This window comes from Musa acuminata, chromosome BXJ3-10 (genome assembly GCF_036884655.1).
Source record: "Musa acuminata AAA Group cultivar baxijiao chromosome BXJ3-10, Cavendish_Baxijiao_AAA, whole genome shotgun sequence".
Lineage (NCBI taxonomy): Eukaryota > Viridiplantae > Streptophyta > Magnoliopsida > Zingiberales > Musaceae > Musa > Musa acuminata.
The window spans coordinates 1774814-1846902 of NC_088358.1; the positions used below are offsets into that span (position 1 = coordinate 1774814).

General features: G+C 38.2%; 1 protein-coding gene across 1 annotated transcript; it reads right to left on the reverse strand.

Annotated features, from left to right (window-relative positions):
* Positions 1-2808: 2808 nt before the first annotated feature.
* Positions 2809-42541, reverse strand: LOC103975207 (serine/threonine-protein phosphatase 2A 65 kDa regulatory subunit A beta isoform). Its single transcript, XM_065171961.1, has 13 exons — positions 42353-42541; positions 41438-41852; positions 39569-39815; positions 24264-24376; positions 23864-23943; positions 23644-23785; positions 23435-23515; positions 16395-16499; positions 8973-9155; positions 4779-4871; positions 3459-3598; positions 3308-3374; positions 2809-3218 (listed from the first exon to the last, which is right to left on the reverse strand). The coding sequence occupies exons 2-13, from the start codon at positions 41828-41830 to the stop codon at positions 3099-3101; spliced, it is 1764 nt and encodes a 587-aa protein (XP_065028033.1). The 5' UTR covers positions 41831-41852; positions 42353-42541; the 3' UTR covers positions 2809-3098.
* Between the last annotated feature and the right edge of the window lie 29548 nt (positions 42542-72089).

A 72089-nucleotide genomic window follows, 5' to 3' on the forward strand; every position in this document is an offset into this window, starting at 1 on the left:
CTATTTTTAACTTTTATATGATGAAAATGTTAGGAATGTGTTGGCATTAAGAGGGTGAATGCATTAGTGCTTTCATTAAAATCATCGATTTGAAAAACTTTCGTTAAATGAAAAATCGTATTGGAAAGATGTTAACTTGAAAGCATAAAGAGCTCAAAGTAAATGCAAACTAAGTTTTATAGTGGTTCAGTCGTTGTGACCTACATCTACTCCCGATTCCTCTTCCGTCGATGCCACGGGCATCCAGTAATGATCTTCCTTCAATGGGCAAAGATCAACTGCCCTTTTACACTCTTCTCCTTTTTATGGGTTCAAGAGATAACTTTTACAACCTCTCTTTCTTAGACCTCATTTCTTCCGTTAGAAGAACTTTCTAAATACTAGGAAGAAGAGACTCTAAATCCCAAGAGAGATTACATAATTATTTCAAGTATTCTTTGCCCCTTTTCTCAATTCTTACATCTCCAAGAATAGCTAGGGTATTTATAGACCTCAAATAACTTCAAAATTGGACCAAAAAAAAGTCTCATCCCGGGTTTCCCGGGTCCATACGGTACCACTACCTGTGTTGGGCAGTACTATCGCCTATAGCACTGACAATGGGCGGTACCACCGCTTGACAATCTAGAAGACTGTGTCCAAGCGATATCACCGCCCAAACTAGTGGTACCACCGCCTGACACAATCTTGGAGATCGTGTCTCGAAGATTGAGCCACTAACGGTGCCACTGCTTGGATCGGTGATGCCACCACTTGACCCAACTTTTGGGTCACTGAATGGGCTTTTCTCTTGGCCCAAAATAACCCCAAGGCCAACTGACCCCTAATTAAGTTGACTTAATTATATTCTAAACTAACCCAATTACGACCTAAACTAACTTGATCTAGATAAATTATTATAAAGCACGAATCATTTGTTGTTGGGCATGTGATTGGATCTTCCAACGCTTCATTCGATCATTCGGCATATTGTCCAATCGACATGTTGACACCCATAACTTCCAATCTCCTTTATGCAATGTCCAATCCTTCGGCCCGATGCCCGAATTCATGGCTCAAAGCCTTCTGCCAATACGTCGACCGATCCTCCGACCCGACATCCAATCCTCTGACATATTCTAACTCCAGCCCAACATTCGATTCCTCCTGCTTGAATCAATTTGTCTGTCCTGATCGAAGCTAGTCCTACTATACTCAAAATGCAGATTAGATTATAACATTATCAATTGGTTTTTTCATCGTAAAAATATGAGATTCAAAAGAAAACACAAAATAAAAACATCGACATCAAATAAAACTAGGTATTACGGTAATGTTTTCTGTCCCATACATGTTGCCGATAAGAAAACATTTAAAAATATAAGAAAACAATGGAAAAAAAGAATTGAAAAGTATTATGGATAAGCGTTGAACACCTTGACTACATTGCGCCATGATAGTTTGCTTTTGAATCAAGGAAGAGGAGAGGAAGGGTCGGTCTAAACCTTAGACTACATTGCGCCATGATAGTTTGCCATGACTAGTATACCTATGGTCTAAACCAGTCCATAGGGTATCTTAGGTTTGTCTATAAGGTCGTCTTTGGAGTATCTTGAGAATTGTCTATTCGGTATTATTCGAATTAAGAGGTATTATTTGGGAAAACCGAAAATAGGAGATGCTTTTTGAGAAAAATTGCCCTTAATATTGTATAATATATAAATATTATTTATTTTGGACCGATCTAAGTTTGGGGTTGGTTAAACCGATTCTATTAAGAGGTAAATGATTAAAGAAAAAGATAAAAATGGTTAAGGATACTTTTGTTTATAGGAAAAAGTAGAGAAACGGCAGGAAAAACCTAAGCACTCTAGCAAAAAAAAATGTAAAAACAATAGCGTAGGCAAATCGCCTATTATTATTTTTAATCTCTTTTGTTTTTTGTGTTTCTGTAATTCTATTGCTAGCATTTTTCGTGTGTCGATGCTTGTAGTGATTGTCATTGGCTGTTTGTTTTGTACCAAAGCAACTCTTGATTGGGGTTGATTTGTAGTTTGACTTTTATTTTTACTCCTCTTAAATTTACTCAATGTCATAACAAAATATCCCATCTGGATCGTGTGCTACTTCCATCTTGAATCACTTAAATCTAATCAAACTTTTGGGCAAAGTCCCAAGATTTAATCAGATTAATTTTATATCAAAAATCAAAAAGCACTAATTAGCTTAACATAATTTTTTTACGGTTGAACGTTGGTAAAATTGCAACATGCAGCTAATCTCACCACTACAGGAAGGCTGGCCGAGTAACATAACAAACACTTGGCATGAATACAGGTAAAAACAAGTCACGAAGAATGTCTTCCCAGGTGGGGCAGCAAAAGGACATCAATTGTGCAAACAACTTTTCACATCTAACAGCAACAGAAGGCAATACAGTAGTACATTGTAGCTCAACAGCAAGTTGGGCTCTTCATCACCATGGCTCGCATGCTGCTTTATTTATACAAAATAAATGTGCGAGTAGACTAAAGATTTGAGTCAAATAACTCCATTTAGTCACCATGACAATGTATTGAAAAATGGACTTCCGATAACTCATCATTATTTGTCAAACTATCTATCTTACTCTACAAAACTTCTAACAAAATAGGAAAAAGAATTAAATTGTATGGTCAAACTCTTTCTAAGAACTTGTTCCGATTAAGAACGGTAAAGCTGAATGATGTATAGAAGGGTAATCAAAAATAGTGAGCAGGACTATGATATACTTAGGAAACAGATTTATGCGTACAGAACAAAATTCTTAACCTTTCTGACAAGTGTAACTTGACCACCAAATGTTTCATCAATAGACATGTAAATGTTTTGTAAGGGGTATCAATCAGAAACCTGGTAGCACCAGATTTCTACATAGAAATAATCATTGTGTTCGTGAATTATCCTGTCAACAACTAAAAGAAGCACACACATAAGTGTCAAAAAAGGTACCAACATTCATTGAGAACTCAGCGATGATTAGGGACCCATCAGTGTAAACTCAATCTCCTTACAAAAGCAGAGATGGTAACTTTTGAGTATCAACCATGGGAAAAATTGGACTCAACAAGGACAATTATCTAGTTTGACATCATTGCTGAGTCGCATGTCTGAAGTGCTTGGCTGGCAAAATATCTGACGTCCACATCTGGGTCCTCGCCAAGCTCAACAAGACATGGCCGAACCGTCTGCTCCACCACCTGCAATTAGTTTCCAGCATAATTTACCACATTTAGATCTTTGAGAAGATTATTGTAGGGGATGACTCTTAATGTTTTATAGTACTCACAGAATGGTCAAATATGGGTACGAGTGACTGCAGGACCTTTGCCACATTGAATTTGATGTTTGGTACCCTGGATATACCACATCGAATTTGCATTTATTAAAAATTTAATAAACACAAAGAAGGATAGAATTATACTTATTTGTCAACCTACCTGTCCTTTGAGGCAGAAATGATTACAGGCAGTAGCTTTTGGCAAGTGATATCCGAACCCAAGACAGGAGATAATAGAGAGATAGCTTGTAGAATGGTCATGCGATGCAGGTAATGTGGATTACTTATCTTCTCCAGCAACTAGCAAAATTCAAGTATAACGTCAGACTATCGAATTAACAAACTGATCTTTAAGCATTAGCACAACCAAACTGTGACACTTTAAACAGAGAAACAAAAACATTAGCTAACACGAAGCCACTTCGTATGAGAAGAGATGGTTATAGTGCATTAGAAACTCGTATTTGTCATCCAAGTAGTGCTGGCAGGCAAGTACCCACGTGTGCTTCTGAGTTCTAAGATGGAGCTCAGATAAAGGGGCAAATATCAATATTATACGTCCTTAGTAAAGAAACAATTGATGAGAAAAATTTTCATGCTTTTAGGTGAAAAGTTTAAGTGATAGGAATCTCAACATTTAACTATGTCAAAGTTTCACAAGGAGAAAACACCAAAATCATATCCGCGAGACTAGAAGCAGAGCATATAAATTCTGCTAATCCATTGTGCTTCAGAAAGAACCTAACAGAAGAGCTGGCCACCTGCTGTGCAGAATTGAAATACTCAAAAAGGACAACAAGCGAGAGAGAGAAAAAAAAGCAAAATCATAATTTTCAGAGGGTGCTTTGAAAGAACCAAAGTACATGCATCAGATGTTTACAGCACAGGTAGCTTATCAATTTTGAATTTCAATTTGTGTCAAAGGCTCAAACAAAGGCACATAAAAACACAACAAAATCATTCTCATAGAACTTTTATAAGCTGGTGTGGTAGCACCCTACCGCATTATAATCTGTATCATCTTCTGAAGACCAAAGAGAGTTTATTCATTAGCATCTTGCAACAACATACGGTACCAGTTGAAAACTGTTCAATTACATGCCTATACATTTGTGAATATGTTGGTAGCAAGCCATGCTGCTCATATTTTAAATTGATCAACTCCTCTACAGTTCCCTGGCTTCAGAGCCACAAACAATTTTGTAAAAGAACTACAATAATCTTGAGGTAACTGATTATCAAAAAATTAAGCCTATTGCACAACTTCTGCCGCTGAGGGGTCTGGCGAGAGTCAGAAGAATGCAGCCTTACCCCTGCAAGCAGAGAGGCTGTTTCCCCGCAGTTCGCCAAGTATTCCATAAAGAAAATCTGCTGGTAGAATATATATACATGAATGACAAATCAAAGCCGCAAGCACCAAAATGAGGACAGAAAAACAAACAATGTTTGAGAACCAAAAATAAAAAAAAAAAGAAAAAACCTGTGGCACTATATGCTGCATTGCCCATTCTGGACCAAATTCTTCAGCAAGACGCTTCAAGTTATTAGTAGCTGCCTCTCGAATAGAGAAAACCTGTAAGATGGTCAAAAGTCAAACAGCAATCCATGACCATTTGATGCTATACAAAAGAAAATGGCTTATAACTTTGACTCTCTTTGCTAAATTTTAAGCTAAATGTCACATAAACCCTGTGCACAAACAATAAAGTTATAACATAACCAAGAAATAAAATAGGTCACAAGTTCCTACTCTAAGCTAACAAATCACCTCAGGAAACAAGTATTATATGTAAAAGAAGAACTCTAGACCTCAAATTGTACAAAACCAGACAAAAACCAAATGGACTATTTATGTAATAGTGATAGATGTATGCAGTGTAGGGGATTCACACAAACCTTGAAAACCATAATGGTTATTTCATGGAATAAATGCATTAATCACATTCAAATGCATATCCAGGAGTCCAATTCCTAAGTGGAAAAAATAAAAAAGATATGGAGACAAGTCTAAGAAATAAAATTGTTAATATCAAAATACTTTCAATATTATGAAAATGTGAATAATTACAAAATTTTGATCGAAGAACACCTCCAACCAAAAATATCCACTCTAACAACATCATATAACAACTATGATCAAAGAATTCTATAAAGAATCTCCACAATTAGAAATGCTATGTTCCCACAATTAGAAGAAATAGAACAAGAAATAAAAATAGAAGATCCTGTTGAATCATAAGTATGTGAGTTCATATATAACAAAAAATAGCATACCTGTACGAAAACCTCTGCTAGGGTTTCCAGTCAAGGTCCCCCTATGGCCGCCACACCTCACCCTCCTACTCCCTCCTCTCCTGCGGTGATGTGTTCAGGCACTTTCTTGCCTGCACATGTGGGGGTTGGCGCAAGAGGGAGTGCGCCCTTTTCCTCTCCCAGCGTTGCCCCATCTCCGTTGCAAGCCGATCAGGCGACTCAATCTAGCTATGTGAGTTTCCTTGGTGCCATTGCCGCTTTTTCGACTTCTCTAGCAGCAAGCAGTGGAGCCCTAGATGGGTCAGTATTGGGGCATAGCATTCAAAGGGTCTCCTTTGCTACGACGGGCTTCTCCGTCGCCATTCCTCTAGTTCCTACCCTCTCTTCGAATCGCCAATGAGGTCGATAGAGGTCGTTGAAAGCAGTGATTTAAAAAGCACTAGGTGCCAAGGTCCAAAAACGCCCGAGGCGCTAGGCGCTCGCCCAGGCGCTCGCCCGAGCGAAGCGAGGCGCTAAAATATAAAAATATATAATATAATTAATAAAATAATATAAAATATATAAAAAAAATATAATATAATTAATAAAAATTAATAATATTAAAATTAAAATAATATATTATTAATCTATTAACAATATTAAAAATTAATTATTTTAAATAAACTTAATAATATTAACATTTAACAGTATACAGTATATGTATACTGTTAAAAGGAAGTGTACAGGGGTGCTAAGCCTGCTAATTGAGAAAAGAGGAAGCGGCAGCGGCGATAGCGACAGCGGCGAGCGGCGACAGCGGGAGTGGGAGCGGGAGCGGGAGTGGCGAGCAGCGGGAGGTGCGAGCGGCGGCAGCGGCAGCGGGAGGCGCGAGCGACGACAGCGACAGCGACAGCGGCAGCGGGAGCAAGAGCAGGAGTGGGAGTAGGAGCGGCGAGCAGCGAGAGGCGCGAGCGGCGACAGCGGCAGCGTTTGCGAGCAGCGACAACGGCGAGCGGCGACAACGGCAGCGTTTGCGAGCGGCGAGCAGCGGGATCGGGATCGAGATCGGGATCGACAGCGACGAGGGTTAGGGTTTGTTTGTCACTTATATCAGTTTTAGTTGGTTCGATTGAACCAACTAACCATCATAGATCGAACCAGGACCGAACCAGACCTAAAATCTTGGTTCGATCGCCTTAGTTAACCCAGGCGCTCGCCCGAAGCGCCCAACGCCTGGGCTCGGGCGAGCGCCCAGCGCCTGGGCTCGGGCGAGCGCCCAGGCGGCGCCTGTTTGAAGTGCGCCGCCTGGGAGATTAGCGAGGCGCTCGGGCCTCGCCTCGCCTCGCCCGAACGCCTTTTTAAATCGCTGGTTGAAAGCTAACAAGAATCATGTTGGAGACCACTAGCGACACATCGGAAGGCATGGATGTTGCTATACCAGCCCCATCGATGGGTAAATCTAAAGCAGCTTCGATCCCTGTTTTGCAGCAAGGCAAGAACCTTGCAAACGCCCTCTCTTCTTCGTTTATTAGGCTTCAAGGGGTTGTGACAATTGTCAAGCAGGTTTTGAAGTCGATCGCCTTTAGGGACCATGATGGCTGGCAAAGATTCTTCTTCCTCACTAGCGACGATGCATTCCCCCCATGGGTGATTTCTCCGGGGTCCCACTGGCCACACTAACCTCGATTGGTGTGGCGCAAGTTAATGCAATGCACACACTTGGGTCCACACCAAAAATGGAATTGATTCCTCCTGCTAGTTCCCTCCCTAGCGGCTTTTCCTTATCGACACTCTTCGTCGGTGCTTTGCATCCTAGTTCCTCTGCATTGGTGGGCGTTACCACTGCCTTACAAATGTCAACTGCTCTCCCTATTGCAATTGAACAACAATTATTGATCCCTGTGGTGTCCTTGTCAACTATGGTACTGAGTGTATCTATGCAAGATGCTTTCGGTGGGCGTTAGAAGCACTAATCTGCTTCCTCCTTGCCATGGAACTCTCCTCTGTCAGTGCAAAAATCTTCAGAGTTCACTCTTCCCTTCAATTTCACAGCCAAAACAGTACAATTCATTCTATGAACCTCCCTCTTTTTCCGACGATGGCACTCTTCGTATTCAAGCTTCTGATGAAGAAATCTCCAAGGGAGAGGAGTACTGGAAGAATTCACTTATTGGATATTTTGTTGGATCTCACCCACCTTTCCTCACCATTAGAAACCATGTGAATGCTTCTTGGAAGACCTTAGGTTCCTGGGTGTTCTCTCTATGAAAGCAGGATTCTGTATATTCTAATTTGGTGAATGAGATAATCTCATCCAAGTGTTAGAATCTAGAACATGATATTCAAAACAAATTCCTTATCCTTTGACCTTGGGAACATGATTGTCAATTGGAGAAAATTGATTTTTCAGCAATACCAATTTGGGTAACAATATTCAACCTTCATTTATTTATGTGGACTCCTAAATTTCTTAGCTCTATTACTAGTGGCATTGGGAAGCCTTTATTTAGGAACTAGCTCACTGGAAAAAAGGAGAGTATTGGATTTACTAGAGCATGCATTGAAGTTTCTGCTGATTCCGATCTTCCTGATTCTGCATTTTACTCTTAACGATGTCAAAGACTATGCTATTAGACTGGAGTACGATTGAAAACCGATGAGATGCTCACATTGTATGAAACACATACCTTCTACTAAATGGGTCCCGAAGCAGCAAGTGGCTACTATCCTACCTATGTTGTAGAAGATCCCCTCTACTACTTCTATGCTAGTAGTATATGATATTGGCCCTACCGTGCCAGGGACTTTCGTGCCACCTGTGTCAGCGACGACTTTTGTGTCAGCTGAACATGATATTGGCCCTATTGTGCCAGTGACTCTTATGCCACCTGTGTCTAAGGAGACGGTCTCTACTACGTCAAATGTATGTGATATCGGCCCTCTCACAGAAAACATGGATTCAGATTGTGATTTTCCTGTACAATCATGTATCATGACAGTCTCAAAGCAGTGATCATCTTTAACAGATTTGGTGCCCTCACAAGTACAAACGTGGTTGAGGATTCTGAAGAGGTAGATGAGGATACTAATTCTGTTTTGCCAGCCTTCAACTCGGTGTCGAAAAGCATCGAGCCTCCAAGAGACCCATGGATCCCAGTTATTTTTTCTTACCTCAGTGTAGAAAAGCATAGTGCCTAGAAGACACCTTCAGATCTCAGCTTGGGGGACATTCTGCATAATTTTTTCACTAGTGATAGTTGTTGGGGCCTTGCATGATGTTGATATGTATGCTCTCTGAGTTTTGTAGGCCTTAGTTGGGTTCTCTTCGTCCCTACGCCTTGAAATAGTGAAACATGTCTATGCTATGCTGTACTATTTTTTTCTTTATCTTAATACTATTCTTGCCTTTCTGCAAAAAAAGAAAAAAAAGAAACTAGCATACCTTATCTTCTAACCACTGCATGCAAAGAGCACCAAGTTTCTCGTCAAAAAAGCCAACACCCAACTGACTGGCCAATAAAGGGATGTACTCAATTATGGCAAGTCGAACACGCCAATGTCTATCTTCCGCAAGTTCAACAATAGCTGGCAGCAGAGACTGGGAAAGCAGACCAATTCCAATTACCTGAACAACATGCAGCTTCTGGTCAAAAGCATTTTTTTATAACATATTTTTCAACACAAAGTAACTAAGTTCTACTTTCAATATGTTCTTGAACCTAACTAGTAAAGCACCAGAAAAGCAAATAGAAGCTCAGTACATGCAAATTGATTGCTAAGCAATGGAATTATACAGTGTATGTTAAATATATGGAATATTAGCCTTGTGCCTAATCCATATGAACAACCAAAACCTCTCTGCCAGATAAAAAAATCCAAATTGTTCAAAAAGGTATTGTTGATTCAAGCAACCACTTCCATCGGAAAGAGTTCAAGAAATTCCCCAATCAGATAGAGCAAAATGTTACTAATATTAACGAACAGTCCATCTTCTGTTAGTTCATCAAGTGAACTGCTACAGAACTGAGATATTAGAATGTTTTGGAAGAAATAACGGAAATAATAGATATTAATCAGATTATACAAGAGGGTACAACTATGATGACCCCATCACTTGTATTGGGTTTGAGACAATACTCCATAACTGATTATGTTCATCTCAAATAATCAACCTATATCAAAGTATAAACTATACTTACTAATAAGGGCAGACAATCCTAAACCAAACTGGAAATAATGCCTAACCATAGGTTTAAGTATCAGACAATGATGTGAAGCTCTTTCATGGACATAAGGACTCTAATTCAGATATCATACAGGCATGTAAACAAGTCCGAGACCTGAAACAGGAAGGAACATGAGAGAAAAAAAGGAAACTAAGGGATGTTCTGGATAGAGGAGAGCACATACAAAGATACAGCCTTCTGAGTTACACAACAGGTATACTCAAGAAAAATAAAAAGCAATAAACAAACATCTCCAGACAGATAATTGTTTCCATAATATTCACTTTTATCAACCAACTTATATGATAATTCCAAATTACATCTTTGTGTTTAGTTCTAGGGAAATAAACAAATATCACCACAGTCACAACCTAACATAAAAAAGATAATGCAGAATTAAAAAACACCGATATCTAAGATGTATATTAAGTTCAAATTTGCTATAGCATTTCATGTTAAACCCTCAGTAGAACAATAATCCTGGACTCGATTCAGTTCACATAAATGTGATTAAAATGCCAAAGCCATGAAACTTTGAAGATAGTTGCCAGAGCATAACATAAGAAATCAAAATCGAAATGATTAATACAATATATATTTATTGACAGTGTTAGCATTCAAATATGAGCTCTCAGTAGATATCTGGTGACTTTATTTGCTAGCTCTTATATTTCCTTAAAAATAAGCATACTCATAGCTGTTCAGCCCATCAGCCTTTCATGCAATGCAAAAATTGGCAAAAGCCTTTGCTATGGATTAGGTGCATGAGCATCAATCTAAAATTCAAGATAGTCAAGGCTCACGATGATACAGGCCACATCAATGATCAAACGCGTAATCAAACCTTCAAGCATTTAGATCAGGATTCTCAATTTCGATATGTACCACCCGGTACGGGTGGTACGTATCAGTCTGAGAGGATACGAGTTTGCGAACCGCCCTCTACCATATGGTATCAATGTTTTAACTAGTACCAAGGCATACCGACCAGTACAAACCCAGATTTTGACCGTTATCGAGGCAAACCAATCGATATGCCTTGGCATGGTAGGTGGAGATATTTTTAAGGTTTTAGGATGTACAGTCAGTACACCCTAGCATACCAACGGTACATACCAGTATGTACCATACCGAGCTCAATACGGACTGGTATTCAAAACCCTGATTTAGATTATCAAGCATAAAAACAACAATAGTCTAAAATAAAAAGAAAATTTAAGCATCATCTCGGCATTAATACCTTTACTCTTCATAATATTCATATCAATCAACTCCAATCAAACTTTTCTGACGTTAACTTGGAATAATTAGTGTAAGCTTCTGCTCTAGCATTTTATGTGAACTGAATCACATAATCTGCTCTAGCCAGATACCTACATTAATCAAAAATTGTACGAGAAACTTCATTACCATGGGCATCTGGCTGGCGTTCTAAATCCAACCTGATATTTCAAGTGATAACCTACCAACAACACAGAAAGGTCCGGATATATATTTTCCTAACAAAGTTTTATGCTAGACACAAGTCCTCCAATGCAATAATCCTCCCTACTTCTAGCAGATGTATCTTTTCCTGATGAGGTTTTGTGCTATAATACAATAATCCTCCCTTCTTCTAGCTCAAGATTGGGTTTGTCATGTAATTATCTATGTATTAACAATGTTTAAAAAGCTAGGTACATGTCCTTACATTAGTATAATATGACAGCAGGCCATGCAGAAACAAAAATAAACTAAAGAATGGCTCTGTTCCGTAACTTGGCCCACAAAGATGGTACACAAGCATGCCAAATCTTGTTCGGTAAATGCTAGGCAGTATCTTTGGTATAGCAGGCCCACAAAGATGGTACACAAACATGCCAAATCTAGTTCTGTCACGGACAAAACTGTAAACAAGGTGTTTAATGTAATGCTTATGTATGTATGTGTCTTTTGGTTTGTTCATGCTTTGCACAGCATGTAGAGGGACGGTCGAAGGCTTAAAAGCCTCATTTTAGTTGGGTTTGGTAGCCATTTTAGGCTTGTAAATAAAGGTTGTATCATGTGGACACTTATGAGAGATTTCGGTCTGTAGTGGACCATTTGGACCCTTTGTTGTGCAACCGTTCAGAGCTTATAAAATCTGTTTGTAATTTGCATTGACTATGAAATATTTTTTGAAATGTTTGCTTGTGGATCCCGAGTGAGGTGTTTTCTCTAACCCGTTTTCTCTTTTGTAGGTCCTAAGGAACTATGGGAGGTTTCAGGAAGGCTAACCTTTGCGGACGGATACACAAGGGTGCCACACGACTTAGGCAAAACAAGCTAAGTCCGTGACAGATGGTATCAAAGCGGGACAGCCAGCACGCGCGACCGTTTAGGGGAAAATGAGCATGGAGATGTAAGGATAATGAGTCACTTAGAGGAGCGGGCATCTGAGATTGGCATTCAGAGGAATGGCGAACCCTTCACGCAAGAGGCACCACGAGGACAAGCAAGCTGAGAAGAATGCGTAGCACACAAAGGTTGGGATGGCTGAGTTTGAGCTATGGCTTAACGTTGGCAGCCATATTTGATGGTGCTCAAGGCAAGCGAGGCGCTTGATAAAGGATGAGACCATGCAAGGCGGAATGAGTTGTTCAGCGACCGAAAGAGTTGTGCAAAGCTCATAGAGGTGAGGGGAATTATTAACTCGAAGAATTCGGTACTCATGCAAGGGCTTGTATGCGAACGATGGAATATTCGTGGCCATCCCAAGGCGACCGAAGCTCGACGCCGTGGAGCATTGAAACTTTCTCGTCGGCATGAGAAGGATACGTCCGTAGGAAGCTGAAGTGTGCAGCGAGTTCAGCATGTTGTTAGGCCTTGAGGGGTGCAGCGGGGATTGTATTGACATGGAGTCGTAATCTAGCAAGTGTGTTTGCGGGAGGCAGAACAATGCACAGTTTGTTTAACAAGGAGGAGTAGTCCAAGGAGATAGTGGTCTCCGAAACATTCAAAAAGAAGGAAGCGAAGAGAGAAGTTACTCCAACGGGATAGATATCCAAGAGGGATAAGTCACAGCTCTTCAGAGTGAGAACCAAGTGCAACGGACCGTACATGTTGAGGAAGAGTACCTCAAAAACAACTTCACAAAGCTCAACGAATCGAGCGAGCGACGAGGAGTCGTCGCATGATCTCGCTTGAGATAATGCATTGGGGGGATGTATTGCGAGATCAAGTGGGGGACCGATCAAAGGTAACACAAATGAAGACACACTTAGAGTCGATATGGAGATCGGACTTAATAAAGGGCTAACCCATGGAATGGTGGGCACGAGGGCCACCATTAACTCAATGCAAAACGAGGAGCAAAGCAACTTGGGTGTAACTTAGCGAAGTACCCAAGCCGCATAACGGGAGCCGACATAGAAGACGAAATATGGAGCGGAGGCACAGAACTTTCCTTGGACAGAGGTCAAAGACATGAACTCTAGCAGAGGCAAGAGCGGGATCATGTCGTTCAATGGATCCCTCATTCTGATTGAGCGGGCTCATCCTACATGGTGCTAAAGACGAAGGGAGCTTCAAGGCACATGCACCTTACCTCAGAGAAGCATTTGATAGAGGAACTAATGCGACTCAACTTGCGGAGGCAAAGTTGGGTTCAGAAGGCCTTGGCACAGAGCAAGAGGACACAAAGGCGGGTACTCTTGAAGAATATGCCACAGTGTTGCTATTCAAGTTGTCATGAAGAGAGAGGTGCGTAGCGAAGATTGTGCTGGTAGGGGCAAAGGCCCAGGATCCAAACAATGGTGCACAAATTTTAGCGAAGTCGGTGGACTTTAAGAGCTACTAGGCGATAGACTATCCTAAAGCGGTGCTTCGTCTAGGTGTGACCCGAGAGCGGGCGGACGAAGGTCGATTGCCAAAGGAGCGAACACAATCAAAAGTAAAAGAGGCCCTGCGATGTGTTGGCAAAGGCCACACATGGAGGGATAACAATCCGAGTTCATCCCACAAGGATCAGAATGTAATGGAGATGTCACCAAGAGGTGACATAGTGTAGCGGATCGTGGTGGAACAGTTCGTGGCAAATACGATACACACAAATATAGTCTCGTGAGGGACTATATCATACGGAGGTATGATCGGGAGCTACTAGGAGCTCCACTTCAGTGAACAACATGACGATAAGAAAGGCTATGGATTCAAGGAGTGAATACCATGGTATCGCAGAGGCGAGTCTTCCATGTGTGCATCGAATATTGCATCGGATGAAAACCTTGGTCATCAGCATATGAGGGTTGTGTACCACCGAGAGTAAAGTTCGAATGCAAAAACCAATGAGTCTCATAGGGGGACTTGATCAAGCAAAGGTATGATCGAAGCGGTTAGAGAGTTGGACTGCTCTAGAGCTCATATTCGCTTAAGGGAGCCCAATAAGTCAGAGGACAAGGCCGAGTAAGCAAACGTTGTTACCAATGAAGCTAAGGAGAACAGAATCGTTGCGAACCCTGCAATAGGATGGCGGAAGCCATACACAAGAGTTGCAGTCTGTCTTTCCATCGACCAAGGGGAACTGCTCGGAGAACACGGAGGTGTTGGAGCTGGGGGTCGAAAGGGGCGAGGAAGCGACGACGAGTCCAGAGGGACTTAGCTACCCAAAACCAAGCATCGATTAGAATGGAGGTGGACTCGGAGGAGTGCCACAGAGGCATATCTACCGATCGTGAAGAAAGGGATGCAGATACGAGGCGACGGATAGTAGGGCCATGGGCATGGTAGCGCCATGGTACCGCAAAGGCAGGACTTCCGTGAAGTCATCGATCTCTTCTTCTCAAGGAGGGAGAATGCTTAGTCGTAAAAGGGGCCGAGGAGGTGGAAAATACAGAGACAAACTCCAAGTACCGAGACAAGGCTAAAGGGCAGAGGCCAGGGAACTTCGTAAGACCGGTGTCAACGAGCTTCTCATCAAGATAGCCGAAAGTGAAGGGCTTCAGGTCGATGCAAGAGTGCATGAACAAGGAACGAAATAGGCAGTACGCAGTATTTTACCTTTGCTACTCAGTGGAGTAGGCGGCAGGGTTATTGGAAAAGACGGTACAATCCCAAAGGCGACCAAAACTATTAGAGACTTACTCCAAGTTGGGGTGAAAACTTCCTGCATTTCAGAAGTTCAATGGCATTGAGAAAGTGAATCACAGTAGCTAACTCAACGCAATGAGTGCAAACACTTCGAGTGCTCCATAAGTGTAAGCAAAGAGCAGGCGAAGGCTAGTAACCAACTCGATGCATGGAGTACAACCCTCGATGAGGCAAGCGAAGTCAAGTAACCTTTGCCTTCTCAACTCTAAAGAAAATGGGCGAAACCGAGTACCCCAATTCTCTTATCTATCTAGCAAATGAGCTTTGCACATGTTCAAAGACCCTTCGAAGAAACTAAATGGAAGACAATAGTTGTCAAATCCTCATCAATGGTGATCAGTGCTACTAAGAGTAGATTACCCGCTTCATTTCCCAAGAGAATGCCAATTGAAAGCGGAAGTGATGCGAACCTAACTGGAAGTGACAACTAAGTGAAAGAAGAGTCGATGGGAAAATTTTGTAGAGGAAGGAACCAAAACTTCAAAAGTTTACGAGACGATGCTCATTAAAGCTCCAACAAGAATTTACCCAGTTCAAGCAGCATGAGGCATTTGAGAGACTGGCGCATAGCAAGGATGATCTTTTCCTTCATCTAAAGGATCCGCAGAAACCAACAGGAATCAACACAACTCAGCCAATCCCACACTAGAGTCAGAGTTATTGGCGAGTTGAAATAGCATGGCGGATCAAAAGTTCGACTACTCAACAACAATAGTTGAGAGCAGTTTGAAGCCAACAGACGCATTGCAGCTGGAGCAGAAGAATGAAGATTCAGCAAAGGCGAGGAGTTGCAGTGTCGGCAAAAGCTTCGACGAGGACGTCGAAGGAATAAATGGGGGAGAATATCACGGACAAAATTGTAAACAGGGTATTTAATGTAATGCTTATGTATGTTTGTGTCCTTTGGTTTGTTCATGCTTTGCACAGCATGTAGAAGGACGATCGAAAGCTTAAAAGCCTCATTTTAGTTGGGTTTGGTAGCCATTTTAGGCTTGTAAATAAAGGTTGTGTCATATGGACACTTGTGAATGATTTCGATCTGTAGTGGACCATTTGGACCCTTTGTTGTGCAACCGTTCAGAGCTTGTAAAGTCTATTTGTAAGTTGCATTGACTATGAAGTGTTTTATATAATGTTTGCTTGTGGATCTCGAGTGAGGTATTTTCTCTAACCTGTTTTCTCTTTTATAGGTCCTAAGGGACCATGGGAGGTTTTGGGGAGACTGGCCTTTACGAACGGATACGCAAGGGTGCCGCACGACTTAGGCAAAATGAGCTAAGTCCGTGACAATTCGGTAAATATTAGGTAGTATCTCTGGTGTAGCACAGTTATTAAATTATTGGTATGTACCCAAATAAAAAAATGTTGTTTTTTTCTTTGTTTTGAAACATGTTTGCAGTAAAGAGGCTCTTGATGTCATCTTGGCTAACTCTATTTTGTCTGAATTTTTCATATAATCCAACGAAAACACTTAATTCAGGGTATATGTAAGGCACAAGAAAGAAGCCATGAAAACCTAAACATTGACACACCTGATTCACTTGATCAAGCTTGCTAATAATATTAAGTCGAACATCAGGAAACTCATCTTTTAAGAGAGAAAGAAAGATTGGAAGAAGTTGTTCAATTGTTGCATCCTGCACAATGCAAAAAAATAGTTAAATAACTCATGGAAAACATAGCAGATAAAAAAGATAAAATAGAAAGAACTAAACGAGCAGAAAAGTTGGCCAAGAAACAATGACAAATATTTTGTTAAAGCTAAATCATATATGGAACTCCATGCATTGGATCTTGACAAAAGAAAACTAATCAACAGGCATATATTGATTGAATTAAGTGAATGAGTATAATAGTTTCAGTATAATGATTAAATAATACATGTTTCATGGAAGCATGCCATAGAAAAAAACATGACCCAGTGAAATGCATATCAATACTACAATTAAAATTCTATTATTTAAATGAAAAACAATTAGGTGCATGTGCATAGACTTCCAAAAAAATAAACGGGAAAAACAGCAACAGTAACAAAATATATGCTACTCTGTTAGTAAGGTGGTTTATTTGAAGGTTAAAAAACTAACCTTAGCTGAGAGAACCAAATTATTTATAGTGTGTATTGCCAAGGATCATGGTCTGCAGTACCAAACTATACCGCCCGGTACGGGCGGTACGTACCGGTCCGACAGGTTGCCGATACGCGGACCGTCTGTTACCGGTCCGAGTGCACTGTAGCACTATAGTAGTGCACTGTAGCACTGTAGCATAGCTACAGTACTCGGCACACCTGAGTATACCGCTCGGTACACCAGGGTGTACCGTTGGGTATACTGTACCATACCGGTACCGAGCCCAGGTCGAAACACCGGTACGGTACGGTATTGCGAACCTTGCCAAGGAAAACAAATGCAAACATAATGTTCGAACCCTTGCAGATTCTAAACTTGGGGTTGATCTCTTTAGGGGATCGGCCTCCTTGGAACTCTATAGGGGTTCCTCCCTCCAAGTTGCTGCTCAAAGGCTGCAGAAAAGATTCATCTATTGCTTATCAAAAGAGAAGGAATACATGGCTATTTATAGGGCTTCTAAACCCTAACTCCTAATATGACTCCTACTTAAGACTCTTACTTCTAACCAACTCCTAATATGACTCATACTCAAGACTCCTATTCCCTTACAACTCCTAATTCTTCTCTAAGAAAAAACCTCCTAACAGAATGTCCCTTTCAATTAGGACTCTCCTAATTAGTCCTAACAGAGTGTCCCTTTCAATTAGGACTCTCCTAGCTAGAGTCCTAACAGAATGTCCCTCTCAATTAGGACTCTCCTAGCTGGAGTCCTAACAGAATGTCCCTCTCAATTAGGACTCTCCTAGCTAGAGTCCTAACAGACCCGCCCTCTTCAAATCAGCCTTGTCCTCAAGGCTGAGATTCCATGAACTCAGGGAACCGGGTCTTCAGCTCCTCATATGGTTCCCATGTGGCGTCTTCAAGTGGTAGATTATTCCAATGCACTAGTACTTCAGTAGAGGGATGTCGGTGACGCATCACGATCCTGCGATCGAGGATGGCCTGTGGTTGGGCTTGAATAACTCCATCCTCAGTTGTGTTGGGCAGTTGGATCTGGGGTGACTCGTGTTCTCCCAACTTGGGCTTTAGGCATGATACGTGGAAGACAGGGTGAATTTTGGCATCTTCAGGTAATTTTAAGTCTGTATGCCACGGCTCCAATACGCTCTGTGATCTGATAGGGCCCATAAAAACGTGGGGATAGCTTCATGGAGGCTCGAGTGTTGATAGAGAGTTGCTTGTATGGTTGTAGGCGAAGATAAACCCAATCTCCCACTGAAAATTCTCTTTCACTTCGTCGTGTGTCGGCTTGCTGCTTCATTCTGGCTTGAGCGGTAGAGAGATTATCTTTTAACAGTTGTAAGAGTTTGTCCCTATCAATCAATTCTTGGTCAACCTGATCTACCTTGGCCGAGCCAATTACATACTTTGGAATCACAGGTGCTGGTCGACCATACAATGCTTCATAAGGGGCACATTTTGTAGATGAATGATATGTAGTATTATACCACCATTCGGCCCAAGGAAGCCATTTTGCCCACTCTTTTGGTCGGTCGCTAGCGAAACACCGGAGGTACGTCTCTAAGCACCTATTTACCACCTCTGTTTGGCCGTCAGTTTGTGGATGATATGCTGTGCTCATCTTGAGTTTGGTGCCTTGTAACTAAAATAACTCGGTCCAAAATTTACTAGTGAAGATCCTGTCACGATCACTTACGATGGACCTTGGCATCCCATGCAGTTTAACAATATTTTCTATGAAAATCTGAGCAATACTAGCAGCAGTGTAGGGATTTCTCACAGCACAAAAATGAGCATATTTCGTAAGTCGATCAACCACCACGAGAATCGTGCTTTTACCTTTGGAAGATGGCAGCCCTTCAATGAAGTCCATGGAGATGTCAGTCCACACTGAGTCTGGTATGGGTAGTGGTTGTAGCTTCCCTGGATTTGCCACAGTTTCACCCTTGTGCTGTTGACATACATCACATTGTGCCACATATTCAGCAATAATTTTTTTCATCCCTCTCCAATAAAAATTTTGCTTCACTCTTTTGTAGGTTCTTAGAAATCCAGAGTGCCCTGCTGAAGGTATAGAGTGCATTTCATGCAAGATGATTGCGATGCAAGGGGAGTCAGGTATAAGCACAATGCGACCTTTGTAGCGTAAATCCCTCGAATCCCAGGTGTAGTGGGCTATTGCACTTGGATCCTCCTCCAATTTTTTTATGATCTTGCTGATCTCTGGATCCTTCTTCCATTCTTCCCTAATGTCCTAGAGGAGACCGGTGGTAGGAAGGGAGATGGCTGAAACCTTAGCTTGTTCAGGTAGCCGTGAGAGTGCATCTGCAACAACGTTTTCTTTCCCCTTTTTGTAAATAATTTCATAATCAAATCCAAGAAGTTTGGTTACCCATTTTTGCTGCTCAGGGGATGATATCTTTTGCTCCAAAAAGTACTTGAGGCTTTTATGGTCAGTTTTAATTTGAAATCGCCGGCCGATCAGGTAGGGTCTCCACCTCGTTACTGCGTGTACAATGGCAAGCATCTCCTTATCATATACTGACATATTTTGATGGGAGGGAGATAATGCCTTGCTAGTGTATGCGAGTGGTCGACCATTTTGCATGAGAACGGCTCCAATTCCGACTCCAGATGCGTCGGCCTCAATGATGAAGGGTTTATTGAAATCCGGTAGCGCAAGCACCGGTGTTGTTGTCATGGCTGCTTTAAGTTTGTCGAAGGCAGTAGAGGCTTTGTCCGACCATTGGAAAGCATCTTTTTTCAGTAAAGAAGTGAGTGGTGCACTGATCTTCCCATAGTCCTTAACAAATTTTCGGTAGTAGCCCGTTAGTCCAAGGAACCCCCGCAGTAATTTCACGTTTGTAGGTTTCGGCCAGCCTTGCATTGCCTCAATTTTTGTTGGGTCTACCGCCACTCCTTCTGATATTATATGCCCAAGGTACTCTACTTTTTGCTGGAGAAAGCTGCACTTTGGTTGCTTAACAAAAAGAGTATTCTCCCGAAGGATCGTCAAAACAATCCGTAAATGCTGAAAGTGAGTCTCAAGAGAAGGGCTGTAAACGAGAATATCATCGAAAAATACCAGCACAAATTTACGAAGAAAGCTCCGAAATATATCATTCATGAGACTTTGAAAGGTTGAAGGAGCATTAGTGAGTCCAAAAGGCATTACCAAGAATTCATAATGGCCATCATGCGTGCGAAATGCAGTTTTTGGAATGTCATCGTTACATACCCGAATTTGGTGGTAACCGGATCGGAGGTCCAACTTCGTGAAGACTCGAGCTCCTTTCAATTCATCAAGAAGTTCATCCACCACTGGTATTGGGTATTTGTCCTTGACGGTGATGCCATTTAAAGCTCGGTAGTCGATGCACATCCGCCAAGTTCCGTCCTTCTTGCGTACAAGTAGCACCGGTGAGGAATAGGGGCTGCAACTTGGTCGAATCACCCCTGTTTCAAGCATCTCCTTTACGATCTTTTCAATTTCATCTTTCTGGAGGTGAGGATATCGGTATGGTCGAGTGTTCGCTGGTGGCTTGCCCGGAAGGATTGGAATTCGATGGTCATGTTGCCGAGAAGGAAGAAGACCGCGCGGTTCAGCAAATATGTCGGCAAATTCAGTAAGCAATTGGGCAAGATTTTGATCTTCAAATTCTATTTTCTTCCCCTTTGGTTGCTGCTGGAGGTGCATCAAAAAGGCACCATTTACCTTGTGTAAAACTTTCTCCATTCGTTGGGTCGAAACAGTGGTAACGTTGCTTCCGCGCTTCCCGCGTAGGATGATCTGTTTGCCCTTACAGTAGAATTTCATAATTAATTTAGAAAAGTTCCAAGAGACATCACCTAGTGTAGTCAGCCATTCTATACCAAGCACTGCCTCATAGTCATCGATTGGTAGGAGGAAGAAATCGGTGATAATTTCTTGGTCTTGCAGTAATAGTTTCACCTGCGGGCATCTTTGGTCGCACTTTAGGATTCTACCGTCGGCAACCTTTACATCAAACTTGCTGCAACCTTCAATATGCAGTGCCATTCGAGCAGCAACCTTACTATTCAGGAAGTTATTAGTGCTACCCGTGTCGATGAGAACAGTGATCGGCTGTTGTTTGAGAAGGCCTCCAACTTTCATCGTTTGCGGATTTGAATAGCCGGCTAGTGCGTGTACCGTAATGTCGGTCGGCTGTGGCTCTTCTTCCATATCTTCTTCTTCATGTTCAAGGCTCTCTTCTAGATGTTCAATGACCTCTTCTTCTACTGGTTCAATCATAAGAAGTCTACCTTTTTTACAGCGATGCTCGCGGCTCCACGGCTCGTCGCAATGCCAACATAACCCCTTCGCAGATCGCTCCCGAAGTTCTTCTCTTGTTAACCTTTTCGGTGCAGGGACTCGGTTGATAGTAGGGGGGGCTGAGGGCTTTAGTATTGTAGGTCGTGGAGTGATCCTTGTCCTCCGGGCTTCATGGTTCAATCGCTCCTCTTGAAGTCGTGCGAAAGAGATGGCTGCCATAAGCGTGTATGGTTGTCGCGCCTTAACTTCTCCCCGGATCTCCGGCTTTAAGCCCTCAATAAAAGTCCCCAATAACTGTTTTTCAGACCAATCACGAGTTTGATTAGATAACCTTTCAAACCTGGTTTGGTACTCCTGAATGGTGGAGGTTTGTCGGATCTTTGCGAGTTGTCCGTCAATGTTCTCGTAATAAGTTGGTCCGAAGCGGATCAGTAGTCCTTCTTTGAATTGTCGCCATGAAAGGGCTCCATAAGTGTGTTCAAACCAGTCAAACCATTGTATGGCATCCCCTTCAAGATGTATAGCTGCAATTTCCACCATGGATGCATCCGCAGTTTTATGGTACCGAAAATATCGCTCAACGCGCGAGATCCAACCAATTGGGTCTCCTTCTTCCCATCTAGGGAAGTCCACTCTCATGCGCGAATAGTTGGGGTCGGTCATAGAGCCTCCCCTCTCTTGGAAGTCATCTCTTTGGGCATGATGTGATTGGTTAGAGCTCTCTCCTTGATGTGATTTCTTCGGGCTTGGTGGTCGGCCCAAACTGAATTCGGTAAGGAGAGTTCGAATCTTATCCTCCATTCGTGCCTCAAAGGCTTCAAATTTAGCATTGATTGCGTCCTCAGATGCCATAGTATATGACTCCAAATCTGTGATGTTAAGATCTCTCTTTTGTTGACGAGTTAAAGGCATGTATAGGTTTGATAAAAATCAATGAAAGTTTGCTGCAGAATTGTGTTGTCTTGTAAGAGCAGAATTATCGTCGAAGAAACAGCGGTTTCTTGACGAAATCTCCACAAAAATTTAAGAGATTTGAGGAGAGAGTTGACAGCAATATCTCAGTTTATATGATAGCAAGGATGTCCATCAAGAAAATTTCGACAGTAACAGCAAGAAAATTGGTGTAAGTTGCGATAGCAGAATTCTCGTCGAAAAATTTCAGCAACTTACGATGAAAATTTGCAGCAATATAGGAACGAATTTTTTTTTTTTTTTTTGGATTTTCGGATAGGGATAAATAAATTGCAGCAGCAGTAAGGTAGGAAACCAGAACCTGTTGCAATTCACGGGGAGATCAAAGGTTGATCTGCGGTGGTGGAGATGATGGTGGAATTCGGCGACGATCTTTTAAGCAATTGTGGGAATTGCTTTGGATGGTTGTGGAGGGTTGATGGATGGTAATGGAAGGGCAGCGAGATGCCAAGAACGCTGCTCTGATACCAGGTGTTAGAACCCTTGCAGATTCTAAACTTGGGGTTGATCTCTTTAGGGGATCGGCCTCCTTGGAACTCTATAGGGGTTCCTCCCTCCAAGTTGCTGCTCAAAGGCTGCAGAAAAGATTCATCTATTGCTTATCAAAAGAGAAGGAATATATGGCTATTTATAGGGCTTCTAAACCCTAACTCCTAATAGGACTCCTACTTAAGACTCTTACTTCTAACCAACTCCTAATATGACTCATACTCAAGACTCCTATTCCCTTACAACTCCTAATTCTTCTCTAAGAAAAAACCTCCTAACAGAATGTCCCTTTCAATTAGGACTCTCCTAATTAGTCCTAACAGAGTGTCCCTTTCAATTAGGACTCTCCTAGCTAGAGTCCTAACAGAATGTCCCTCTCAATTAGGACTCTCCTAACTGGAGTCCTAACAGAATGTCCCTCTCAATTAGGACTCTCCTAGCTAGAGTCCTAACACATAACAACTTCCACCCATGAGTCCAACTAGAAAATCTAAGAAATGCTTCCATGTTTATCTCTTACATAGCCCCTTTAACAGCTCTGAACTTCCTAACTGAGAGCTCTATGATAGGCAAGTTCTAAAAAGTCATCTAACCGAGTCCATATTGTACTGATGATGTGCCAAATGACAAAAGTTTAGGCTAAACAGAAAAAGTTAAGAAACATAATAATATTAAGAAATTGTCAAAAAATATTCAAACCCTTGCTATCTTACAATTCTCATACCTTTCCCAAAACCGGAGCCATTCCCATGATAACTGAAGCCAAAGCTGAGCGAACATGCTGGGAAGAATCTGATGATAGTTCCTGCAGAAGATATACCCATATAAATTATACAAAAAAGTCAAAAAAAGAAAAAACTTAAAGTTGGACCTGTAATGACAAAAACATCAAATGGGTCAAATGAAAATCGCCAAAATGTGCATAGCAAATACCATCACACATGGAACAATGTGTTGAACAGCAAGGTGAGGATTCAAAATTCGGCAGAATTTTGTCACTTTTCCAGCAGCTGCTATCCGAACTTCAGCCTCGTTATCACGAAGAAGTCGCACATAAGCAGGCATCAAATCCGAACTTCAACAACATGAAACTCATCTCAGAAGAACTAGAAGAAAAAAGAAATGCTACTTTGATCAACTGAATTCTCTCTACCTTGTAGGTTCTGGCCCAACAGCTTCACAAAGCTCATATAACTGATTTGCAACCATATATCGGACCCTCCAAGATTTATCCTATTAAAAAAAAAATACTATTTCAATTTGAAACTATGAAGTAATCCCAATATAGAAGTGACATGATATTGTTTCAGTATCTCGAAAATGTGCTATCAAGTTAGTGAAAAGAAGTTCATAAAAGAAACAACTAGAAGAATTTGAAAGAAGGGTCTCCAAACAGCAGACAGCATTGAGAAACAATTAGAAGAACTAGAAAGAAGGGTCTCCAAACAGCAGAAAGCATTGGACAGGACAGAAAACAAACACACGAAGAGAGAGAGAGAGAGAGAGAGAGAGAGAGAGAGAGAACAAATGATCCTGAAACAAAGCATATATACCTGTGAGAAATTAACAATCACTGGAAGAATATGAGATGCACAATCCTGCGGTTCCAGCAAATTCCCAAGAGCAGCACAACCCTCAACAGCCAACAAGCGCACTGAATCTTGATCTGACATGATGAGATGTAACTGAAATAAAATTAGACAAAATAATACAAGAATTTACTGGCTATTGATTACTTTGAATCAAAGAATAGAAGATTAGATTATGCTAACATTTAAACTATGATAATAATGATATAGAACCTATATTCAGATGATAAAAAGGCCAGACAATAAGACTATCACAACAAGTAATTGGTGCACGAAAAGACAACTACAGCTCAAGAAATGGTTCACAATCTCAAATTTGCACTTCCTTCAAATTATAACAGGCAAGCTCCAAATTTCAGCAGGCTAGGCTAGGTCAAGAGTATGCTATGCATTATGAGATTTAAAGCCCAAAGCTATATAAAAAGGGGAGTAAAGAGGAGGAGAGAGATTATAATTGGGACCTCAATCGGTAAATGAATGAATAAAGAATTCTTTTTTCCCACATATTGTGTGAGTGGTGTGATATCACATTCTTTTTCTGATGATATTATTCCATTGTATAGAGGAGAGAGACCTCCATTTCTGAGAGTTAAACCTTGAGTGGATGGTGAGTCTAGTAGTTTTATCTTCTTTTGTATTTTCTAAAATATTCTGTTAAATATATTTTCTTTGCCCAACCACCAAGGCAGCCTAGCTTGAAGACTTTGGATTTGGTCACGACAAGTTCCAAGATGCCAACATATTCACCAAGGGTGTCAACAATAGGAAGGGCCTCAGTTGCTACCTTCACTGAAAAGTCCTAAACTTACTATTATTACCAAGGTCACAAATATAAGTCAGACCACTACAGGTGCTCACGACATGAAGAGAAGAAGCCAATAACCTTCTCCACATGCTAGGCACCTATTTTCCAACTGGAACCGATTAGTGCAGTATACAATGAAGAACCTCACTATTGTATCAAGGCTCTATTTAATAACACATGATTCTCAATTCCAAATGTTGTAGAGTAAAAAATCTAATGTACTGTCACGGATTTAGTTGGAATTGCCTAAGTCGTGAGGCACCCTTGCAGTAAAGTCATGGACTTAGCTAGAGTTGCCTAGGTCGTGAAGCATCCTTATGCCAACTTCTCGGACTTAACTGGGATTGCCTAAGTCATGAAGCACCCTTGCGATATATGCGTCCGCAAAAAGAAAACCTAGTTGCAACCTCGTACAGGTCCCGAAGGACCTATAAAACAGCAAGTTTATTAGTTTGAAAATGGGCGACGAATAAGTCCCGACGTCTCACGAAGAGGGAAGCTTTACAAGCAATTCAACGAGCATCTTGAGTGCAAGAGAAAAAAAAAGAGGAAGAAGAAAACAAGAACTTTAGAAGGTTGAACGAACAGTTGCAAGTCCGCAAACAACTATTCACCGGGTGACGGGCGCGAAGGCAAGTTCCCGTCAAGTTAACATGCGAACTTATGAAGATTGTTTAACGCCCGACACTACCCCAAAGCCCCATCCCCCTGGTGCCACCCGGAGGGTTCCAGGGTGTTGAGAAGGTTGACATTTCGTGTGCGGCTGCAGTCTGCAAAAAACAAGCTGTGGCACATGAAAACGAAGCTATTTTGGGGCAATTTTGCCTGGCATGACAAGCGACCGCACTACAGCGCTGCGAACTATTTAAGCTTACATTTTTACAAGCAAAAACACACAAAACCAAGACAAAACATGCTGCCAAGCATCTGTACAAGTATGCAAAAGCGACGAACGGTTCATTGAACGAAGTTGTTGTAGGTACGCGACGACCATTCGTGACATTCTCCCCCACTTAAACTGTCAACGCCCTCGTCGACGCTTGCTGGTAGGCTTTGATAGCTGCTTCTTCATGTCATAGGGAGTCTTCAGGCTCCTAACTGGCTTCGGTTCGGGGAAGCTTTCGCCACTTCACCAAGTACTCAGCCTGCTCAGCTCCGTTGGGTAGTTTCGTCTTACAATCCACTAAAATGGTTTCAACTCGCTTCTCGTATGAGGCTCTAGTGAGGGGTAGCCAAGTTGGAACACTTCAGGAAGCATATTGCGGATCTGAGTGGTAGGCTTTCGAGTTGCTACCGTGAAAAACATTATGAATTTTGAGCCACGCTGGCAGCTGCAACTTGTAGGAGACATTGCCCACCCTCCTGATAATTGGGAAGGGCCCTTCATACTTATACACTAATCCTTTGTGCACTTTGTGCCTAAAGAACTGGAGTGACGTTAGTTGGAGCTTCACCAACACCAAATCATTAACTTTGAACTCCTGCGGTCACCTTCCCAAGTCTACCCACTTCTTCATCTTTTTGACCGCCTTCTCCAAGTAAACCCACACAATATCTGCATTTCAATGTCATTCTTTTGCAAAATGATATGCTGACGGACTACTCCCAGTATAATCGATAGCCAAGGTGTGAGAAGTCGACAGCTGTTGTCTTGTAATAATCTCGAAGGGGCTCTTGTTGGACGCAAAGCTCTGTTGCAAGTTGTAAGAGAATTGGGCTATATCCAACAACTTCACACAATCTCGTTGGTTGGCACTCACGTAGTGTCGAAGATATTGCTCAAGGAGCGAGTTTAAACTTTCAGTTTGGCCACCCGTCTTAGGGTGGAGGCTTGTAGAGAAGTATAACTTAGACCCTAGCAATTTGAATAGCTCGGTACAAAATCATCCCAAGAACCGAGCATCTCGATCACTGATGATATTGTGCGGGACTCCCCAATACTTCACCACATTCTTCATTATCAACTTGGCCGCCTCCTCTATTGAACAATGTAGGGGTGCGGCAATGAATGTTCCATACTACGAAAATCGATCGACCACCACGAGTATTGATCCGAGTCCCCCTACTACTAGCAAGCTTGATAAGAAGTCCAAGGAAATGCTCTCTCATGGCCTTTTTGGTACGAGCAACGACTCCAAAAGTCCCACCGACTTCCGCTGCTCCACCTTATCTTGTTGGCAAGTACGATATGTTCAAACATATTCCTCCACATCAGTCCTCATCTTCGGCCAGTAGAAGGCCCTCCCCACAAAAGCTAATGTTCGTGAATGCCCAGATGTCCAACCCAAAGGGAATTGTGACACTCTCTCAAGAGTTCACTTCTCAAATTGTCCACTCGAGGAACATAAACCCTATTCTCTTTTGTGTAGACAAGTCCCTCCTAGATCCAAAATCGTTATGCCTTGCCTTCTTTGATTAGTTGCATCAGGGTTACTGCCTAAGGATCACTGTACAATCCATCCCTGATCTTGGAAAGGAATTTAGAGTGCAACTGACTTGCTTAGCCTTTGCCCTCCAAATGCATTGCATTCACCGGCTCCACTTTCCGGCTCAATGCATCGTCCACGACATTTGCTCTTCCGGACTTGACTTCATTGCCCTATCAAACTCAACCAGGAAGTCCTACCATCATGCTTGCTTTGGAGAGAGTTTATTTTGAGTTTGGAAGTAACTCAACGCGATGTTGTTCGTCCTTAGCACAAATCGCGATTCGAGAATGTAGTGCCGCCAAACTCGTAGACAGTGGACCACCGCTGTCATCTCCTTCTCGTGCATCGGATATCGTCGCTCGGTCTCATTGAGCTTGTGGCTCTCGTAGGCCACTAGGTAACCCTCCTGCATGAGTACTCCCTCAATAGCGAAGTCTAAAACATCTGTATGGACTTCAAAGGGCTTCCCATAGTAACAATTTGAATACCAATTCTTCCAACCAAGGTTCGCAATACCGTACCGTACCGGTATTTCGACCTGGGCTCGGTACCGGTACGGTACGGTATACCGAGCGGTACACCCAGATGTGCCGAGTACTGTAGCACTGCTACAGTGCACTAGGACCGGTAACAGGCGGTCCGTGTACCGGCAACCTGTCGGACCGGTACGTACCACCCGTACCGGGCAGTACAATTCGATACTGCAGACCCTGCATCCAACACAGCAGCCTTTAGATCTTGGAATGTCACTTCACATTTGTCGGACCATCTCCAAGGTTGCTCCTTCAGTAACTCCGTCGGTAGAGCTGCGCACTTCGAATACCCTGCTATGAAGCATCGATAATAGTTGATGAAACAAAGGATCTCAGCTCCGACACCTTCTGTGGAGTTCGCCATTCCGCAATAGCTTGCACCTTTGATTTGTCAATCCGAATGGAACCATCACTAATTCAATACCCCAAGAATAAGATCTTCATCCGAGTAAAGTAGCACTTCTCCCTTTTCATGAACAAAGAGTTCTCCCTAAGAACCTTGAAAATTGTCCAAAGGTGCTCAACATACTCCTTAAGCGTTTGGCTGTAGACAATGATATTGTCCAAGTAGGCGACCACAAACTTGTCCAAATACTCCTTGAATAATTGGTTCATAAAAGTGCAGAATGTGGCCGGAGCGTTGGTTAAGCCGAAAGGCATCACCAAGAACTCAAACGCTCCATACCTGGTCACATAGGTAGTCTTCGCTTCGTCGCCTTCAGCAATGCGCACCTGCCAGTACCCCGACTGAAGGCCGAGTTTGAAGAAATACTTTGCTTTGTCCAATTGGTCGAAAAAGTCTGCGATGAACGGGATAAGATACTTGTTCTTCACTGTCACCTTGTTGAGGGCCTGATAGTCGACACATAGTCGAAAGCTCCTATCTTATTTCTTTTAAAAGAGAATTGAACCTTTGAATGGTGCTTTGGAATTGCAGATGAGACCACCGCTTAGCAATTCGTCTAACTGCTTTCTGAGCTCTGCCAACTCTAGAGGGTACATGCAATATGGTGGTCTCACTAGAGGCTGTACTCCCGGCTCCAGCTCAATATAATGATCCACGCCTCTGGGTGGCGATAGAGTTTTCGACAACTCGGGTGACATAACGTTTGTGAACTCCTTCAGAACGTTCACCACCATAGTAGGTTCATAAATGGCCTCCCCCTCGAGTGGCTCCAGCTTCACAGCAGCCACGAAGGTTAATTCTTCTTTTCGTGCCCCTTGCTTCAGTTGTAATGTCGATATTTGTTGGGGGTCCTTGGTTCCTCTCCGAGAGACAGGAACCACACAGGAGTCGTCACCTCCCATCAGACATAGGGAGTTTAGGAACGACATTAGCACCAACTTCGCCACGTGGATGAACTCCATTCCGAGAATCACTTAAAAGTCGTCCAATGGCACTGCCATCATGTTTGTGCTCCTGCTCCATTTTCCGATCTTGATGGGGACTCCCGTTGCTAGCCCGAAGATCTGCTTGGCCTCCAACTTCACTGCCTTCATCCGACTTGGGTTCTTCTCCAAGATCAGCCCAAGTTGCTTTGCTTCTCGGTCAACAATAAAGTTGTGGGTAACGCACGTGTCCACCATTGCACGGGTTGTTTGGCCATTAAGCTTGATGTCTATGTACATCAACTTGCTACTCCCTGCTTTCTGTGGCTTTGCCTTCATGTTCTCCCTCACTTGACCCCACAATACATTCAACAACTTGCTACTCCTCATCGTCGCTGTTGGATTCCGAACTACTTGAACTAAGAGCGACGGACCTGCCCTTGTCCGATTTGGGAGGGTGGATTGAAGTTGTTAAGGTGTTGAGTGCTTGTTTCTATGGGCACTCCCTCACCATGTGCGGTCCTCTACACAAGAAGTATCCGCTAGGTTTTGGGGCCTTGCCTTTTGAGTTTGGCCCTTTGTGGGAACTCTTCTTCCTCTATTCGTCACTAGACTCCTTCCCTCGAGAATACTTCGATGGGCGATTTCCTAAAGATTGTTTCTTTTTCCCTGAGTCGTCAAAGGAAACAAAGTCAGTGAGCCTTTTCGCAACCACAATTGCCCCAATCACATCGGTGACATTCCTTCGATGCAGTTCCTATTGTGCCGACGGCTTCAGACCATCGTGGAAGATGAACAGCTTATCCTTTTTCAGACATGTCCTGTATACCTAGCATCAGTGCAAAAAATTAGTTCACGTAGTCCCGAATGGAAGTACTTTGGCAGAGTTGTCTCAGCTTCCTCCTTGCAACAAACTCAGTATTCTCGGGTAGGAATTAAGTTCTCAACACCCACTTCAAGTCCTCCCTTATGTCCACTCGACACCGACCTTGTTGGATCTCCTCCCAACGGGTTCGCCACCAAAGTTTTGCATCCTTATTCAAATACATAGTTGCTATCGAAACTTTGGTATCTTCAGAATTGGGCCTTGTAGCTCGAAAATACTGGTCCATGTCAAATAAGAAATTCACGAGCTCCTTTGCGTCCCTGGCACCCTGTAGCAATGAGGCTCAAGTGCCCTCAAGTTTTATGGCAGTGCAACGCGGGTGTTGCTCCCTCCCGCATTTAGTGCCCTTGTAAGCAATGTCACTTTGGAAGTAAGTTCCGTCACGACTACGTGCAAATGTTGCACGGAGTCTTTGGTGTCTTCCATCAGTTGATCGACTAGGGACTCAACCTTTTCGATTCGAGATTAGCTTCTTCTTGCAATCTCTCTACCCCAAGAAGCCTTCGTTGGCCTTGGTAGAGTTCCTCCAAGCTCGCTTTCAAAACATCTAGGCGGGTTTCCGGCGCTGTGAGTCTCTCTTTGTGGTTCTTTTTCTCGGTTAGTGCTCCAGATTGCGCCTCCTCCGCTCGCGGAGAGTAGCTAACTTCTCGCTCGTCATGTTCATTATTGCGCTCCTCCTAAGTGGCTCCAACAGCATGAGAGCGAGTTTGCACTTGCAACCCACCTACGGTTGCTTGGGGCAATGGTTCGGCTTACCCTGTCTTGCTCGATTCGCCACGATGTTTTGCCATAGCGAGATTGCAAAGTTTCTTCACTGCTTGCTCGAATTGCTTGCCTGCTCTGATACCACAATGTCACGGACTTAACTGGAATTACCTAAGTCGTGAGGCACCCTTGCAGTAAAGTCACAGTGATACCAGGGTAATGCGAAATAGATTTTGAAAAGAAAGCCGATAGTACAATTGTACTTTATGGAATAAGTTTTTCGGAAAGAAAATGAACAAACTCACGATAATACTTTAATAAAATCGAAAAATAGCTCATCACCAAGTTTAAAATCACAAAGGGATACAAAAAGTTCACCACCCTAAGGATAATAAACAAGGATACAGAACTAAAAACAAAAGACTCACCACTCAACGAAGCATCCAAGAGATACAAAGTTTAAAAGAGAACTCCAGAGAACTTCTTCCAATATCATCAGTTCCTAAACTCCTTTCTAACCCTAAAACACCAAAATAAGTAATAGTGCATGAAACAACCCTTCATGCATATAGAATTACGAAATTAAGTATTTTACAGCTGGTAACTAATCCTTTAATGCGTTCCTTGGTCATAAAGAAAAGCACCTTAAAACAGCTTTAACTTTGTCTAAGGAATATACTCATGAGTTGTCATATTTAAGTGGGCTGGGTTAAAGGCTATGAGACAACATTGTGAGCTGTAGAAAATACCATAGGATAAGCAAGATCCACACTAGCTGATTGTAGCAAATTACGCACTCCCGTGTCAATCTCCTCTGGTTGAAAAAGACTTGTCCTCAAGTCCTCATTTGTTTCATCAACATGATTATGATAAGGACTTAAATCAGTCACATTGAATGTTGAGGACACTTAATAATCTTCAGGTAGCTCGATCTCATAAGCATTCTTGCCAATTCTCTTAAACACCTTGAATGGACCATCAACCTTTTGTTTCAATTTCCCAAATGTGCCTGGTAGAAACCTCTCCTTCCTTAGATGAATCCAGACCAAATCACCTGCATTAAACTCCATATGTTTTCTATGTTTATTGGCAGCTTGCATGTATCTCTCATTTTGTTTTTCAATAGTTGCTTTACCACCCTCATGTAGCTTTTTTATCTACTTAGCCCTCTCATCAGCATCTCTACTAAATTGCTTAGTTGTAGAATGAGAGACTAAATCCAAAGGACCAATAAGATTAGCACCATAAACAACCTCAAAAGGACTCTTACCAATGCTATGATGCATGGAATGATTGTAGGCAAACTCAATTTGTAGAAGAATGAGATCTCATTGCTTAATGTTCTTGCCAACATAACTTCTAAGCAAGTTTCCTAAGCTTCTGTTTGTTACCTCAATTTGCCTATCGGTTTGTGAATGATGTGAGCTGTTGAAATTCAAAGAAATACCCAACTTCCTCCAAAGAGTACTCTAAAAATGACTAAGAAATTTGAATCTCGATCAGACACCATAGTTCTTGGAATATCATACAATCTAACAATCTCCTTGAAATACAAATCAGCAATATGTGATGCATCGTTTGATTTGTTGTAGAGAACAAAGTGAGACATCTTTGAAAATCTGTCAACAACAATCAATGATAGAATCTTTGTTCCTTTGAGTTCTTGGCAGTCCCAAAACGAAATCAAAACTCACTTCCTCCCATAGAGCATTAGGCATTGGCAATGGAGTGTACAAACCAGAATTTTGACTTCTTGTTTTTGCAATATGACACACTCAACATTGTTTTACAAGTCTCTCTACATCTCTAAACATTTTTAGCCAATAGAAATTTGATTGGACAAGAGCTAGAGTCTTGTCCCTATCGAAATGTCCTCCCAAAAAACCACCATGAGCTTCAGCTAAAATTACTTGTCTCAAAGAAAAAGATGGAGCACACAAGGCATTAGCTCGACAAAAAAAACCATCAAAGATAGAAAATTGTTGAAAAAAACCTGATTTGTAATTCTGTCATATTGAACCAAAATCTACATCATTCTCATAGAGATATTTAAATGTCTCAAATCTAGTCACTTTGACTTCCATTGCTAATAATAAAGAATGTTTTCTACTCAATACATCAGCAACTACGTTTTGAACACTAAATTTATGCTTGATTGTAAAGTTATAAGATTGCAATAACTCCACCCAAGCTGTGTGCCTCTTATTTAGCTTGTACTAGTGATTAATGAACTTCAATGCCTCATGATCAGAATATAGGATAAATGGCGTGGCAAGAAGATACCGACTCCAATGAGATAAAGCTCGATAAATAATAATGAACTCCTTATCATAGCTGGAATATCACCTTCTTGTATCATTCAGCTTCTCACTAAACAAAATAATGGGCTTTCCGTCTTGACTCAAAACAGCACCAATTCCCACATTAGAGGCATCACATTCAATCTCAAACACCTTGTCAAAATTAGGTAGCACTAAGATAGGAGTTTCGGTCACCTTTCTTTTTAATAGCTCAAAAGTATCATTAGCCTCACTAGTCCATTTGAATTTATTATCTTTCAGGCATTCAGTGATTAAAGTAACAATAAAGCCGAAACCCTTGATGAATCTTCTGTAAAAAGAAGTTAAGCCATGGAAACTTCTCAAATCATGCAATGAAGCAGGTGTTGGCCAACTAAGAATAGCTTCTACCTTACTTTGACTCATCATGATTTCATTTTTCGAAACAACATATCCCAAAAACACCACACTAGGAGTAAAAAAATCACACTTCTTCATACTAGCATAAAGCTTTTACTGTCTCAAAATAAAAAATATCTCGTTAAGATAATTCATATGCTCCTCTTCACTCTTGTTGTACACCAATATGTCATCAAAATAAACCACAACAAAAGTCCCAATGTATGGCTTAAGTATATGATTAATAAAACTCATGAAAGTTCTAAGAGCATTAGATAGCCTAAATGGCATAACCAACCATTCATATAAGCCTTCTTTAGTTTTAAATGTTGTTTTCCACTATCTCTAGGCCTCGTTCTTGTTTGGTGATAGCCGCTCCTCAAATCAATTTTAGATAAAATAGAAGCACCACACAATTGATCAAGTAAATCATCTAACCTTGGAATGGGAAAATAATAATCAATTGTGATTTTGTTGATGGCGCGACTATCCACACACATTCTCCAAGAACCATCCTTCTTAGGCACCAATAAGGTTGGAACCGTACAAGGACTCATGCTCTCCGGAATTAACACCCTTTATACCAACTCATCCACTTGCCTTAGAAATTCTTCATGCTCCTTGGGACTCATTCTGTATGTTGCTTTATTAGGTAGAATAACCCTCGGAATAAGATCAATATAATGTTGAATGTCTCTCAAAGATGGAAGGCCATGTGGAATCTCTTCCGGTACAACATCTTGAAACTCCTGCAGGATTAGTTTCATGATTGCTGGTGTCTCCATGTGTTGTTCATTCTCCTCTACTAGTACTAGAGCCAAAACATGACCACCCCTTTCTAATTCTCCCTTGCATTCACCATAGGACATAAAAGAACTAACTTCCTTATTTGGTGCACTGATTTCAGAAGGTTGTAATGGAGCTAAAATAATCTTCTTTTCATTCACCTTAAAAGAATAAGTATGTTTGTAACCATCATACAACACCCTCCTATCTTAATGTCAAGGTCTACCCAACAGTAAATGACAAGCATCCATAGGATGCAACATCACACCATATTTCATCTTTATAATACTTGTCAATAGAAAACGGAACTAAACATCTTTTAATTACCTTGATGTCATTTCCTTTTTGCAGCCAGCATAATTGGTAAAGATGTGGATGAGGGATTGAGTCCAACTTTAGCTTCTGCACCATCTCCAAAGATACCACATTCTCAAAGCTAAAGTTGTCACTATCAATGATCACCAAGCATACCTTGTCATGAAAAGTGCATTTGGTGTGAAACATGTTCTTTCTTACCTAACTTTCATCCTCAGCCATATAGGACACTTGTAAACTACGTTGTAACACAATAGATAAACCATGATCGGCATAAGTAACCTCTTCCTCATCATCATCATATTTTGGTTCGTCGTTGGCTTCATCTTCTTCTCCATCACTATGAACTTCAACTAAAGTAACAATCCTCTTATTTGGACAATCTGAAGCAATATGCCCAAAACCATAACATTTGAAGCATTTTCAACCACTTGGGGTAGAAGAATTAGGTGTTTGTTTGCTACCAGCAGATCCTTTACCCTTGTCTTGCACCTTTGATACCCACCTTAGTTTAGAGAGTAGGCTTGGAATTTCCTCCTTTCGTATAGCCTTCTTTTGACTCGTACCGAGAACTCTTTTCAAACTTCAATTGTTTTTCAACTTTTAAAGCCAGCTTACTCATATCATTTAAATCATTTTAGCAATCTTATATTTCAGGCCTCCTAAGTATCTTGCAATGGTTTGCTCTTCTGGTTCCACAAGCTCTCCTTTTAACATGAGATTATCAAACTCTACTGCATACTCTTCCACACTAAAATCTTTTTGCTTGAAATCATAGATTTTGAGAAAGATCTCTTGCCTATAGTTATCAGGTAAGTATTTCCCCTTCAACTCCCTTTTTTATTTTCTCCCACGTTACGATCTTACTCTTCCCCTCACGTTCTTTTTGCTTCTTCAGATTTTCCCACCAAAAAGATGCATGTCGTCTGAGTTTGAGTGTCACAAACTTTACCTTCTTTTGTTCTGGTGGTTTATAAAAATAGAATATTCTTTCCACTGTATTAAGTCAATCAATAAAGTCATAAACATTGATTTTACCTTCAAATTCCGGAATATCCAATCTTAGGTTGTATTTATTCTGTCACTCATCTTGGACTCCAGACCTTGCCCGAAATCTTCCCGACTCCCTTGAGGAAGGAGGTGTATCATCATCAGAAACATACTTTTAGGCATCATCTTCATGCTGGTTGTTTCTACTTCGAAGTTCTTCAATGATTTCATTTTTTTCTTATAGACTATGTAGCAATCTTCGTAGTTGCAACCTCAAGGACTCAACATCATCTTCATGGTTGCTACCTTCACCAATTACATCTTTTCCATTCCGCCTTACCATGCTCTCTAACCTTTAGCTCTGAGACCAAACTGATACTGGGGTAATGCAGAATAGATTTTGAAAGAAAGCCGATAGTACAGTTGTATTTGCTGGAATAAGCTTTTCGGATAGAAAAGGAATAAACTCACAATGATACCTTAATAAAATCGAAAAATAGCTCACCACCAAGTTTAAAATCACAAAAAGATACAGAAAGTTCACCACCCTAAGGATAATAAACAAGGATACAGAACTGAAAACAAAATACTCACCACTCAAGGAAACATTCAAGAGATACAGAGTTTAAGAGAGAACTCCAAGAGAACTTCTTCCAATATCATCAATTCCTAAACTCTTTTCTAACCCTAAAACACCAAAATAAGTACTAGTGCATGAAATAACCCTTCATACATAGGGAATTACGAAATTAAGTATTTTACAACTAGTAACTAACCCTTTAATGCGTTCCTTGGTCATGAAGAAAAGCACCTTAAAACATCTTTAACTTTGTCTAAGGAATATACTCATAAGTTGTCATATTTGAGTGGGCTAGGTTAAAGGTTATGAAACAACATTGTGGGCTGTAGAAAATACCATAGGATAAGCAAGATCCACACGAGCTGATTGTAGCAAATTAGGCACTCCCGTGTCACACGAACTTAGTTGGAGTTGCCTAAGTCATGAAGCACCCTTGCGCTAACCAGTGATTTAAAAAGCGCTAGGCGCCAAAAGGCACTAAGGTCCTAAAACGCCCGAGGCGCTAGGCGCTCGCCCAGGCGCTCGCCCGAGCGAAGTGCGGCGCTAAAATATAAAAATATATAATATAATTAATAAATATAATTATTTAAAAATTTAAATAAAAATATGCTATTAAATTAAGAATAATATATTATTAATCTATTAACAATATTGAAAATTAATAATTTCAAATAAACCTAACAATATTAACAGTATATAGTATACTGTTAACAGTATATTGAAGGAGAAGAAGGAAGAGTGTAAGGGGGGTGCTGACTGAGAAAAGAGGAAGCGGCAGCGGCAGCGGCAGCGGGAGTGTAAGGAGGCAGCGGCAGCGAGAGTGTAAGGAGGCAGCGACAATGTAAGGAGGTAGCGAGAGCGGGAGTGTAAGGAGGCTGCAGCAACGGTAGTGTAAGGAGGCAGCGACAGCGGGAGCGGGAGTGTAAGGAGGCAGCGGCAGCGGGAGCAGGAGCGGCAGCAGCAGCAGCAGCGACAGCGACAGCGGCTAGTAGCGACAGCGACAACGGCGAGCAATGGGCAGCAGGAGCAGGAGCGACGAGCAGCGGGAGCGACGAGCGGCGACAGCGACAGCGATTGCGAGCAACGACAGCGGTTGCAAGCAGCGACAGCGGCGTGCAGCGGGAGCGATAGCGGCAACGAGCAGGGTTAGGGTTGGGCAGCGACAGCTGATATCGATTTTAGTTAGTTCGATTGAACCAACTAACCACCAGAGACCGAACCAAACCTAAAATCCCGGTTCGATCGCCTGGTTTAACCCAGGCGCTCGCCCGAAGCGCCCAGCGCCTAGGCTCGGGCGAGCGCCCAGCGCTTGGGCTCAAGCGAGCGCCCAGGCGGCGCTTCTTTGAAGCGCGCAGCCTGAAAGTGAAGCGAGGCGCTCGAGCCTCGCCTCGCCCGAGCGCCTAGGCGAGCGCCCGAGTGCCTTTTTAAATCACTGGCGCTAACTTCTCGGACTTAGCTGAGATTGCCTAAGTCATGAAGTGCCCTTGCGATATATGCGTCCGCAAAGGGTCAACCTAGTTGCAACCTCGTATAGGTTCGAAGGACCTGTGAAACAGCAAGTTGATTAGTTTGAAAATGAGCGACGGACAAGTCTTAACGTCTAGCGAAAAGGGAAGCTTTACAAGCAATTCAGCGAGCACCTTGAGTGCAAGAGAGGAAGGAGAAAACAAGGACTTTAGAAGGTTGAACAAATAGTTGCAAGTCCGCAAACAACTACTCATCGAGTGTCAGGCGCAAAGGCAAGTTCCCGTTAGGTTAACGTACGAACTTATAAAGATTGTTCAACGCCCAACACTACCCCTAAGCCCCATCCCTCCTAGTGCCACCCAAGGGGTTTCAGGGTGCTGAGATGGCTGACATTTCGTGTGCGGTTGTGGTCTACAAAAAACAGACTGTGGCACATGAAAACGGAGCCATTTTGGGGCAGTTTTGCCTAACGCGACGAGCGATCGCACTACAGCGCTGCGAACTGCTCGAGCTTACATTTTTACAAGCAAAAACACACAATACATGCTGCCAAACATATGTACAAGTATACAAAAGTGACGAATAATTCGTTGAACGAATTTGTTGCGGATGCGCGACAACCGTTCGTTATAGTACGGGTCCATTAATTGTTGAAGCAGACAATCTGTGCCAATTTACATTAAATGTTGGATCATGACTACATTTCTTTCATTAATCTTTCTTTTAGGTGTCAATTTACATTTTCAAAAGCTTAATTGGTATTAGGTCCAAGGTCTGTAATTTCGTACCGTACCGGAGTTTCGACGTTCGCTCAATATGGTACGAAAGCGACGTCGCCTCGTTTATATATATATATATATATATATATATATAAGATTATATATATTTATATTTATTTATTTTTTTTAATTTAAAAGGCGACGTCGCATTTTCCTTCCCCACGCGGGGCGACGTCGCCTCGTTTATATATATATATATATATATATATATATATATATATATATATATATATATATATATATATATATATATATATATATATAATTTTATTTTATTATTTTTTTTCGTTCCGCCCGGTAACGAGCGGTTCGCGTATCGGTATGCCGTCAAACCGGTATGTACCGCCCGTACCGGGCGATATCATTCGGTACTGCCTACCTTGATTAGGTCCATTAATGGTGAATTTCTTTAGCTAGGACATATATGGTTTGGCTTCGGCATATACCATCGTCAATGAAATGAGTAGTACTCGTGTCCAATTCTCTATCGTCTATTTTCTTCCATAACTCTCAAGTTTGAAAAGGAAAAAATAAAGAGAACACTAACATCTAAATTCAGTAATATGCTCAAGTAGTGTTTGATCAAGAGAAGTAAACAAATGTCTAGCCCAGTGAAACACAGACAATGCTTGATCAATCAAAGACGGATTGTCTTAATTTCAGCAAGTTGCTTTTTCCAAGTGGGTGTATGCAAACAGACAATACTCTTTTTAAATTAAAACTAATATTTACACCTGATCAAGGAATTGATAGATATGGAATCAATATGATAACAGATGCAAGTATGGATTCTTCTAAATACGGACAAGGTAGTGCAGGAATATTAGAATCATATCAATTATCAAAAGGAAAAAATCTGGCATAGAAAAGCAAGTTAACAAGCCTGTATGTTCAATCAATGAGGCAAAAAATCAAACAGGCAAAAAAAAGAATCAAACAAGTATTGGAGAAGTAGCAAGTTTCTCTAAAAACAATAAATTTGAATACCATCCAGTGTTAAATCATCAAATATAGACATGACATCTGTCTTAAGAGTGTTTGGTTCAACTGTAGCAGCAAATTTCCCAAGATTTGATGCAGCAGACCTCCTAACCATAGGCATATCATCTTGACACAAGTGCCCATACATAGACCTCAGCTCTGCCTTCAACAGCTCTGTTGCACTTGGATAAGCAATATGAAACAGTCCGCAAGACGAGACCCTAGCAGTAAACCACTCACCTGCTGCTAATCTCTGAAAAACATATATGAAAGCATGAACAAAGATAATGATTAGGTAACCAAGAATCTAAAATAAATTAAGACAAGTAGGTAGCAACAAAGCATAAGTCCAGCTGAAAAGAGAAATCAACATAAGTAGGCAACCACAAGGCAAAAGTCTAGCCATAAACAGTTGAAAGTACAAGTTCTCACATCAGTCATTCTTTCAACAATCAGATCTAATTACCATTTTCGGCTTTTCAAGCAGGATATGCCAAAATTACCATTTTCCTACAAAAATGTAATCACATGACCACGGGCATAGAGTTCCTCAATAACAAGAAGTTGCACTTTTATTAATTAAAATATTAACCAAAAATAAAAGTAAAGCTAGGTTCTATTGATCTGAATTTGTAAACAAGACTTAGACCTGCCAACAGGGCATCAACTTCATCATGCCTGAATCCAAGCTATATGTTACCCATTTCAAGAACAGTGCAGTTTACATAAACATTTTGAACAAAATAGAGTCCACAGCATCAAATATTCATGCTGATGTCACATTTGATCAAATAACTATGAAAGTAGTCAGTGAAAACTTCAAATTAACTTGCATGATTTTCAAATTACTAAAACTTTCCCAATTAGATAATAAACATCATAAAAAGATGACAAACCTGGCACAAAAGATTCTCACCAATGTGGGGTGCAAGAATGGTTAATGTGCGTAGCCTTACCTCTATATTTCGAAATGCTACTTTCAAGATTCAAATCCTGATCTCTCAGGTCATAAAGGACATGATATGCAAAATTAGAGAAACCACTGTTTTATATCCAAACTACTAGCTTCTCATGAATGATTTGAATAATTATGTGCTTGAATTAAGCAAATGATTTTTGTTTTTTTTTTACATCAAGCTTGAAAACCTTAAATTCTGCCAAGATCTAGCATATTATAGTATAATAGTTATCTTTCAATAAGCAAGTAAGCAACAAATGTTTTCTAGAGAAGCCAAAAATAAAAATGACAATAATAGTCCGGATTAGTTTCAACCAAGCCCGAATTAAAACTAGTTAACTGTATTCTCCATAACAAAAAAGGAAATTGTTAGAAAATTGCAAATTCTAGAATTAGTAGATCCTCATGCAAAGCAACCTGACTTTCCAAAAATCCTTCAGGAAAACATTTACTTATAACTTGTTCACATTATCATACATCAAGAACTGGCTGAAAAAGTTTTGGGTGTTGATACTTCAATAATCATTGATAGTGGTAACCAAGAATGGTAATTTGAAACCTGAAGTCAGAACAGGAATATTTTTTGAGTTATACAGCATAAAAGGAAAAGAAATGAGTGTCAAGTTTCTTTAGTATAAAAATCATGCACAATAAAAGATCAAACTCAACAAAACAGATAAGATGAAGGCAAAATCGTAAGAAGATTAAAGTCAATGAAGCACTAGCAAAACAAATATGTCTACGAGAAGATATACTAGCGGTTAAGGTGCAATGTAGCAGTCAGAAAGTTAGAAGTTTGGGTCCTGCTATAAGATTCTGGTGAACATGATATCTAATACTTGAACAGGATTAAATCAATATGTTCATAAAAAAGTTTTAAATAGAAAGCAAAAAAAGATAGTTCCCCTTTGTCTGACCTTTACTAAGGGAATGAACCACTCTACCAAATCACTTTCCTTCATCTGAGCTCCAATCCGACAAAGAGATTCAACAGCCTTGTCCCTAACACAAGTTTCTTCCACAGTACATAAAGTTTCCAGTGGAGGGAGCAAGACATGAGCATGTTGTATCCCACCAACGTATGGAATGAACACGCCCAACTCCTCAGCCATGGCAAGGAGCACTTCGTCATCATCATCATTATTTTCACAAAGAAAAGGAATCAATTCTTTTCTAGTTCTTTCTTCACCAAGAGCCCGTGCAATGGTAGATAACCTGCGAATGGAATTTAAGCGCAGCTGAATGTCTTCATTTTTCAACTCGTCTATCAAGATAGCGATTGGATAGAGTGGCTCATCGATCATAGCCATTGTAATTTCAAGCCAGTTGAACCTGCAAAATAAAAGGATATCCATAGTGATGGTACTGTTGCACATGAACAAAAGAACTTATGCTTATATAATTGGCCCAGCTGCAGAAAGGATCAACGGATTCCACAAAGGCTAAGATAAAAATAGAAACTTTAGCACAAAAATATCCAAAGGAAAACACCCTAAAAGGCACGAGAGCTACAAAATTGAATACCAAACTCTAGATTTGGACTAAACTCCATGTTCTAACAACACAAAAGACGAAAAAATACGACCGATGTCCCCCCTTTCAGCGAAAAACACTCGGGTAAAAAATCGAAATTTTGGAACAAATATTCCAACTAAGAACGTCTAAAAGCACGAAAAACAACGAGACTCGACAACCAAATTCCTAATGTGGCTAAAGCTAATGAATCTAACAACACAAGAGGAGAGGAGATCCAAAGAAGTCCCCATTTCATATTACACAGGATCCAGGATCTCAGACCGGGAACAGGGGAAGGGGAAGGAAGGAACACGCACCTGGAGGGTCGGACCAAACCCTAGCTCCACTTCGCAGCGACCGGCTGAGAGAGAGAACGGAGACGGAGCCTCGAAACCCTCCGCTCGATTTCTGCGATCTTCTTTCTCCGCCGCAGGTGGGGTACGACTTTTGTTTCTAATGCTCCACGGAATCGGTTTACGTTGCGATGTTTCCTCATGTGGGAAGAAGGCAAATGATTCTGAGTCGGGTTATTTTGTACGCAGACCAACCATACTGCTCGGGCTAATAGAAGCCCAATAATTCCTCTTTTTAAAAACTTTTCATATAGAGTGCCGCATTTCTAAAAATATGTACAGAGGGCTCGATCTGTTTATGTTTTTCAAAAAATAATATCTTCTCTCTTTATTTTTTTAATAAAGCAACATATATAATTGAACTAGTCAATCAGTCTAAAACTTCAATTGGCTTAAAATAAATTATAATAATATATATATATATTAAAATAATAAATATATATTATATTATATTATATTATATTATAAATAAATATTAAAATATACTATAATTAAATAATAAATTTAAATATAATTTTTATTAACTATAAAATAAAGAATATATTTTATATATTTTATATATTTTAAAAGTAAAAAATGTAATAATTTTTAAATATCTAAAAAACTAAAATAAATTTGAAATGTCTATATGATAATTATTTTTCTTTTTAACTTTTTAAAAAAATTACTAATTCTGTCTTTTAAAAAGTTAAATTTGTCCCAAATATTTTCTAAAAGTTTCATCTTGTTTTGACTAGGTTAAGACATAGTTACATTATTTTTTTATTTTTTAATTCAAATAATATAAGTGATTCAAGACATTGGTTTTTTGGATTAAATTTTTGGAATAGGCTTCCTACCTATTTAAAAGCTCCAATGTCAAAAAACAAATATTTCTTTGAAACATCATATTTTAAAAAAATTGAACTAAAAAAGGCTAAGTCATTGACCTAATTATACTATTTCTTAATGTCAACTCAAAAACATTGAATGGCACCATTGAATATAACAAATTTAATAAAACTTTTACGACGGCATTGAATGGCACTCGGATGGAGAGAGAGAGAGAGAGAAAGAGAGAAATATATATATATATATATATATATATATATATATATATTATTTTATATTTTTTAGAGTTTTTGGCATCTCAACTGTTTGAATTTTTTAATTTCTCTATTTTTTTTAATTTTTACCAAAATATAATATATCTGAGATATTTTTTAACACTTGAACTTCTAAATAGGTAGAATATCTATCTTAAGATTTGGTCTAAAATACTCTAGCCCTTCACTGACTTACACTATTTTTAAGTTAACTAAAAAAATAATGTAAGTGACCAAATCTTTATCAAAATCTTTAGGATACTATTGAATAACACACAGATAGATATATGTGATATATTTTATATTTTAGATATTTTTATTTTATATTTTTTAGCATCGGAACAATCTAAATTCTTTTAATTTTTATTTTTTTAATTTTAACCAAAAATATGATGTATCCATGACATGTTCTTTTAACATTTGAGCATCTAAATAAATAGGAGACTTATCATAAAAATTCAGTCTACAATACCCTGGCCCTTGACACACTTACATTCTTTTTGGATCAACTTAAAAATAATATAAGTGCGTGAAATCCAAGTCAAAACATGATGTAATTTTTAAGACATATATGTCCTAAAATAATTTTAACATAGATGATATTTTTTAACATATAGTCCTATAGGACATCATTGAATGACACACAGATTAACATATATGATATTTTTCTATTATAAATATTTTTCAGCATCTGAACAGTTTGAAAATTTTTAATTATTTAATTTTTTTTATTTTTTACCAAAATATGATGCATTCATGGGTAGTTTTTTAACATTTGAAGTTCTAATAGGGAGATACATATTTTAAATTTTTGGTCCAGAAAACACTTGTATCACTTACATCGGAGTCAACTCAAAAAATATATAATTGGGTCAAATCCTAATCAAAATATAGTACAATTCTCAAGACACAATTGAATTAATGAACATATATGATATTTTTCTATTTTAGAATTTTTTTGATATTTTCAGCATATGAACAGTTTGGAATTTATCTAATTTCTCTTTTTTTAATGTTTTTACCAAAATACGATCCATCCATGGGATGTTCTTTAACATTGAAGCTTCTAAATAGGTGAAAATGCTATCCTAAACATTTGGTTCAAAAACATAAGCTCATGTATCATTTATATTAGTTTTGGGGCCAACTCAAAAATAGTATAACAGGATCACTAGTGAAGTTTTAAAGACATCTTGGAGTTAGAAAAGAACTATTTAGGCATAATGTTATTTAGAAAATAACTATTCAATATTTCAAGTAGGATGACATCATTTCTATTAATATTAAAAAAGATTAAATAAATATAAAAATAAAAAATCTTACCTTATATGGAGGGTTCATCTCCTCCTACTTAAGAGGAGGGATTTCTCTCCTCCGTTCTTACGAAACTAAGTTTAACAATAAGAGGAGCGAGGAGTTATAACATGTTGAGGAGAGACAGGTTCCCTCTCTTTCTTGAAAAATATTTTTTTAATTCCTTTAAATGTCTAAAATTTTATTTTTAAATTAAAATATATTATAATTATTCAAATTATATGTGGTTTCTAAATTTTTTTTCTATTCTTGTAAATGTCTAAAATTTTATTGTTGGATTAAAACATGTTATAATTATTTACATTATATGAAGTTTCTAAAATTTTCTCTTATCCCTTTAAAAATTTAAAATTTTATTTTGTGATTAAAAAATATGATAATTATTTATGGCATATGTAGTTTATAAAATTTTTATTTTAGATGTATAATTTCTAATAGATTTAAATAAAACTTGATTAACATATATGCAATTTTATTATTTTAATCTGCTACTATTTATTATGTTTTAATGACTAAATACTAATGAATAAATACTTTGATTATAATTCGATGATGGCATAATTTAAAAATTAACGGAATTAGCTAGAATTTGAGTTAAGATAAATCAACAATCCGTACGCTAAGCCACAGCTCGTAGATTAGGCTCATCTAACAAGCCAGGCTCACTAATAGGTTAGGCCTAACCTGGTTAGGCCCCAACTCGTTGGTTAGCTCGATCTAGCCTAATATAGGCAATCATAGGTGGTACACATGACCAATCCATGAGTTTTGAGCTAACCCAATTTGGTATTGTGAATACACAATCTACGTGTAGCGTACATGACTAATCCATAGATTAGCTCAACCTAACCTAATATTATGTAGTCTAGTTTATTACTCTTATTTTATTTGAGTTAGACCCAAATATTGATTGCATCGAATCATATTTGATCGGTTTAGATTGATTCAAAGAAATTCTAAACTAGTTTGATTTATTCAAATCTGTTTTGTTAGGATCGGAGCAGCACTAAGAGGAGGGAGGTGAATTAGTGCAGCGGATTGAAACTTGTAAGTTTGAAATCGATTTCATAAATGTATAGAGATTTCGATTCGACGAAGGATGACTCATTAAAAATAGCTCGAGTAAAGGAAGTAGATAAAAATCGAAAGTTTGCTACTAAGTAAATAAATATTTTAGAAAGTTAAACACTCACACATTCAAGGAACACCACAATTTAAAGTGGTTTGGTCAAATGACCTACATCTACTTACAAAGCATTCTTTGATGAGGCTCCCAACTTCCACTAGCAAATCACTTTGAAGGGAAAGGACCAAATACCCCTCTTATAATCTTTTTACAAATGGTTCATACTCTTACATATTTTTCAAAGAGAAAAAGAGTGGTGAACATTTAAGCTATTGAAAATAAGACTTTGCTAAAGCTTTTTCTCAATTTCTAACTTCCAAAAAGGTGTTTTCCCCTTTGAGAATTGAGGGGTATTTATAGGCCCTAAGAGGATTCAAATTTGGGCTACAAATTTAAATTGCTTTTGGGTTTCTCGATGCTGGCAGTGCCACCGTCGGACCTCTCGGGTTCTAAGCGGTGCCACTGTCTGGACTGTTCTAGCTCATTGGTTGGGCTCCAAACTTGGCCCAAACCAGTCCAAACTCGGGTCCACTTAGAACCTAACCAGGTTATAGGATTAACCCTTAATCCTAATCCAAATTATATGCAAACTATGAAATTAAGATATAGCCCTAGGCAAATTTTTAACCGGCAACTTCGAGTTTCCTTCCGGCGAGCTTTCCGGCGGACTTCCGATACACCCTCGGGTTTCTTCCGGCGGACTCCCAGCAGGCTCCCAATCTTGTGGCGAGTTCAACGAGTCTTTGGTAAGTATCCAAACCTTCTCGGTAATCTTCGCGAACCTCCGACGATCTTTCCGGCAGACTTCCGAAAACTTTGGCAAGTCCCTGATTCTTTCTCGGTTGGTTCCGGCAGCACTTCCGATGATTCTTCGGACTTTCGGCGGACTCCCGAACACCCATCGAACTTGACTCCGGTAAACTTGCTTTATGTCTTCATACTATCGTAGTTAATTCTACACATGTAAAATACACTTTGATCTAGACAATTAATCCTAAGCATCTAATCAAGTTGTCCGGCATGTCATTGGTCCCTCGACGCTTCGTTTGATTCTTCAACGCATCGTCATCTCCTACGACCTATTGCCCAATCGGCCAGTTGATTTCGCCACTCCGATATCGTTAGTGAAATGTTCGCTCTTCTTGGCCCGATGCCTGAATCCACGGCTCGAAGCCTTCTGTCGATACGTCGACCGATCCACCGGCCCGACGTCCAATCTTCTAACATGTTCCTCAAGCCCAATATGATTTTCCTACTTTAATTGTCTCACCCTGATCGAAGCATCCTGCGTCACTCAAAACACATATTAAAACATAAACACATATTGATTGGTTTCATCATCAAAATTTGAGATTCAACAATCTCCCCATTTTTGATGATGACGACCAATCGATGAGAGAGTTAACTTTAACTCCCGGAGTTTAAACAAACTCCCCCTATCAATATACCATATTGATAGAAACTCTTGGATTCAAAAATCCAAGCAACATGTCATGATAAAATCATGACATATAATCAATATACTTCTCCTCCTTTATCATCAACAAAAAGGAGAAACACCACAATCAAATGTTTGTGATATACAAGTTCAACTCATTGCGTGAAAAACATAATATTTATTTTTATCATCATGCAAGTTTACTATCATCATAGATATACATGGTAGTATGATAGCAAGTTTACAATATACAAGCTAGCAAAATTTTTTCAACATTTTAAGACACATAAGCTAGTAATTTTAAGATGTTCAAGAAAGCAACTTTTGCTTTTTGAAATATAAGTTTTGCTAGATGCGCAAGTTAACTTTTTGCTTCTTGAGATAGGCAAGATAGCACTCCTTGGTGATGTTCAAGATAGCAATCTCTTTCTTCTCTTTTGAGAAGTGTCATTTTTGCTTCTTTAGCAAAATACTAAACTAGCAAAAGACAATGTTTTACATGAGGCAAGCAAATAATTTGGCAAGTGTTACATTTGCATCTTCTCTTTAGATGTGCAAAAAGGTAAGCAAGTTTTTCTATTTTCTTGACTTGTGCAAGCTAGCTAATTTCTCTTTGAGATGACCCTTTACATCAATTCAAGATAGCACATTAGCAACTCTTTCTCCCCCTTTGTCATTGGCAAAAAGAAAGGAAGATCCTTTACATCAAGTTTTAAATTATGACAAAGGTAAGTATCAATCTTATTTGTGCATCATTATATTTTCAAATTAAAATATACACAATTTCAAAACTTAACATTTGTATCCTTACTTCATGCATTAAACAAATAAATTAATCACTGTGGGCATATCATACATGATATATCATTTTGGTAACAAATCATAGCATTTATCAATATTTTGATCATAATACAAAGCATTCATCAGTTAGAGCATTCATGATACACATTATATACAAATATCATCACAATAAAAAGCAATTGCATGCATAATTTTAAATCATAAATGTTTCAAATCATGATGGTATTAATTTGTCAAATTGCATCCTACCATGATCAAAACTTCTCCCCATTTGTATTTCATGCATAATTTCATTTCATCGCATTAGGAATATCAAGAAGAATTAATTGGGTAATGAGATAAATATTTTATGAATACATGGTATTGTATAAAAATCATATCATAAGTGTTTCATGCATTCATATCATCACATGAAAGAATATAAAAAAAATTTGGTGATGAGATATTACTTCATGAATACAATAAAATTCATATAGCATATCATGGTTTATTATAATTAGTCTTCTTTTTGGTGAATAGCAAAAAGAATAGTAGGAGAGCAAGATCTCAATTCATGCATATCAAATATTCAATCATCAAAATCATGATTCATCTATAAAATTCTCCTCTTTAAATATTCAAAGAGAGAATCATGATGAACAATCTTGATTTACATAAAGTTTCAAAACATTACTATCAAGATCATGAATACTAAAAGACCATGAAACATTTTGACAAATCTCCTTTTAAATACAAAACAATCTTGATTCCTTCAATAGAAAATTTAAATTATAATTTCGAGAAATTAAGATCATGATTTCAATAAAACCCATTAAATTCAAATCATTTTCTTAATCCATGAGATTTGTAAAAATAATATAAATGGATTCATCAAAGTCAATAAGATAGAGAAAAAGAATTTTCAAGAAAAATACTTTTCTCTATTTAGTTGTTTCATACGTGCCTTTGTCCTTTTTATACCAATATATATATATATATATATATATATATATATATATATATATATATATATATATATATATATATATATATATATATATATATATATATATCATCAATCATTTAGGATCAAAAAATAAATTTTGTCATAAAAACCATCAAGATTCTAATCATTATTTCAATTTACACATCATGAGAACAATAGATTTGCACTATAAACAATCTCATGTTTTATCATTCAAGCTAGCATATATTTTTACAACTAGCAAGCTAATAATTTCTTTTTTCTTTTATAACAGTGATTCAATCATATCATGCGATAAACATATCATAATTACAAAAGAGTATTGAATCATAAAGAAAATAAATTTATGCATAAAATGTTCCAAGCATCAAGGTACATTTTCTCAAATTGTGGGTATCAAAAAATCAAGAGAAAACAGCTTAATTATTCATTTTGAAAAATGTTCTCTTTGATAAAACGAGAGAATCATGATTAACAATCTTGATTTATAAAATGAATACTCAAGTTATAATTTTGAAAAATCAAGAGAAACAGTTATTCATTTTAACAAATCTTCTCTTAAATAAATAATGTAAAGAATTCTTAGGAAATCATGAAAAAGATAGAATTCATTTCTTGTAAGAGAACAAGATATTATTAACTCATGCATATAGAATCTCGACTTAAGCATAAGAAATCTCAATTTATAAATTTTAAAAAATCAAGATAAAGCTCATTTAAATCATCAAATCAAGATCATTTTCAAGAGATTCACGAAAGTGATACAAATAGATTCGTTAATTTCCCTTTTTGAAAAATCGATAAAGTTAGAAAAATAATTTTTTTAAGAAGAAACCTTTCCACTTTTTAGTTGTTTTAATTCATGTGATTTATTTCATATATGCATGTTCTTTTCTTTTATGGCAAATAAAAACATGCATCAATGTTTAGGATCAAAAAAAAAATCACAAAAATCATTATGTATAACTTTTAAAACCTCATGCATAAAATCGTCAATCATTGTATCAAAACATTTAATATTTTCATTACACCATTATGCATTGGTTTCATTGAACATAATTTTGAATGATTTTTATAGATAATTAAAACTTTTTTAGTTTTAATTTATGTGATTGACTTTATATTAGAATACTCAAATTTTGTTCTTATGCCAAAATCATACATTATGTTTGAAAACCAAACACAAGGTTTATAAAAAAATCATCAAGCCTTCCATACAAAAGCCATACATCGTCATTGAAAATCAATATGGAAATCATCAAAATAAACATTCTTGCTTCTCAAGCACATACATAAGATTAATCTTACTAGGTATACAAGCATTAGATTTATATCTAACATTTTATTGCATTAACATAAAACATGTAATTTTCATTGTCATTTTCAAAATTACTAGCATGATCATATTTTTGTATTTTCATTTTTAAACTTTTAATTTTCAAGAAAATTGATTCAAAACTAAATTACAAAAAAAAGTGCATTATGAAAAGCATTATATAATTTCGAAGTAAATTAGGGGGATTTCTATTACCTCATCATTGAAAGCGGTTAAGACGTAGTTTGCCACCTCACCTTTATTGATTTTCTCCTCGTCTTCAAAGGAGCTCGATTTATCCCAATTTGTGTTCTTCTTCTTGCATTCAAAGCAAGTAGTTCCCTTCTTTTTATTATTTAATTTTTGTTTCATTAACTTTTTAAATTTCTTTACAAGTTCAAATTCACCATCACTTGAGCTTATGCTCAAGTGGTCTTCATGTGTTCTATGTCCTAAATCCTTTCTGTTCTTTGGAAGGTTGTTTTATTCATCATGTTTATCATATACATTGTGTACCATTTTATATGTCATTAATGAACCAATTAGTTCTTCAAGTGGTAAGTTGTTTAGGTTTTTAGCTTTTTGTATCGCAGTTACTTTTGAATTCCAATTTTTAGAAAGATAACGCAAAATCTTATTTACAAGTTTAAAATCCAAAAAACTTCTACTAAGTGCTTTTAAACCATTGATGACATCCGTAAAATGGGTGTCCATGTTAATAATGGTTTCACTTAGTTTCATTCGAAAGAGTTCAAAATCGTGTATTAAAAGATTTACCTTTGAAACCTTAACACTACTTGTGCCTTCGTGTGTGGTTTCAAGAAAGTGCCAAATATCAAAAGTCGTTTCATACAAAGAAACTCGATTAAACTCTATTTTATCTAAGGTGCAAAATAGAGCATTCATAGCTCTAACATTTAAAGAAAAAGTCTTCTTTTCTAAATCATTCCAATCTTTCATTGGATGAGAAGACTTTTTAAAGCCGAATTCGATAATATACCATAAATTCAAATCCAAATAAAGTAAGAAAACTCTCATTCGAGTTTTTCAATAAGTGTAACCCTCTTGAAAGCCGAAAAGAGCCATTTCTGTTTAGGTGTTAAACCAAAGTAGAAAACCGTGGCTCTAATACCAATTGTTAGGATTAGAGCGGCACTAAGAGAGAGGGGGGGGAGGGGGGGGGTGAATTAGTGCAGCGGATTGAAACTTGTAAGTTTGAAATCGATTTCGTAAATGTGTAGAGATTTCGATTCGACGAAGGGTGACTTAGTAAAAATAGCTCGAGTAAAGGAAGGAGATAAAAACCAAAAGTTTGCTGCTAAGTAAATAAATGTTTCAGAAAGTTAAACACTCACACATTCAAGGAACACCATAATTTAAAGTGGTTTGGTCAAATGATCTACATCCGCTTGCGAAGCCTTCTTCGATGAGGCTCCCAACTTCTACTAGCAAATCACTTTGAAGGGGAAGGACCAAATACTCCTCTTACAATCTTTTTATAAGTGGTTCACACTCTTACAGATTTTTCAAAGAGAAAGAGGGAGGTGAACACTTAAGCTATTGAAAATAAGACTTTGCTAAAGCTTTTTTTTAATTTCTAACTTCTCAAAAAGGTATTTTCTCTACTGAGAATTGAGAGGTATTTATAAGCCCCAAGAGGATTTAAATTTGGGCTCCAAATTTAAATTGCTTTTGGGTTTCCCGATGCTGGCGGTGCCACCGCCTATCAGTGTCTGACACTAATAGTGTACTAGCGGTGCCACCACCGGACCTCTTGGGTTCTGGGCGGTGCCATCGCCCAGTCCGGCGGTGCTATCGCCTGGACTATTCCAGCTCATTAGTTGGGCTCCAAACTTGACCCAAACCAGTCCAAACTCGGGCCCAATTGGCCCCTAACCAGGTTGTAGGATTAACCCTTAATCCTAACCTAAATTATATGTAAACTATGAAATTAAGACATAGCCCTAAGCAAATTTTTAACTAGTAACTTCGAGTTTCCTTCCGGCGAGCTTTCCGGTGAACTTCCAGCGGACTTCCGATACACCCTTGGGTTTCTTTCGGCGGACTCCCAGTAGGCTCCCGGTCTTGTGATGAGTTTAACAAGTCTTTGACAAGTATTCGAACCTTCTCATTGATCTCCACAAACCTTCGATGATCTTTTCGGCGGACTTTCGAAAACTTTGGTAAGTCCCCGATTCTTTCTCGGTTGGTTCCGGTAGCACTTCTGACGATTCTTCAGACTTTCGGCCAACTCTCGAACACCCATCGAACTTCACTCCGGTAAACTTACTTTATGCCTTCATGCTATCATAGTTAATCCTGCACTTGTAAAACACACTTCGATCTAGACAATTAATCCCAAGCATCTAATCAAGTTGTCCGGCATGTCATTGGTCCCTCGATGCTTCGTCCGATTATTCGGCGCATCATCCTCTCCTATGGCCCAATCGGCCAGTTGACTCCGCAACTCCGATATCCTTGGCACAATACCCGCTCTTCTTGGCCCGATGCCCGAGTCTAATCTTCTGACATGTTCCTCCGGCACAACATGATTTTTCTTACTTTAATTGTTTCATCCTGATCGAAGCATCCTGCATCACTCAAAACGCAGATTAAAACATAAACACAATTATCAATTGGTTTCATCATCAAAATACGAGATTCAATAATCTTCCCCTTTTTGATGATGACAACCAATTAATGATAGAGTTAAACTTAACTCCCAAAGTTTAAACAAACTTCCCCTATCAATATGCCATATTGATAGAAATTTTTGGATTCAAAAATCCAAGCAACATGTCATCATAAACTTATGCATAACATGTCATGTTATCAACATACTTCTCCCCCATTGTCATCAATAAAAAGGAGAAGTACAACTATTCTTGTGTTTGTGATATAAGTTCAACTCATTGCATGAAAAACAGAGTATCAAATTTTATCATCATGCAATCAAGCAATTAAAGATGTGCAAGTTTAGCATTTTTGCTTTTCATGAGATAGCAACTGTTTGCTTCTCTTTAAACTACAAGCTAGCAATTTTTACGATATGCAAGTTTTACTACATACAAGCTAGCAAAGATTTCGAAAGCTAATGCAAGATAGCTTTCTTGTGTAAGCTCATGATTCTTGCTTCCTTTGCAATGTTTGAGCTTGCAATTTTGCTTTCATTGCAAAGTGCAAGTTTAGCATGTTTAGCATCTTGAGATAGGCAAGATAGAACATTTTTGCATTTTCTTGAGATTTCAAGCTAGCAATTCTCGGTGATGTTCAATATAGCAATTTCTTCTCTTTTGAGAAGTATAATTTTTGCTTTCTTCTTGAATTGTGCAAGCTAGCTATCTCCCCCTTTGTCATTGTCAAAAAGAAGGGAAGACCCTTTCTAAAGAAGGGAAGATCCTTTATGTCAATTCCTAAATCATGACAAAGGTGAGTAATTATTTTTATTTCAAAATTTCATAATTGAGATAAACCTTGAATTCAAATTAAGGCAATTTTAATCATGATTCACATCATATGCAATACATCACATACATCATAATAAAAAGCATGAGTATTGCATGCATCATTTTAGCAACAAATCATAGCATTTCATCACATGGCAATATATCAGCAAGTAAAATTACGATGCAAGTTCTTGATATCTTAACATGATGCAAACATGGCATATGACAATCATAGCATTTCTATCATCAATTTACCATATATTTCGTTGCAAGCTTCTTTTGATATCTTAACATAATTCAAATTCAAATATGCACTCATAGCATCAATTCATATATTTCTCCCCCTTTATCATCAACAAAAAGGAGAACGATATAAGCAAATTTTAAACATAAGTGCGGTAATGATTCATGCCATAACTAGGTTTATGTCACTTTTCAACAATGAGTGATAGGATATCAATTATACAAACATCTTAAGGAAAACATAACATGGAGATAGCTTTCATTACTTCTTCCTCTTTATTTGTTATTATCTTTTTGCATGAAAGAGGAAAGTCACTTGTGAGCTTACTCGAATAAAGTTAAAATTGATAAGATATTAAAGCACACTTCATTTTTACAAGGATCAAGATATGTGTGTAAATCAAATCCTTGCACGTAAAACTATTTCTCTAAAGATATAAGAAGGAATCATCAAATCCATTTCTCGAAAGATATTTTTTACATGATAAGTCTATGAGAGATGCATTTGCTAGTTGATTCCATATGTCAAAAATCAATGATATGAATCAAACTCGATATGACATATGTTTATTAAGTCCATAAGAGAATGATGTATCGAGAAAATTTGATTGTTAGGATCAAGAAGATTCGAAAATAAACTTTAACACTTTCATGCATTCAGACAAGGTTTTGCTATAGATTTTCAAATTCAATCATGAAGATAAAACATGCTTATTATCATGAAAATTTTTGTATCTAAAACACATAATTTTCAACATGTTATTAAGGCATGTAATTGGGTAAAATTCTCATTATAGCAATTATATCCTACCATGCATGATCAAAATTTCTTACCATTTTATCATTATAAACAAGAAAGAAGAAGGGAAGAACAAAATAGTGTAAAATATTTTAATCATTTCAAGGCATACAAGCTATAAATACAATCACATCATGTCATGAAAGATAAAATCACTTGAATACCAAAAGACATGATTCATTTTGACATATCTCCACTTTAAATAAAAAATGAAAAGAATTCTTAAGAGATCATGATATAGATAGAATTCATTCAATCTTGTAAGATAATAAGATATTAATTCATGCATATAAAATCTTGACTTAAGCATAAGAAATCTCAATTTATAAATTTTAAAAAATCAAGATAAAGCTAATTTAAATCATCAAATCAAGATCATTTTCAAGAGATTCACAAAAGTAATACAAATAGATTCATTAATTTTCCTTTTTGAAAAATCAATAAAGTCATAAAAATATATTTTTCAAGAAGAAACCTTTCCACTTTTTAGTTGTTTTAATTCATGTGATTTATTTCATACATGCATGTTCTTTTCTTTTATGCCAAATAAAACATGCATCAACGTTTAGGATCGAAAAATAAATTTCATTATAAAAACCATCAAGACCAAATCATCATGTATAACCTTTAAAATCTCATGCATAAAATCATCAATCATGATATAAAAAATATTTAATATTTCCATTACATCATTATGCATTACTTCAAATCAAACATGATTTCATTTAATCAAAATCGTGAAATTAGTTAATCAAACATGATACCATTCAACAATGTTAATCAAACGTGATACACATTATTATTTCTTAACCACATATAGCATGATTTCATAAGGCATTTTTAATCATTTTGTTTATCATAAACATGTAATTTTCATGATTATTTTCAAAATTACTAGAATGATAAGCATGATTCCTAATTTTTATATTTTCATTATAAAACATGTAATTTTCAAGAAAATTAATTTTAAACAAAAAAAGGAAAATACATCATTAAAAATATCAAGTAATTTTAAAATAAATTAAGGGGGTTTCGATTACCTCATCGTTGAATGTCGTTAAGGCGTAGTTTGCCACCTCGCCTTTCTTGATTTTCTCCTCGGAGGAGCTCGATTCATCCCACTTTGTGTTCTTCTTCTTGCGTTCAAAGCAAGTAGTTTCATTCTTTTTGTTCTTAAATTTTTGTTTCTTTAATTTTTTAAATTTCATTTGTAGTTCTTGTTCACCATCACTTGAGCTTATGCTCGAGTGGTCTTCAAATATTCTATGTCCCAAATCCTTCCTATTCTTTGGAAGATTGTTTTGTTCATCATGTGCATTGTGCACCATTTCATATGTCATCAACGAATCAATTAGTTCTTCAAGTGGAAAAATATTTAAATCTTTTGTTTCTTGTATTACCGTTACTTTTGATTCCCAAGCTTTAGAAAGTGATCATAAAACTTTACTAACAAGTTCAAAATTTGAGAAACATTTGCCAAGAGCTTTTAAACCATTGACAATATCCATAAAACGGGTGTACATGTCGCCTATAGTCTCGCTTGGTTGCATTCGAAAAAGCTCAAAATCATGCAATAAAATGTTAACTTTTGAGTCTTTAACTCTACTAGTTCTCTTGTGCGTGATTTCAAGTGTTCGCCAAATATCAAAAGCCGTTTCGCACAAAGAAACCCGATTGAACTCATTTTTGTCCAAAGCATAAAATAAGGCATTCATAGCCTTTGTTTTTAAAGAAAAATACTTCCTCTCCAAATCCGACCATTCGTTCATTAGTTTAGAGGGAAGTTGAAAACCATTTTCAATAATAATCCATAAATCCAAATTTATAGAAATCAAGAAAACTCTCATTCGAGTTTTCCAATAAGTGTAGTCCAATCCGTTAAACAACGGTGGACGAACAACCGAAAAGCCCTCTTGAAAGCCATGAAGAGCCATTTCTCTCGGGTGTAAATCCGAAATAAGAAATATCGGGCTCTGATACCAATTGTGTTAGGATCAAGAGCACTAAGATGCGGGGGGGGGGGGGGGGGGTGTGAATTAGTGCAGTGGAAAACTTTCGATGATTAAAACTGCATTCGTACGTTGAAATCCGATTCCGACGTTAAAGTCATTTCGTGCAGATAATAACTTTGAAAGCTTACAGAAACGTATTTGAAATAAAGTAAGGAAGGCAGTTTGTAGTTAAGATAGAAATTAGAATGTAAGCGCAAACTGAAATATGATGTTCGTACTATAAAACCGATTTTCGTCTTAACACCGATTCGAAAAATACTTAACTAAGAAACACGTTCGTAAATGAGCAGAAGGTAGTAAGCTACTGAGGAGGTTTCTGTAAAGATAAGATGCTCAAAGTAAATGCAAACCGAGATTTAGAGTAGTTCAGTCAGTCTTGACCTACATCCACTTTTGGCTTCCTCCACCAATGAGGTCATCGACGTCTACTAGAGGCCCTCCTTCAATAGGCGAAGGCCAACCACCCTTTTACAGTTTCACTCCTTTTGACGGGCTTAGGAGACAACCCTTACAAACTTTTCTCTCCTCTCTTGAAAGATCAAAACTTAGAAGAAAAGAGGGAGGAGAACTTCTAGACTTTATAACACTTTTGAGCTCTAAAATCACAGAGTAAGATCAAACTTTCGGTGTCCTTTCATGCAGGAAAGGGTGGGGTATTTATAGGCCCTAGACCAGTTTGAATTATGAGCTCAAAACTATCATCTCCCGGAATTCCGGGATCTGGCGGTTGCACTGCCTGATTGGGGCGGTTGCACCGCCTGGCAGAGCTCGGAGACTGAGCCTCTAGGCGGTGCCAACTCCTGTCAGGGGCAATTGCACCGCTTGGCAGAGCTCGGAGACTGAGCCTCTAGGCGGTGCCACCGCCTGACAGGGGCGGTTGCACCGCCCAGTCTCGCTCAGAGACTAAGCCCAAGCGGTGCCATCGCTTGACTAGGGCGGTTGCACCACCTAGTAGAGCTCGAAGACCGAGCTCAGGCGGTTCCACCGCTTGTCAGGTTGCACCGCCCAGTCTTGTTCGGAGACTGAGCCCTGGGCGGTGCCACCGTTGGCCAAGAAATCTGGGTCCGAATGGGCTGATCCATTCGATCCAATTTGGGTCTGTCAAGGGCCCAATTGCCCCGAGATTAAGTTAATGGGATCACCTCCCATTTCTAACTTAATCATAGTGCTAACTACGATATTTCTTAAGACATTTACTGTAACTTGCTCCAGTGCGTTAATCGCTTCTTCCGACGAGCTTCCGGCGAACTTCCGTCGATCATCCGATGAACCCTCGGTGATGCTCCTGCAGACTTCCGGCAAACTCCTAGACTTGTGACGATCCACTTGGCGAGTTCCAACGAGCTTCTTTTGGCAAGCTCTAGGACTTCTCGGATTTGTTCCCGTAGAACCTCCGACGACCGTCCGGACTTCCGTCGAACTCTCGAACTCCCAACGTGATCATAGTCTTGACTCCGGTGCAACTCCTGCTGCATGTCTTACTTCTATCGTAGTTAATCCTGCACATGTAAAACAAAACTTCGATCGAGACAATTAATCCTAAGTAATTAACCAAGTTGTCGGGCATGTCATTGGTCCCTCGACGCTTTGTCCGATTATTCGGCGCATCGTCCTCTTCTACGGCCTTTTGCCCGATTGGCCAGTTGACTCCGCAACTCTGATATCCTTGGCACAATACCCGCTCTTCTTGGCTCGATGCCCGAGTCCAATCTTTTGACATGTTCCTCCGGCACAACATGATTTTTCTTACTTTAATTGTCTCATCCTGATCGAAGCATCCTGCGTCACTCAAAATGCAGATTAAAACATAAACACAATTATCAATTGGCTTCATCATCAAAATACGAGATTCAACACTTAGCTAAGGATTTGTTTGAGCAAGAACACATAAGATATTCCTCTTATGATACTAAGAGCGGATGATCCTCTATCTATTAAATCTCAAATTTTGATAATAAAACCAATTGATAGTATTTATGATTTAATCTATGCTTTGAGTGATATAGGAAGCTTCGATCAGGATGAGACAATTAAAGCAGGTAGAATCATGTTGGACCGGTGGAACATGTCAGAAGATTGGACGTCGCACCGAAGGACCGGTCAATATATCGGTAGAAGGCTTTAGTCAATGGATTCGGGCATCGAGCCAAGAAGAGCGAAGATTATGCCAAGGATATCAAAGTTATGGAGGTCAACTGGCCGATTGGGTAATAGGCCGCAAGAGAGGACGATGCGCTGAAGAATCGGATGAAGCGTCGATGGATGAATGACATGCCAAACAACATGATTCATGCTTAGTAATAATTGTCTAGATCGAAGTATATTTTTTGTGTGTAGGATTAACTAGGATAGCAAGGCATAAAGCAAAATGATGTTCCGAAGTCAAGAACGCGATTTCGTTGGGAGTTCGAGAGTTCGTCGGAAGTCTGGACGTTCATCGGAAGTTTTATCGGAATTGACTGAGAAGTCTTGGAGCTTGCCAAAGAAGCTTGTCGGAACTGGGCTAAGAAGATCATCGTGATGATCAGGAGCTTGTCGGGAGTCCACCAGAACATTGCCGAGAGATCGTCAGAAGTTCGCCGGAAGATCGCCGAAAGCTTGTCGGAAGAAACTGGACTTATTTAGCTTATTGTATGCCCTAAATTTCATAGTTATCACATATATAAAGTATGATTTGGGAGGTAATCTCATTAACTCTATTACGGGTCAATTGGGCTCGAAGTTAGGCTGGTTTGAGCTAGATTCAAGGCTCAACCAGGATGCTGAAAGCCAAGCCGATGGTGGCACCGCCTGGGAAATAACATCCCAAGATTTCTAGATAGTGGTACCGTTGATAGTGAATGCTGCCAGCGGTGGTACCGCCCAGTGACAGACTAGCGATGGTAGTACCACCTAGTAATGGCGGTGGTACCGCTAGTACCTAGGAAACCTAGGATGAGACCTTTTTAGGCTCCAAGTTTGAATCAACTTGAAGTCTATAAATACCTCTCTTATCCCTGGTTAACAAACACAAGCATGAAGAATTTAAAAAGGGAAAAACATTGTAGTAATCTATTGTGAGAATCCTCCTCTTCTAGTCTAAGTGTTAGAATAGTTTGAGAGATGAGTGAGTACTTGCAAAGAGTGTCTCCTAAACCTATGAAAAGGAGAAGAGGAGTGTAAGAAGGAGGTTGATCTTCGCCTATTAAAGAAAGATCGATAGTGGATGCTGGTGGCCTCGACGGAAGAGGAATCGATTGAGTGGATGTAGGTCACGATGACCGAACTACTATAAAAATCTAGTTTGCCTTTCTTTTGTGCAATTTATCATACTGCAAACCTTCTTACTGTGCTTTTACTACGCCTACACTCACATATGCTTTCAAGTTTCTGAAATTGGTTTTCAACATACGAAGAATTTTCAGAACTGACAGTTTTACTACTACACTAATTCACCCCCCTCTTAGTGCTGACTCGTTCCTAACAGTTGGTATCAGAGCCTCGTAATTTCTCACTTGGTGTAACACCTAAGAGAAATGACTCTTTTCAGCTTTTAAGAGGTTCACTCTCTCATTCGTCCTCTCTTGTTCAATAGGACGGATTACAAATATTGAAAAACTCAAATAAGAGTTTTCTTGCTTTCTTTAGATTTAAATTTATGGAATATTATTGAAAACGATTTTTGAAGGTCTTCTACTCCAATAAACGAATGGAATGATTTAGAGAAGAAAACGTTTTCCTTAAAAGCTAGAGCTATGAACACTCTATTTTGCGCTTTGGATAAAACTAAGTTTAATCGGGTTTCTACTTGCGAAATAACTTTCGACATTTGGCACATTCTTGAAACCACACACGAAGGCACTAGTAGAGTAAAAGTTTTGAAGATTAATATTTTAATGCATGATTTTAAATTATTTTATATGAAACCAAGCGAAATCATTGGAGACATGTATACCCGTTTTACGGATGCCGTCAATGGTTTAAAAGTACTTGGTAGAAGTTTTTCAGATTTTGAACTTGTAAACAAAATTTTACGTTCTCTTAATAAGAGTTGGAATCCCAAAGTAACCACAATACAAGAGACAAAAAATCTTAAAAATTTTTCATTTGAAGAACTAATTAGGTCTTTAATGACCAATGAAATGACTAATGTGACATAAAACGAACTCGAGAATAACCTTCCAAAGAATAGGAAGGATTTCAGACTTAGAATAATCAAAGACCACTCGAACTTAAGCTCAAGTGATGGTGAACATGAACTTCTCATTATGAAATTTAGAAGGTTCATGAAACAAGAGTTAAGGAACAAAAATAAACTTTAAATGAACGCAACTACTTGCTATGAATGCAAGAAGAAGGAAGCTCTTTGGGACGAATCAAGCTCCTCCGAAGACTAGGAGAAAATCAACAAAGGCGAGGTAGCAAACTGCGCCTTAATGGCTTTTGATGATGAGATAATCAGAATCCCCTTAGTTTATTTCAAAATTACATAATGCTTTTCATGAGTTATTTTTAATTTAGTGTAATTATTTTTCTTAAAAATTACATGTTTAATAATGTAATGAAAATGCTAAAAAAAAATTAGGATCATGCTAGTAATTTTTGAAAATGATAATGAAAATTGCATGTTTTATGAAAATACAACAAAATGTTAGACTTAAATATAATGTTTAAGATAAATCCTATATATGTTTCTGAGAAGCATTAATGTGTATCATGTGGATTTCCATATTGTTTCTCGATGTTGATTGAAGATGCTCTCTGATTAATGAAATTATGTTGGACTTGAAGTAATGATTTGAAATCATATGTTTTAGAATTATGTGTTACACTTTTTTATCTTGATGATTTTTGATCTTTTCGTTTTAAATGTTGATGTATGGTTTTGACATAAGAATAAATATTTGGGCATGCTAATATAAAGTCAAATCATGCAAATTGAAACTAAAGAAGTTTAGATATCTTTAAGAATCATTCACCATTATGTTCAATGAAACCATGCTTGATGTCTTAATAAAAATGTAATGATGATTTAAAAGTATGCTTAATGAGTTTATATTTTAAACTTTTGCATGATAATTTTTATGATCTTTTGAAAGTTCTTTTTTGGTGTTAATGAATGATGCATGGATTTGAAAGAAAAAAACATGCATGTATGAAATCAATCAATAAGTTGAAACAAAAGGTGGAAAGCATTTTTCTCGAAAACTTCTCAATCCCTACCTTATTGATTTTTCACTAAGAAATCAATAAAATTATTTATGTCATTTTGAATCTCTTGAAAGTAATGTTGAGATTTTGATGATTTTGATGATTTGAATTTGAATAAGCTTTATCTTGATTTCTTGGAATTACTTGAGATTTTTTTAAAATCAATATCTCTTCTTTATACTCCTATGATTTTTCTTGGTATTTTACTAAATAGGAGATTTTCTATGTGAATCATAAGATTTCTTATGCATGAATTGAAATCTTTTTCTTCTATATTTCCTTTTTCGATTTACTGAATATAATATCTTTTTTGAAATTCATGACTTAAAATTTTATTTGAGTATCTTTTATTATTTGATCTCCTAAGATTTTTCTTTGAATATTTAAGAGGAGATTTATCAAAATGAATCATGTCTTTTGGTATTCACATGATCTCATCTTTGATGATATGAATTTTTTGTCTTTGTATAATTTCTTGTATTCTTGAAGTATATCTCATCACCTAATTTTTCTTGATATTCTTTATATGATGATATTAATGCATGAAATACTCAAGATATTGTTTTGATGCTCTAAAATGATATAAATTTGCTAGCTTATGAGTATCATGTATGATATGATTGATTTATTTGTAGTATAATGTATAGAGAAAGGATGATATGTAAAGTTTTAAAATTGTGCTAAATTGAAACTATAATGATGCACAAACATATTGAAATAATGATTGAAACATTGATGTAATTATGAATGATGATTTGATATTATACATACAATACTTTAACTTATGATAATGATGCATGCAATGATGAAATATTTATAATGAAAATTGTTTTGACATTCATAACTTGATTTTTCACCTTTGTTATTTATCCTTTGTCATGATTTGGAAATTATTGTAAAGGAAAAAAGAGATACAAAATTATATTCTTCCCTCTTTTTGACAATGACAAAGGGGGAGATAGCTAGCTTGCTAGCTAGCTTGCACAAGTCAAGAAGATGCAAAAACTTGCTTACTTTCTTGCACATCTAAAGAGAAGCAAAAATTACAAATGTACATATCACAAAACGAGGCAAAACTTATTAGTTTGCTCATCTCACAAGCAATAGTGGTATCTTGCCTATCTCAAGAAGCAAAACTTGCAACTTGTACATTGCAAAAGGAAGCAAGAATCGCTAGCTTACACACTTTAACAAGAAAGCTATATTGCATTTGCCTTAGAATTTTTTGTTAACTTGCAATGATGATAAAACTTGATATTATGTTTATTATATAATGATTTGAACTTGTATATCAAACACTTGATAGTTGTACTTCTCCTTTTTGTTGATGACAAAGGGCGAGAAGTATGATGATGTTATGTATAAGTTTATGATAACATGTTGCTTGGATTTTTGAATCCAAGAGTTCTATCAATATGGCATACTTATAGGGGGAGTTTGTTTAAACTCCAGGAGTTAGATTAACTCCATTATCAATTGATTGTCATCATAAAAAAGGGAATGATTGTTAAATCTTAGATTTTAATGATGAAATAAATTAATAGTATTTATGATTTAATCTGCGTTTTGAGTGATGCAGGAAGCTTCAATCAGGATGAGATAATTAAAATAGGAAGAATTATGTTGGGCCGGTGGAACATGTTAGAAGATTGGATGTGACACCGAAGGATCGGTTGACATATCGGCAGAAGGCTTCGGTCCATGGATTCGGGCATCAGGCCAAGAAGAGCGGATATTACGCCAAGGATATCAGAGTTGCAGAGGTCAACTGGTCGATTGGGCAATAGGCCACAAGAGAGGATGATACATCGAAGAATCAAATGAAGCGTCGATGGACCAATGACATGCCGGACAACATGATTCATGCTTAGTAATAATTGTCTAAATCGAAGTATGTTTTATGTGTTCAGGATTAACTATGATAGTAAGGCATAAAGCAAAATGAAGTCCTAGAGTCAAGAACGTGATTTCGTTGGGAGTTTAAGAGTTCGTCAGAAGTTCTACCGGAATTGACCGAGAAGTCCTGGAGCTTGCCAAAGAAGCTCATTGGAACTCGCAAAAAAGATCGTCGTGATGTCCAAGAGCTTGCCAGGAGTCCGCCGGAACATTGCCGAGAGATCGTCGGAAGTTCGCTAGAAGATCGCTGAAAGCTCATCGAAAGAAACCAGACTTATTTAGCTTATTATATACCCTAAATTTCATAGTTAGCACATAATTAGAGTGTGATTTGGGAGGTAATTCCATCAACTCTGTTAGGGGCCAATTGGGCCCGAAGTTAGGCTGGTTTGAGCCAGATTCAAGGCCCAACCAGGATGCTGAAAGCCCAACTGACGGTGGCATCGCTTGGGAAACAACATCTCAGGATTTCTAGGCGATGGTACCACCTAGACTGGGTGATGGTACCATCGATAGTGAATGATACCAGTTGTGGTACCGCCCTTGTCAGGCGGTGGTACCGCCTAGTGACAGACTAGCGGTGGTACTACCGCCCAGTAACGGTGGTGGTACCGTTAGTACCCAGGAAACCTGGGATGAGACATTTTTAGGCTCTAAGTTTGAATCAACTTGAAGCCTATAAATACCCCTCTCATCTCTGGTTAACAAACACAAGCACAAAGAATTTAAAAGGGGAAATACGTTGTAGTAATCTATTGTGAGAATCCTCCTCTTCTAGTCTAAGTGTTAGAATAGTTTGAGAGAGGAGTAAGTTCTTGTAAAGATTATCTCCTAAACTTGTGAAAAGGAGAAGAGGAGTGTAAGAAGGAGGTTGATCTTTGCCTATTAAAGGAAGATCGATTATGGATGCCGATGGCCTCGACAAAAGAGGAATCGACGGAGTGGATGTAGGTCATGACGATCGAACCACTATAAAAATCTGGTTTGCTTTTTTTTTGTACAATTTATCTTATTGCAAACCTCTTTACTGTGCTTTTACTATGCCTACACTCACATACGCTTTCAAGTTTCCGAAATCGATTTTCAACGTATGAAGAATTTTCAGAACTGATGTTTTTACTGCTATACTAATTCACCCCCCTCTTAGTGCTGACTCATTCCTAACACTATCGATAGCCCTCGTAAGGTTGGCTACTACTCCCGATAACCGATTATACTAGATTTGGAACTTCCAAACCTATAAGTTCGGTATCAAAGAGTGTAGTAATTATACAAGACATCCTTAGTGTCTCAAGTCTAAGGATCAGCTACACTACTTGAATGACGGAATTGTTATCCGACAATGAGGTATTATCAACCATCCAGCATCTCGTGAGTGGATCAATCAGCGAACTTAATCTCAAATAAGCTCTTGCACTGTAGTCCTAGTGTCCCCACATGAATAGCTATGAGACCAACCACCTCCATTTTATAGATGGGTGTATAGCACAGTAGTCTGTCTAGTTATCTCGATGTCCCTCTTGAGTAACCTATAATTAGGATTATTTAGAGTTTATGTTTAAAGGTGAATCAATCTCATTATTATGATCTCATCACAATCTAATTCTCATTGCACATATTCATGGACATCACAATATATTTATGTATCAAGTGATACAAAGTGAGAAAATATCATAATAATAATAAGCAAAAAGAGTGCATATTATATCATACATGTCATCACTTACGTGATTGGCTTATAGGACACCTATGACTAGCAGAAATGACTTACAAGACACATGATAAATATGAGAACAAAATTTTAAAGACTATAAAGGATGTTGCACTTAGAACAAAAGAAGATCACTCAAGCGAAATCTCAAGTGATGATGATGACATAGAACTTTTGATAAGAAAATTTAAAAAGTTCATGAAAAAAGCTAATTCTACAAAATGAGAATCTAAAAATGAACTAAAAAATGACACAATCATTTGTCATGAATACAATAAGCTAGGACATTTCAAAAATAAGTGTTCATAATTGAAAAAGAAGATGCTAGCACTAAAGAATAAGAAAGCACTCAAGGTGACTCAGACGAATCAAGTGCATCCAAAGATGAAAAGCAAACCAATGAAGACGAGGTGTTGAACTATACTTTGATAACTTTAAACAATGATGTATATGACTCAATTGAAATATATTTATCTTATGATTAATTACTTGATGTGATTTATATGATGAATTCAAATTAGTTGGTAAGAAATATAAATTACTAAAAAAGGAACATATATGTCTTTTTAATTAATTTAACAAATTAAAAAAATGAGTATGATAAATGTTTGTTAATACCTTGCACTAAATGTGAAGAATCAAAGTCATTCAAAAAAGAAAATATGCTATTACAACAAATATTAAAAAAATTTAAAATGGATAACAAATTATTAAACATGATTCTTGCTAATAAAGGTCATGTATGTAGAAAGGAAGGAATCGGTTTTATGAGTAGTAACACCCAACAAAAGCCAACTATATTTGTTCAATGATCCACATTACATGTTTCCCTTAAAGTTAAATATAATTTTTATGGTAAATGTGGTCATTATGCTTATACATGTTCATTCAAAAAGTATAGCTCTCATAAATTAGTTTGGGTTCCTAAATGAATCATAAATGACTTAATGCCAAAAGTCAAGAGAGGTAAATCTAATTATGAGGGACCTAAAGTTAAATGAGTATCTAGAATAAACCTATCTTTCTTGTAGATATGTCTATAATAAAAAACTAAGAAAAAAAGATAATATCTTAATAGCAAATGCTCAAGGTATAAGACCGAAAATCTAACATACTTCACAAAGCTCACTGGCCGAAACAATAATAATAAAGGAAAGATAATTAGAATTAAAATTATTGGTAGTAAATTAAATCTTTTGATTGAAGATATTTTATTAGTTAATGGTTATACTACTAGTCATAGGTGTCCTACAAGCCAATCATGTGAGTGATGACATGTGTGATATGATATGCATTCTTTTATTTATTATATTGTTTGATATTTTATCACTTTATCTTGCATGTTGTGTATATTACGATGTCCATGGATCTGTGCAACAGGAATCAAATCATGATAAAATCATGATAATGAGACCAATTCGCCTTTAAATATAGACCCTAAATAATCCTGGTCATAGGTCACTCGAAAAGGACATCGAGATAACATGATAGATTGGTGTATTGTATATTCATCTATATGATAGAGGCGGTTGATCTCATAGTTGCTCGTGTGGAGACACTGGGGATACCGCGCATGTGCTTATTGGGGAATATGTTCACTAATTGATCCACTCACGGAATGTTAGATGGTTGATGATACCTCATTATCAAATGACGATTCTGTCATCCTAGTGGCGTATTTGATCCTTAGACTTGAGATATCAAGGATGTCTTGTATGAGTACTCCACTGTTTGATACAAGACTTATAGACCTGGAAGTTCCAGACTTAGCACAATCGGTCATCGAGAGTGACAACTAACCTTACGAGGGCTATTGAGTATCAATAGAGGATCAACCACTCTCGGTGTTATTAGAGAAATATCCCATATATTCTTGCTTAGGCAAGTCCCTAGCTAGGGTCATTCGGATTGAGAGAGAAAGAGTACTCCGAGAGAATCCAATTAGAGCGAGACTCGAGTAGAAATTGTATGAGACTGACAACATCATATCTAAAATACGGTCTCTTGGATATTAGATGGATGAGAGACTATAGATACATAATAACTAAGGATAAATATATCTAAATGATTGAATTTTCCTGTATTATCTGGGGACTATGACGTAGTAGCCCAGTACATCCGTAGTTAATGAATCGAGTGAATTATTATGGAGATAATAATTCACTGACCTAAAAGGAGTTCTAATAAGTATGACTCATGATCAGCTCGATATTAGGCCTAGAGGGTCACATATATATGGTAGGTATTGCAACGAGTAGAGGTTCGATTATGAGATATCTGTTAGAGCCCCTATCTTATTAGATATCCAATATGTCCCTGAATTATTGGATCCTATAGATGAGATCCAATAAGAGCCAATGAGATATTATTGTATAGAGATCCACTAATCTAATAAGTCAGGGTAGTTGGATGAAGATTCAATACCTAATAGGACAGGATCTATTATGGTTAAGTTGATAGGGGGCCTCTATAAATAGGAGGAAACAAAGAGCCATAGGCTAGACCCGTTTTGGCTACCACCTCCTATACTCCTCTCTCTCTCTCCTCCTAAGGTTACAACCTTAGTTTGATGTGTGTGGATAGCAAGAAGTGCTGCCCCCTTCTTGATCGCATGGTACACATGCAAAGGATGATTGTGCAGTAATTTGAGGAGTGTCTTCGTAGCCCCTACCAAGTGGATCTCCGCTAGAGAGGAGAATAGTTGACCTCATTCATTGTCTCCTACAGATCTATAGGAATTCAGGAATATATGATCTTCCTAGGTAACACAACGATCTCACACATGATTTTTAGTTTTATGACTTTTCTGTGAACCAATCTTTCACGCAACGACGAACACATTTACTTTGAAAAATCTCAGAATTTTATTTTCTATTCTTTTGCTATGCATGTGATGCTCTATCTAGGTTTCCCAACATATACTATTGATCTTGATGATTGACATGATAAAACTTATTTTTTGATTTTAAATGATGATGTATGGCTTTGGCGTAGAAAACTAGGGCATATTAGTATTAAATCAATCACATAAATTGAAACTAAAAGAGGAATACATTTTTGTTAAAAATTTCTGTAAAGCTTATCGAGTTTTCAATAAGAGATTGATGAATCTATATATGTTATTTTTTTGAATATCTTGTACTAAGAAAATAATTTTGATGATTTTTTGAATTTTATATTTTGATTTCTTCTCTCCAAAGCAACTTGGATATATTTACTATCAACTTGGATATATTTACTATCAAAGAATCTTTACCTAAAGAATGGAAATATGTAGATGCACATCCTAAGGAGCTAATCATTGGATATACATCAAAATGTGTTCAAACTCTCTCTTCATTGAAAAATATTTATTCAAATACATGAATTGAGAACTTTTACTATTTATTCTCATATGATTCTTTTTTTTATTAATGAGAATATTTATCCATATGAGTCATGATCTTTCACTTGATACTTGAGATTTATTACTTGATCTCCTATTATTCTTTTTGCTATTTACTATATAGGAGATTTATCCAAATGAATCATAATTTTTCTCTTAATTTTTCGATATTCATAACTTGAGATTTATTTATTTCATATGACTCCTTTGTGTTTATAACATGTATATCCCATCATCAAATTGATCTCTCTTGATTTAAATTTATTTTTGTTATTAATATCTATCATGATTTGAACATTGATGTAAAGGGAAAAGAATTATCCTATTGTATCCTTTCCTTCTTTTTGACAATGACAAAGAGGGAGAGAAAATTGCTAGCTTCCACATCTCAAAAGAGAAACAAAAATTGCTAGCTTGCATATCTCAAGAGAAGCAAATATTGCTAAGTTTGCACATACCAAGAGAAGCAAAAATAATTAGCTTGCAAATTTCAAGAGAAGCAAAAACTAGCTAACATGCACATATCAAGAGAAGCAAAAAATTGCTAGCTTGAACATTTTAAAAATAAGCAAAAAATTTGTTAACTTGCACATCTCAAAGAGAAGTAAAACACTTGCACGTTTCTCCTTTTTGTTAATGACAAAGGGGGAGAAGTTATGATGATTTTAATGTTTTGGAATCATGCTAATGTACCTTGATGTTTTTGTTGGAAAATCTGGGGGTAACATCACATGTGCAATTGAAGAACAAGAAAACAAAATCTCCTATTCCCAAAGAGATGTTCGTCGTCGTGCAAAGATTGGTGCGTAAAATCCACGAAACTTAAAACTGCGTATAGAGTAGATTGTGTTACCTAGGGAGATCGTATATCCCTGTTTCCTTGCAGATCTTTAGGAGAGGGTGAAGGAGGTCAAGCGTCATCCTCTCTAGCGGTGATCCACACAATAGGGCTGCGATGACGCTCCTCAAAACTCTAGGCTTGCTCTGAGGTGGAGAGGGTGAGGAGAATAAGAGAGGCAAGCAAAGGCTCTAGCCTATAAGGCTTTGAATCCCTCCTATTTATAGAGGTCCCTTGTCAAAACCTAATGGATCCTCCCCTAGTGGGTATTGGATCTGTATCTAATTATCCAAGCATTTTAGATTAGTGGATCTCTATCTAATAATCTCTCATGGGCCATTATTGGATCTTATCCATGAGATCCAATAATTTAGGGGCTTATTGGATATCCAATAAGACAGGGGTTCCGTCGGATATCTCATATCTGAACCTCTACTTATTGCAATGCCTACCATATGTGTGTGACCCTCTAGGCCCACTATCGAGCTGGCTGTGAGTCATACCTATCAGAACTCCTTCTAACTTAGTGAATTATTATCTCTATAATAATTCACTCGACTCATCGACTACGGATGTACTAGGCCACTACGCCGTAGTCCCTAGATGATATAGGGGAATCCAATCCATTGGACCTGTCTGTCCTCAATTACTGTGTACTTATAGTCCCTCATCTATTTAATATCCCAAATATCGTATATCGAGCATGGTGCTGTCAGACCCATATGGTTTCTACTCAAGTCTCGCTCTAATCAGATTCTCCCGTAGAACTCTTTCTCTCTCAACCTGAATGACCTTGGCTAGGGATTTGTTTGAGCAAGAATACATAGGATATTTCTCTTATGGCGCCAAGAGTGGATGATCTTCTATCGACACTCAATACCCCTCGTAAGGTCGACTGCCACTCCCAATGACTAACTGTACTAGATCTGGGATAGCCAAACCTATAAGTCTGGTATCAAAGAGTGGAGCGCTCATACAGGACATCCTTGGTGTCTCAAGTCTAAGGATCAGATACACTATTAGGACTACGAAATTGCTGTTTAACAATAAGGCATCATCAACCATCCAACATTCCGTATGCAGATTAATTAGTGAACTCATTCTCTAATGAGTACCTGTACTATATCCCTAGTGTCCCCACACGAGCAACTATGAGACCAACTGCATCCATCATATGGACGGGTATACAACACACCAGTTTGTCCGATTATCACGATGTCCCTCTCGAGTAAACTATGACTGGGATTATTTATGATTTATGTTTAAAGGTGAATCGATCTCGTGATCTTATCACAATCCGATTCCCATTGCACAGATCTAAGGACATCATAATATATACATACATATATGCAATAGTTAATATAAAGTAATAAATGTCAAAATATAATAAGCAAAAAAAGATTTCGTGTCAAGTCACACGTGCTGTCACTCACGTGATTGGCTTGTTGGGCACCTATGACTAGCAATCTCCCACTTGACCTAAAGCCAATCACCTATGTGTCTGATCCCCATCAGACCCCTGTGATGCTCAAAGACAATATGAGACAACGACTTTGTTAGTGGATCTACAATGTTATCTTTGGATGGAACTCTTTCCATTACTACATCTCCTCGGGTCATGATCTTTCTAATAAGCTTGAACCTCCTCAGTACACTTCTAATGAGGCCCGAGTTCCCTTATTTGAGCAATTGCCCTATAGTTGTCGCAATATAAGAAATCAACTTCTCACTAGTTGGCTCGACTCCTAGATCTATGATGAACTTCTTCATCCAGACACCCTCCTTTGCTGCATCTGATGTAGCAATGTACTCCGCCTATGTGGTCGAGTTAGTAATAGTATCTTGCTTGGAACTCTTCTAGCACACTACTCCTCTATTCAAGGTGTACACATACCCCAAATTCGACTTGCTATCATCAACATCAGACTGAAAACTCAAGTCCATGTAGCCTTCAACCTTGAGGCTACTATCTCTATATACTAGTAAAATATCCTTAGTCATTCTCAAGTACTTAAGAATACATTTTACTACTTTCCAGTGCTCCAAGCCTGGATCCGCCTGATACCTGCTCGTGACACTTGGAGCATGCACTATATCAGGCCTAGTACATAGCATGACATACATGATAGACCCTATTG

What these genes read in the sequence shown, in the direction of transcription:
- LOC103975207 (XM_065171961.1), bottom strand. Translation starts at nt 41,830, where the DNA reads ATGGCTATGATCGATGAGCCACTCTATCCAATCGCTATCTTGATAGAC. An exon ending in TGGCTCCGGTTTTGGGAAAG is followed by an intron (nt 16,500 to 23,434) that starts GTATGAGAATTG and finishes TGCATTGTGCAG; the next exon opens with GATGCAACAATTGAACAACT. An exon ending in TGCAGCATATAGTGCCACAG is followed by an intron (nt 3,599 to 4,778) that starts GTTTTTTCTTTT and finishes GAATTTTGCTAG; the next exon opens with TTGCTGGAGAAGATAAGTAA.